The sequence below is a fragment of the Protopterus annectens genome, chromosome 5.part1 (assembly GCF_019279795.1).
Source record: "Protopterus annectens isolate FY-2018-M chromosome 5.part1, PAN1.0, whole genome shotgun sequence".
NCBI lineage: Eukaryota > Metazoa > Chordata > Ceratodontiformes > Protopteridae > Protopterus > Protopterus annectens.
The window spans coordinates 807,319,559-807,391,647 of record NC_056736.1 but is presented as its reverse complement, the minus strand read 5'-3'; positions in this window follow the sequence as shown (position 1 = coordinate 807,391,647).

Below are 72,089 nucleotides of genomic sequence, written 5' to 3'. Positions count from 1 at the left end.
ACAGAGTATATTAGTAATGCCTTCTTACAGCTACTACAAACATTTCCTTACCTGGCAGACTTGTGGAGGAAATTTCTGTTAATAATACCTGACTTTTTTTACACATATTCACATATTCAGGGTTGCATATGTGGCACTGAATGCAATGTCCTCCAGTCATGCTGTGTGCATGTGCTACTGACATACTTTGACAGGATTTTTATCTGTCACCCTAGTCATTGGCAGCAGTGACCACTAGCCGTGACATTGTGACAGTTGAGAGACATATATCTGAAAAAAGCGCTTGCTGTATATACTTATCTGGCTGTCATTTGCCACCTTGGGGTTGGACAGTGGAAGTTTTGTATACACTATATTAGTAAAGCCTTCCTACAGATACTACAAATATTTCATTACCTGGCAGATCTGTGGAGGGGATTTCTGTTAACAGTACCTGACAAGTTCTACACATATTCACATATTCTTGCGTAACAATATGCATTCAGCTTATTACCACTGCTGGGATTCGAACCATGTGTATTTATGTTAAAAAGGGATACCACACTTGCGTTTCATCACAATGAGATATTGAGGAATTGCTGATCCTTGCTTGACTTTTACTCCCCACTACTCTCTGTTTTGCAAAATCTGACCTTGTAGTTCTGATATTCATGCATGTCAGATAGTTCTTGTGCTGTGTATTCATACTTTGACATATTACAATCTGGAAAGCAATAGTTAACACAAAGCACTGCTGCAGGGGATAAAAGATTAGATTTTACAGCTTACTATTTGGGGTTCAGATCTTGGTGCATGGCACATTTTATATAGTTGTTCACTTGTTTTGCAACTCCACAATCTTTGTAAGATGAGCCTCACTTCATTCTTGCTGTCAGAGCCATGGTTGCTGTGCAGAACCTGTACACATTTATATACCTACCATAACATAACAAAGTAAACACAAAAGTCTGGAGTATTTAATTTTATTGAAAATTATGGAGACCTTTATTGTTAAATATCATGTACTTAACTATTAATCTGCTAACGGTCATTTATTAATTACACACAGTACACACTTTGCCTACTGGTAGTTGACATTCTACTCTTTTCTGTTTATTTGCCCTGAATACTCCAAGCTAGATTTCTACTCTCCAGCATCCCAGCGCAGCCTTAGCAGCCTGTTTGCATGTGTGTCCATGTTCATGGCCCTCTCATCTGCAGCTGTACAGGAGATAAAGAAACATTTATGCATACCTATCAATCACATACTCAAGCTGGACTTTGGGGAACAATATGTGATACTGACACTTACACACTTCTGGGACATTCCATGCCCGTGTGTCTTGGGTCCACTAGTCCAAGACCTCTCTCTTCCTATGCTTGAGGTCAGCATAATAGTGCTGGATCTACTCACCAGCTTGAGGGATGCCAGTAGCACTGGTGAGATCATGTGAGAGACTGTCCTAGGCCTCAGTTTTGTATTGGGAGCCCTTGTACTGGTCCTGTAGCAGTTTCCCTTCATGGTCTTTCACAAGGAGTCCAACCATGACCATAGACTCCTGAATGCCCCAATGCTGTGACCGAAAGCGCATACCATCACCAATGTCAGCCATAGTATCTGCAGTGATCAGCTACAACTGGTTATGGCTGTATTCCCACCTGTGAGGTTTAAATAGGGCCGAATTCCCACATTATTCTGGGATTGGACAATTTTGAATATGCTGAGCTAAGCTAACCAATGTGCAAACCCGCTCAGCTAAGGTCAGCATTGCTTAAAGGGATATATGCTAAGCACTGCTTACCAGTGCACAAATCCGCTTAACTGGGCTAACTATTGTTCAGCATTTACATTAAAGAAATGCTTACACAAGCTAAGCATAGCTGAGCACTTAGCATTGTTCAGCTTTCATCTCATGGGCTATCAGGATTGTGGAGTTGATTCCTCATTAATAACATATTATGCTATGCATGTTTACCTTCTATAACATCCCCCTATGTGCTTTCATTATATTATATTCTTGTGTGACTATACTGTATGAGACACTTGAGTTTATATGGGGGTTTCACAACTTTATTAGACTGACACCTCACATTTGGACCTGCTACACTACTCTGGTTGACAAATATATATTATTTACTACCTAATTATACAAAAAAAAATTTTAGTACTGCTTTTACATATAAAAGTGAACGGCCTTCATTAGGGCTCAAACTGATCATGAATGATTGCATGCAAATCAGAAGCTGTAACCACTGTGCTATCTCACTTTGGGTATTTCAGCTATATATTTCTGTTTAGCTCCTTGGTATGTGTAAGCTAGGCTGAGCACAGCTGTGCGACATATACAACCACTCAGCTACACTTAAACTTCATTGGGGATGGAAAAAAAATTGTATTTTATTTTTATTTACTTTAGGGGTATGCAAATTGCTTTCGGCCTCTTAGGGCAGGACATCTGGAAAACTACATCATACATTGGGATACTCTGGCCACAACTGGGATCACTTTTTTTATAATTCTTCTCGGGAACATGCTTACTTATTTAGTATGCCAGCGTGTACACTGGCATAGCAATCTGAACATTCACTGTGCTGGCCTATTGTTTGGAGAGTGTGCCTGTTTGTTTTCTTTGCATTACATCTGCGGACACTGTTATTCTTTCATAACAGTGTCTGCAGACACTTTTTTGCTTTCAAAGTGCTGTACTGCACTTCTGGAGTGCAGGGGATGTGTTTATCATGTGAGCACTGCTTGGACATGCCCCCTGTACTCGATTCTTTTTCATGTCCATGTAGGATACACAGCAGCATGCCTTCATGAATATGCAAGGCACGCTGCTGTCCTACACAGACATGAAACCACTCAGTACAAGAATAATACTATGTTTGCATGGAGTTTACTGAATCCCAGGGACTAACTCTATGCACCTCACCTAACCATTACCCTAACTCTAAAACACTCACCCTCATGCACAAAGTACATCCATTCCTTTACCTAAGCATTAACCTAACCATAAAACATGCAGACTCACATACAAACTCCCGGCCTCAGCACTTACCTTTGTGAACAAACCAGAATTCACACACAACTGCATTTGCACAAACAGACCTTTGCTCAACACATACAGCAGTTCACTAGTGTCGCAAGCATATACGTGTGTGTGTGTGTGTGTGTGTGTGTGTGTGTGTGTGTGTGTGTGTGTGTGTGTGTGTATGTATGCGTGTGTGTGTAAAAGTAATGAAAATACATAATGTAAGACAGGAAAAAAATACACTTGCCTAAACTATCTTTGATATGTACATAAAATGACAAGTATGATTCATGAGTGCTTCTATTGACAAAATATTTGCTATAGGAAAACAAAATAAGACACTAATGAGTAAAGTGAGGAAAGAATTCCTATGCAAATTCAGAAAGAATGTGGTATTAAACATGTCTAGAAAATGTTCTTAAAAATGCAATATGAAAGAAAAAAAAAACATATGGAATGAATAAAGATTCTAGTATTTCACATTTGTGGTAGGACCATTAATGGTATTTGATTGGAGAGGGATAAAAGATGAAATTAAAGAATCATATCAGGTATAGTCTAGACAGAGAGAAATATTCAATCATGATCTACGATAGCTAATTTGTTGTACAATACTAATGAATTAAGAGTATGAGACTTAAAAATGTGAGATTAAAAATATGGTAGTAGAAGAGAAAAAATGTGGTGTAGTAGAAGGGAGAAAGAAACAGGATAAAGGTTATGAATGAAAGTAGAACCAAGCGTGATACAGCTGCAAAAGACGCATGCCATACAGCAAGGAGAAATGAAGATATTTTATCATAGCAAAAGTAGCTGAGATAGCAAGACTGAAAGCCTCAGCAGAGAAGCATCAGTTAACATAACAGTAGAAACACTGATTAATGAGAAAAAGGACAACTAGTAAGGATTACAGAGAAGATACTAGTAGAAAATAAGACCTCAGAAGTTTAGGAGAAGGAAATAAGAAAACATTTCATGAGAATAAAGAATAAAGTCAAATCTAGAAGCTGGCATCACTCTTAACAGATAAAGTGATAAGTTGCCAGTATATTAGTGTTGGGAAAGAGGTGGAGGGAATTATAGATGACAATGAGCTTGTAGTGGTGGTGTTTATAAAGGATATAAATGAACCTTTATTTCTATCGCTCCAATTTGTGTTCATTCAGTGTTTGGTGGACTGCATGAGTGAATCCATGACGTCTGTATCTGCACCCTGAGCAGTATTGGATGAAGACTGGAAAGTGATCAGAGATTTATGGGGCTTATTACAAAACAAACTTAGGGTGGATCAGCATTTTGCTACACAGCAGTCAGAATTCATATTAAAAGCAGAAGTAGGTCGAGAGTTAAGAAGGTAAGGGCACTTATACAGAGGATGCACCATCAGGATTCTGATCCTTGACTTCACTGCTCATCTGGCCATGTGTGATACAGCTGTAGAGAAATGGCCACTGGTCAGGAGGCCTTGACCTGTTAAAGCTTAAGCTTGTTTGCACAAACATGGGTGCCTACTACCCTCATCTCTCTTATGTGTGTATATATATATATATATATATATATATATATATATATATATATATATATATATATATATATATCCTATCACTGAGACTAAGACCAAATGCATTAGTGGGAAAAAGTGTATGCCCTAGCCCCTTGCCCATGTAGTTGGCATAATACAACATGTTAGTGATTATCAACATTTTATCTGTGACCAGACAAAATAAAGAAGGATAAGCCATGATGAGCTCATGGGCCATTTCCACCCCATCAGTGGTTCTGAGGAATAAACCTAATATTGTCATCTGGAAGAATACCTCAAGGGACGTCCAGGATATGGTGAAAAAAATTGTATCTATGAGCCTGCCTGGGAAATCAGTCTTGCTGAATGATTTGACAGCTGTCCTGCCCTGTTCAGCTTTTAAATATTGCAGTTCTCACCAGGACAATCCATTTTGACAATTTATAGATGAATGCTTTGGCTAACCATCTGTTTTATTTCAAATCTAGGGCAGGGAGTACAATGCACAGTAAAACTCTGTTTGTTTATGTTAAGGATGCCATAGTTCAATGTGGAACTCCCTGGATGGCATCTTGCATGCAAATCTTTCAATTAGTCGTGATCACAGTTTTATTACGTCAACTATATGGATGTTTGGGATGTAACTTCAGGACGAGATTGAGCTGCTTATAGACTGGACCCTGGCACAGCTAAGTTTATCATCTTTTGATTGGACAGCCTTTGTCTAGTGATTTTCCAAGTATCTATTTTTTTCTGAAACAATAAGCATAAACAAATATTATAAAATAGATACTCTTTAGTTTATTTCATTTTTTATTTATTTGCCTTGTTACATGGTAAGTGGGCTGATGCCGGCTTCCTCTTCAGCCTTGACTTAATCACAAGACATAAGTTTGTACAGGGAAATGCATATTCACAGTGTGTATGCTAGTGACAAATGTAAGTTTCAGAAATATATTATTTGTTGAGTGAAGAGCGCATACTCTTGTTTTGTTTCTTAGCAAATTCACTCTCATACCTATAAACTACAATATGTTTACATATTTCTGTATGTATATTAATGATCCACAGTATATAGTTAGCACAGCCTAGCATATGAGGAAATATATTACAGATAATTAGCTTGTTTTTGTCCCATACTTAGTACCTGATCTATGTATATGATAACCTCACCAACTTAACTTGGGCTGTCACTTTTGTTGTGTAGTACCTATGATGGCAAAGGTTCTCCATTGCATTTCTTGTCAGCTTTTCCCTACCTTTGTTTTATTCTTGAATCAATGGTCAGTAGCAATATTTTGCATTTTATGCATTTCTTGTTTGATTTTTTTAAGTAATTTACAATGCTAAATGCATAGGAACTTAATTTACATTTCACTGCTTGCATTTTCTGATGCTGCTTTTAATACTTTCATTTATATCTTTATACTACATGACTATTTGCTGCGGATGGAAACTGACCAAGAAACAGCATTAGTGGGCAGTGCCACCTAAATAACTGCATGTCATATCCAAACAAATAAACACAAATAGATGCTCAGAAATAAAAATCATTCCCTGGAATTCAAAAAAAACTCTGTGGGATGTGAAGGCTTTAGCTTGGAAAGCTTCCACGTCATGCTAAACATATCTGATTCAGAGACTACTATATCACTGAGGTTTATCCCCCTTGTAGGGTTCAGCACAGAGACAGGTCTTTCAGATAAAACAGCATATTAACTACAGCATTTCAGTGCAGTGGCTAATGCTGCATACTCGTCTGCTCCTCCCTAGAAATGTCTGTAGCTCCCGATTTGCTCAGCAAAGGGATTCTGGGAATCACTAGGCTGAGTAGAATTTTACTGTTTGAAGAAAAAAAATGTCCTCTGCAAAAACACAGTGCTTGATGGAAAGAATACAGTGCTCAATGGGTACTCCTATAGGAGTATACATGAGATGCAATTAGGTTTATCAAAGACATGGGAGTGGTGGTTGTGTGTCTGTGCGCGTGCGTGTGTGTGTGTGTGTGTGTGTGTATGTGTGTGTGTGTGTGTGTGTGTGTGTGTGTGTGTGTGTGTGTGTGTGTGTGTGTGTGTGTGTGTGTGTGTGTGTGTGTGTGTGTGTGTGTGTGTGTGTGTGTGTGTGTGGTATGCCTGCCTGAGTGGTCTCACTAGGGGAGGGCTAGGTAGTTAATCAAGAAGCTGGCTATGTATTTGTGTGTGCAGCTGATATGAGTTTGTGTGTGCATCTTATGGATTTTGCATGTGAATGCATGTGTCAGCGTTTAATGAGTGTGATCAAGTGTGAGAGGACTTGTTTGTTGATGAGTGGATGTAGGTATTTGCGTGGGAATGTCTTGGAGTGTGTGTACATGTGTGTGTATATGTGCATGGGTGTCTGAATGTGTGTGTGTGTGTGTGTGTGTGTGTGTGTGTGTGTGTGTGTGTGTGTGTGTGTGCCTATGTATGTCTGTTGGATGTGTGTTTGCTAATATGATGCATGAGGCAACTATTGAGAGCAACAGAGTAGACAGATTTGACAGCACTAGTGTTCATTTCAGAGACATTGCTATGAGTCCATAATGAGGTCTTTCTCGTTGTGACCATACCTGATGCTGAATTATGTTTTCTCACTATCACTCTAAATGAACAACACTTGTTGGGAAATTAGCTCTAGTCTTGGGTGTTTCTTTGAATCCTTTTCAAAAAAATACCCACACACACATACACACACACACACACACACACACACACACACACACACACACACACACACACACACACACATATTAAATCACTATTACTCTACTCAGTATTGTACAGATTGCTCAGAGGTTATCTGTGCCTCATCTACAAGGTAATTTTGGACCCTGCCCTACAAGAGATGTGCCATATCCGTAAGTCTTACTCCTTAGCATTACCCACTCGAAAGGCCAAAATCTAATATGCAACATCAACAAAACCTGCTGGAGAGACAGGTTTGTCTCCCAGAGGCTGCCTCATCTCTGAAATAGACTTCCCATACACGCCTTCTTCAAGTGTAACCTTGATGAGTGGATGGGACACCACAAATTTGTCTCAGGGGTTCCACCTATGACTCTCACTGACAGGGGTGACAGGTGCTGACTAAGGTTTCTTTTTTGAGGGATAAACTCTTGGCTAGGCTTGTAAGGGCCTCAGGGCCATTAGCCTACTAATATCCTATGATCTTATCTATCTGTATACATGTGTATATATATATATATATATATATATATATATATATATATATATATATATATATATATATATATATATATATATATATACACAGAATTTATGTGTCCTTTTTGTCATGTAGGCTGGCCTCTATACTGAAAAGAATAATTATCGGCTTACCAAGTTAATCTTTCTTTTGCTGTTGTTTTGCATGACAGTTGTTTCCTTTCCATATCTCATGAGTCACTTCTCAGCAAAGAAAATTCAGAGTTACATCCTTGTTACATGGTTCACTACACCTCTTTCACCAAATTCTGAAAATCTGTTATTAGTAATTTGTTTGACACACACTAGACATTGCCTGCATATGAGCCCAGATGTGTCAGAGTCCTCAGAACTAAGATGTTGTTGACTGGCAGATGTCACCACATTACCAATATGCCTTGCATCGCTTTAATTCTGCTAGAAAAAGGATCATGCATCCTGTTTTACATTATCTGTCCAAAGTTCTGCATGTTAAGAAATGACCTAGTCAGTACAATGTGTCATAAGAGGTAAGTATTCGCCATTCCAAAAACTGGAAACTAATTTTTATGCAATTTAGAATTTCTGTAGTTATAATAAATGATGATTATCAGAGAGAAACAAAGAAAGAGGAGAAGAAATTATCATTATGGAATCCTCAGGGGAGGACAGAAATAGACAAGTACACTAAAATGGGTGGTAGGTATGTTAAACACTAAGTCAGCTATCACATAAAGAAAGCATTTCTTCTATTTCTTCTTCTTCTGCATATTAAACATTCCTGTTTTGTCTACAGTTAAATATTTTTTTTATCCACTGTCACTTTAATTTCATGGCCCGTCAGTAATTCTGCATGCAAGAAAAAATTCACATTAAATGTCACTGTCAACGTAACAGAAAGCATTTGATGACATAGCATAGTACACCTTTGTATGTGGTAAATAAAGCATAGTGGTTATGCCCAATGTCCAGATTTTACTGCTGTTTTAAAACTTAGTACACTGAGTACCCTCAGACGAACGACAATGGCAGCTTACTTCTTCAAATGTCATTGCACAGTAATCTCCTTGGCGGCATTTAAAATGTGCAACTATTTTTCAACATAATGACAGCAATAATGATAATAATAATAATAATAATAATAATAATAATAATAATAATTTCTCTGGTTTCTCCAATACAATTCCCCTTACACTGGCAGGTTATGTCTACTAACTCCATTTGCTCATTTTAAAACATTTGGCTCATGAATAAGCTGTCAGAGTCAGTCATGGGTACATCAGTTTAATGTCTGCCACTTGTGCCACTTTTTTCAGCTTGTAGGCAAATTTCACAATATTTAACAACTTCACTTCACGTTTGGTTTGATCCACTAAACATTTAATGATAATTTGGCTACTTTTGGGCATATTATTCCCTAATTCTTTTTAGAATACACTAAATGGTATCTAGCTATGAATATAAGCTTGTTTTAACTTTAATGGATGATCTCCAATTTTTTTTTTGTCATATTATGTTACGGCCATATTAGAATTAATTCCTGATGTCTGCAAAACAGAAATGTACTCAATAACATGTGTTGTATGATGAGGAACTATTTATACATCATCTTGCTATGCTGCAGTCAGCTGAATAGAAACAAAATATGAAATCAACACCCTCCTATCTCTTAAGTGCTAATATATGTTAACTGAGAATATGTAAAAATGTGTGCCAGGCAAATGAGCCATTAACAACCTGCTTCCTGTATTACATGCTTATTAATAGTTCATGATTAAGTGAACATTTCTCTGGCAGGCATCTCCTCAAAAAAATATTTTCACTTTCAGTGAACAATAGAATACGTTTTTTTTTCAGGGTGTCAGTTCCCCCATCACCTCCATATGGGGTGAGACCCCCACCCGCAACAAATTGGATCATCAAACTCCACAGTCAAACAACATTAGAGGAAGATGAAAAGTCAGTTATCACTGGTAACAGCTTTCAGGGATATCTCCTTCATGATGTTGTCCGTCAGACAATTAATACATTGAAAAGTTTTTTCACAATCCAAGGATTGTGAGCACACTATTTTAGAGAGCAGATACAGGGTGCAGATTTATGCTGTGGATTTCAGGATTGATTTATACAATGTTCATGCAATGTGACTGCTATATCTAGTAAGAATTCCACTTTTCTTAATACTATGTTAAAAAGAAGTCATCCCCTGAGGTGCCTTATTCATATTATATTGAATTTCAATTAATAGTACATACAGTATGCAGTCTTCACCTTATCTACACCTTACCCAGAGTCTGTATTATCAGAGTAAAGCTAGCATTGCTTGGGCTTAATATATAGTAGTATATTCCCAGAAAACAACAAAAATACATTATGTAGTTACAGATGTGTCAATAATCAGCTTTCATTTCGTTACTATAGAATAGTAGTCATAATGAAAGAGAACATCCTAAAACACTGACAATTTCTACATCTCCTATGAAAAGAGCAAACCGCTCAGGCATAAATCACATACACACTTACAAATGGATCTTTGACACATTGTGCATGTTGTTCCACTCCAGTGTTAACATGTGTGATGGAAGACTGTGTCACCTTTTCCTTTTTACTGCTATTTTCATGATTACTGATGGTGGCCATTGAGACGAGATGTCATCTTTACAGCCATTGTTTTAAAGCAGCTGCCAAGTTCTTTTGAATCATGAGTTTTCGTTTGGTTTTCCATTAATAGATTTCTTTTACTTTTTCATGCTCTTATGAAGAGATAATCATTTCTTTTGTTACACTTGCAAGAACTATTTCACTTTATTGATGTGTAGACTGTCTGCTGCTGCAGTGACAATCTCTGTAAACGTTTAGCTCATAAATCATAGGGCTTTTGAAACAAAATGCACTCATGTTAATACTGCCCATTGTATAATTTGGCATTATTCTTATCTCCTCAAAATTCCCATCTCTGGTTTTAAAACATTTTAAATACATTTGTGCAGCATGGTGACTTAATAGTGATATATGCCTCATGGCTGACAAGGTCTGTTGTTCAATCTGTTTGCAATGTGACTGTGGTTTCTTCACAGAACTGTAATGGTTGATTTGGTGCTATAAATGACTTGTTTCTGTGCAGGTCAAAAGTACTAGTATTACTGCAGCACGAAATATTAAATGGAATGACTGTAAAACAACATTTATATTGTTAACGGATTGGATTGCAAATAACTTTAAGCACAGATTAGCACTTTAACAGTTACAGTAATACATGTTTTATCTCAGCTGTAAGACACCTGCTAGGGACCACATACTGTGCAGGATTACATGATGGTATGTTCTGTCCTGTACTTGAACTAACCATGCTGAGGTAAATTGGACTAGGTTTGACAGTCCCTGAGGTCCTCGCGAATGTTTGAAGGTAAACATTTGATTTAAATGAAGAAGATATAGCCTCTCCTATTAAATCCACCTTGTCTTGCAATCAGTACTAAACCTGCATTGTTCTCTTGGAATTACATGTCCTCCTTTTTCTGGGTTGCTGTTCCACAGACCAGCCTGTGTTCGGACATTGCTGAGTAAATGATAACTAACTACTACAACCTGATCTTTACGTACAAAGATGAATGCCCTTTTAGGTCTTTATCTCCTCAACCCCAAGATCCCAGTAAGATAATACAGTAACAGTGACCCAGACCATGAATCAAGGGCCAATTCTTATATTACAAGTGTATGTCCTATAATGAAGAGCACCCTACCTACATTTCACATTTCCTATTGATTAGTTATGAACATATTTATACTCATGCCATGAATACAAAGCACTGCATTTAGGAATGAACATGGACATTTTCAGGAGGTTTCTGCTGCTCAGTTCTCAAATTGCTAGTATAGTATCAGTTGTAAGATAGTTTATGGCAATGGACTTATACTTAGCTGACTGGACTGGAATCTACAAGTCCATTTGGATTATATTAATCACATGGAGCAGAGATATACTTGATGTAAAATACTGACACCACCTACTGTAGCTGGCAGAAGAAATATACAACAGTTTTCATGCTTTATCTCTGGTGTTGGGGACAATTGCAGATACCATTTTGGCATTATGTGTGATTTCTGTATTAAAAGTGATTATTCTGTTTGTAGTTAATGAAACAGACATTACAATAACAAACAGAGACATCCAGAAACATACAGTGGATGCAGTATAGAATTAAATGCAACACTGTTCTTTAGCTTTCCACTGCCCCTTTTGATGTCTGTTGTCTGCAAATGCCTTTCAGTGTGCTTTTATGAGCTCATGAGATAACACTTATGTTGTCTGTGTTGTCTATCTAATGGATGGTCAGGGAGTTTTTCAGATTAATTCAAAATGAGAGAATATGCCTCTCACGAATAGCAATTTTTGTACCACAAAATGTGGATTGACCTATTTGAAAATTGTCTGAGAAGGATGGCAAAGCATAGAATGGAACATTCATGTTCTCTTAGCACATTCCCCTTTAAAAGGATCACTGTGCTGTGCATGATATGTTACTTTCCTTGTCTACTACAGTTTGTTGTGTATAAAGCACTTTGCCTGAGGAAAGCAACAGCTATCCTGAATTGCAGCCTGAGGTGCCTTACATAAGCTAGCAGAGGTTCATAGGTTCATAGGTGTGTACTAGGCTAATAGCCTGGAGCCTATGTAATCCTAGCCCAAGAAGATTCCCTGGCTTCATGCCACCCAAAGTTAGTTCCCAGTGCCAGTGTCATATTCAAATGTATTATGAAATAAAACATCAGTCCAAATCTGAAAGATACAAGATAAAAAAAATAAATGCCCACAAATTAATTCAAATGGTTATTAACATCTGCAAAAAAAGTGATGTCCATACCATTTGCTTTATGGAAGTACTTTGTCACAGTGTGGAGCACATAACAAATCTATTATTAGCTACGGCTGCAGCAACTGAGGTTTTGGCCCTGGCTATGCCCCCGATAATCTGGGCTGGGCTAATGCCTTGCACTGGAGGAGCAGTGGGCAGCTGGTGACCTCAAATTAAAGGGGGCTGCAGGAGATAGCTGAATGGGTGGGGCCAGTGGGAAGGGGTGTGACCAACTGGAAAGGGGTGAAGCTATGCTCAAAACCACAAAAACTGGAACTTTAATTAAATACGCTGCCCTTGGTGCCAAACCATCATTATGAGAATCCAGTCAAGACAAAATGAAGTGCAGAAGAAAAAAATATTTCAATGCATTGGCTAAATGACAGCTTATTTAATATTGAGATGGAAACGCAAAGGTTGTGAGGCATGAAAAAATAAATTACTTTTTAAATACATTACTGGAATGCCAGTCAAAATCAAGTATAAAAAAACAAGCAGCACTCAACTCAAACCACTTCTCCTTGCACTGCAGTTCTAATTATAATCTATATTCAGCTTTATAAAATTACCAAGTAACATGCTGAAAGTAGCAATCTCTGTGATACCCCCACTTGTAAAAATTTTTCTTATCCAAAAAGACCTGCTGCATGACAACAACTATCTACTTGTTTCATGGGGAAAACTTGATCTAAGTAAAAAATGAACAGCAAACAAGGAACAAGCTCAAGATAAATTGCTTAAAGGATTACTGCACAAGTTATGGACCATACATAAAAGATTGGTAGTTTAGTTTATGGGTAAAGCCTGCAAAGATGACTGCAAGTCTTCAACAAATGTAATGAGCTTCTGAAAATACTGTAATCCTGTCCTTTATTACAAATACTGTCATATGCATTTCAATACCTAAGGCTTATACGTTACCTAGTTATGTAAATATTCTCTGCATAGCAACAACAAAAAGGCTTTCAATGTTGGTAATTCTTTAACAGCATGCTTATTAAAGCTTACTTGCATCTTACAATCTCCGACAAGCTTACCTGATGGTCATTAAAGTGTTGCTACTTAAACAGAGAGCAGCAGGGCACTGCAACAACATGCATTTTCTGAATAATAAGAAGCATAAATCAACAGTATAAATATATGACAGAAAACCAGACCATTCTGCAAAATCAAGGACAGATGAAAAGCCACTGTCGTACTTGTGTCTGCCTTGGATGGGGGAATACTCTGCACACTTACACTGCATAACTGCTCTTGCCTTGATTGGACACATCCAGAGTCACTACACTGAGGAGTGGGGTGCAACAAGTATGTCACAATTTAAAATGTCTCTGGCTTAGAGTGATGGCTCTGACACTCATACCTCTCAACCTCAGAGCAAGAAATCTGGACAAAGCCATGCATAGAAGTGGGACACAGACCCCAAAATAAGGACACTTTTTAAATATTGCTCTTATAAACTTAGAAAGATAATAGGATAGTAGTAGGTCTTGCATTAGTATGAATTTACTGAAGAGTATGAAATCTGAAACTCAAAAGTCTGCCATTATTTTCTAACCTCAGTCTTTAATGATTTGCCACTAATTTGCCAGAAAACCACAATTTTATAAAAAATGGACCAAAAATGTGATGCAAAAATATAAAATTGCCACACAATACAGCCGGGAACCTGTCAGAGAAGGGACACCTATTAAATATTAGTACTGTTAACTTGAGCAGCTGACAAAATAAGAGAATCTACACGCATTTCTGAAATAAAAGTAATCTATAACTCTGATCATTACAGTTATTTATAATTGTAAAACTTCCACGTTTTCTTCCAAAATTGTAATTTTGCGAAGGGATTATTAGAGGGAGAGCAACATTTTGAGCCAAAATTGGGGACAGTTGAGAGGTTTGGATATTCCTAATTCTATAAAGTGATTTATTTGCATGTACCTCTCAACCTCTTAATGCAGGAAATCTGGACAAGGCCAAATATATTGGGGGAACATACAAACAGTACTAAAAATTGCTCTTGAGTTGAAAGAATAATAGATCTTACTTTAGCATGCATTTTTCTGAAGGTTATGATGTCTGAAACTCCATGTCTGTCATTATTTAGTGACTTCATTCCTAAATGATTTGTCAGAAAACCACAAATTTTATGAGGAACAAACCAAAAATAAGAAGCAAAAATCCATTCTACAAAAATCTGGACAGTTGAGAAGTATAGCTCAGTGAGGGCTGTCTTTGAGTTTACTGCCCTTCTCCCCTCACAAATTCATGGTCGAATGGAGCCTCCCCACTGCAGCCATTCCAATGTTCCATTCCTTGATTATTTTGCCCCATTTACCATAAACACTGTAATGTGCATACTGCTTTACTTCTGTGATGATTTGGATTTAATTTGAAAGTTTTTTTGCATTTTACAGCACAAATGCTAATAGATATCTGCTAAACAAAGCAATGCAGTCTCACAATGAAAATAGACTTAGCATTAAAACTTCTCTGCCCTTGAAACTCACATTCATTGAAACAGCATTGAAACCCACATTCAAAGAAAATACATTTTGCCAGTCGCAGATAAAGATTAACTTTGGGCTGTTTGCAAATCATAGGCCCCTTGCACATGAAACATACACGTGTTCTTTGACACACCTTCTTGATTGCATTAAATTATATTGCTTGTACAATACAGTACAGTTGTTAGAGGGCATTTTAAATTTATTGTTTTGAACATTTTTTCAATAAACAATTAAACAAAATGCATGCACCAATAATGACAAAACTGCCCAATTCAGAATATTTCCATCATAAAAGTCTACTCAAACGTCCACAGTCCACCAGTATCAGTAAATGTGCATAATCTCTGAAGAAGTAAAAGTCATCTAAATAATTCCACATTAAAAAGATCTGTAACTAATGAAGAGGTTGCTGCTAGCAAACAACTTTATATTTCATTGTTTCATCTACACATAAACTGCCTGTTGCCCTTTGAGGAATAAATTGCTAGTAATACTGCAATAGGGAATTAGTGGCAAACTGATAACAGGTTCATAGTTACTAGGTATCTTCACCAAAAAGGACTGTAGCATCCACCCCATTTACAACACAGTATAGTATCAGCAATGCATCTACTTACTGTGTGAGTAGAACCCACAGCCTTCTGCATCAAAAGCAAGTATACTACTTGTGCTATTAACAATGCAGGCTGGCTCAGCATAAGCAGCACTAATCTTTTGTTCTCCTGCAGCTCTCAGCTCCTTGTAAAATCTATTCGACACTCAGCTGTATCTCTGAATTTTGCAGCACAAGAAATCTGGAAAAAGCCAAAATGTATTGGGGGGTGGACAAAAGCCCCAAAACCAGGGACACATTTAAACATTGTTTGCATAATGTTGGAAAGTTGCTAGAATAAAATGCTGTGTTCTTGCCATACATTTAACTGCCAAGACTTGAACCCAGGACCCTGTGCAAAACAGTCAGAGCAACATACCACTATGACAAATCAGCTGTTTTGTGAAAGAGAGGAAGACTGAAACTTAAATGGCTACCATTTAGTGAATTCAGTTCTCACGATAGCGGTCAACCTCTTAGCACAAAACACCTGAGCAAAGCCAATAATGGGGTAATACAGTCCCCAGACATATTAAGTGAATTCAGTTCTCACCATAGCTCTCAACCTTAGCACAAAAAACCTGGATGAAGCCAATAATTGGGGAATACAGTCCCAAAAATAGGGACAAATTATAAATATCTGTCTTATAAACTTAGAAAATTGCTAGAATAAAAGATGTTGGTTTACCATGTACTTTCTGAAGAATATGAAGTCTGAAATTCAAATGCCTGTCATTTTTATTTATTTAACATGTGTTAACCAGGAAAGCCTGACTTGGGATGAGTCCCAGGGAGAAACACTCCAGACACATGTCTTTGTAAGATGGGAGGACACCAGAGCACCCAGAGGAAACCCACACAAATACAGGGAGGACATACAGACTCCAGACAGAAGGAACCCCAGCCAAGAATCAAACAAGAAAACCTGTAGCTGTCAGGCAACAATGCTACCACTGCACTACTGACTGCGCAAGGAAAAAATACAGAAACCACAGATTTTATTTTTATTTATTTAACATTTGTTAACCAGGAAAGTCTAACTTGGAACAAAAGCCAATTTTCAGCAGTGGCCCAGGGAGAAACACTCCAGACCCATGTTTTTGTAAGATGGAAGAGCACCAGAGCAAACCCACACAAACACAGGGAAGACATGTAGATGGTACCCCAGGCCAAGAATCAAAACAGAACACCTGTAGCTGTCAGGCAATGATGCTACCACTGCATCACTGCACTACTAGTTGCATAAGGAAAAAATACATAAACAACAGATTTTATGAGAAACAGAACAGAACAAATATGAGGCAAAAATCTAAAAATGTTTTACAGATGGTGGTGAGTAGGGAATTCAGGCTCTTACCACCTGCACCCAAGGTACAGGCTTCAAGCCCACCACCATGTATCTTGAGTTCTCTCCAGCCACCAGTATATAGCAACTGGGGCATTTTACACACACACAAAGTTCTTCTGTTCTACACACACAAAGTTATTCTGTTCTACACACACACAGTTCTTCCATTCTACATATGCACACACACACACACACACACACACACACACACACACACGCACACACACACACACACACACACACACACACACACACACACACACACACACATTTCTTCCGTCCTACACACACATACACAGTTCTTCCTTTCTACACACACAGTTCTTCCTTTCTACACACACACACACACACACACACACACACACACACACACACACACACACACACACACACACACACACACACACACACACACACACACAGTTCTTCCATTCTATGTGGACAGTCATCACTGCATAGACTTCTGGGCATCTGCAGGGCAGAGAAGTTCTTCTCTTTTATCTGGTCATTCATCACCACATAGACTTCTGGGCATCTGCAGGGCAGAGATGCCTTTCCCCATATCCGGACTGCTGAAACAGCAGTCAAGAGTTCTGTGAGTTCCATGAATTCCAAGCACGCATCCATGGAGTTCAGGGACTCACAATTGTTTTTGTTTTTTGATTATTATCTTGTTTTTTTTTTTCTTTCTACAGCTGGAGGGGGGGGGGGCTGCAGTCCTATAACATGAGCTACTCCTGTGGAGGAGTTAACCATAGAATGATTAGAGTGAGAGTTTGACACTGGCTCAACCATGGTGTAGGAGGGTTTTTGTGGAATCACACTTCAAAGGCTTCATATCATGAAAGGCCTGGAATTACAGTAGGTGCACCAAAGAACTCTGAGAAGGATAATTCCACCAAGAAGTGCATATCAGTCCCAGACAGAATTACAGGCATGCAGTAGCTTGAATTCATATTTGGTTCAATAAAGGTGTTGTATCATACTTTCTCTCCATAAGAGAGTTGTATGATTACCACAAACCCCCCCCCCAAAAAAAAAAAAAAAAAAATATATATATATATATATATATATATATATATATATAAATATATATATATATATATATATATAGGTTCATAGGTTCATAGGTTCATACTAGGCTATCTGACCAAGGGCATTTATAAGCCTAGCCAGAATGTGTTTGGCTTTCGCCACCCATTTTAAATTTACTTTGCTATGCCCTTTTTCGAGGTTAGTATACTGTGCCTCTGTCTAACAGTGACACAGAAGTGATACCCGGGGTAAACCTATGATCTCCCATCCACTCATCAAGATTCCTCTTGAAGACAGTTAATGAGGGACTCTGCCTAACCTGGACTGGGATTTTATTCCAGAGTGAAGGGAGTCTCTGGGTTATGAATCTGTCCCTCCAGCATGTCCTATTTATTTCAGTGCTGAGGTTCAAGTCTCTCGAGCACGTAGCTCGATGGGATTTGGATTTTCTGAGTTGCAGCATGTCCATTAATTCAGGGTTGGACATGGCTTTATACATCAGGCACAGATCGCCTCTGAACAGGCGGTATGCCACTGAGTAGAGCTGGAGTTTCTTTAACCGGGCAGCATATGGCATCTGTTTGAGCCCTTTGATCCTCTTGGTGAGGTACTTTTGGGGTCTTTCCAGTTGCTGCAGGTGTTTGGTAAGGTACATCCCAAAAGGGGCATTGTACTCAATTATGGGCCTGATGAGGGATGAGTAAAGAGGCACGATGACCTCCCCAGATCTAGATGTGAATCCCTTCATGATTAGGTGGGCTATATAAAATGTTTTTCTAACCACTTTGGCCACGTGGTTGTCAAATGAGAGATTGCTATCAACTTGGGTCCCCAGGTCCCTAATTACTTCTTCTGTACTTAATGGATTACCACCTATTTGGTAATTTGTGGGAACTTTGTTTTTGCCAAGGGGGATGACTATACACTTTTTGGCATTTAGCTTGAGGCCACGGCTCTGGCACCAGTTGTCTGTTTCTATGAGGCCCTTTTGGAGGATGCTTGTGTCGGCTGGAGAGTTGATTATGTTGCCCAGTTTGCAGTCATCTGCGAACTTGGTCAGCCACAGTCCTTCCATGTTGGCCTGTACCTCCGAGAAATATATACCAAACAAGAGAGGTCCCAGGACTGAGCCTTGTGGGACACCACTTGTAACTGGTTTGGAGTCTGACATGGCTCCAGCAATTCTAACCTTGTGGGTTCTGTCCTTGAGCCAGTTTGCAACCCATCTAGTGACATAGGGGTTTATGTTTAAGCTGGTGAGCTTATCTATAATGCCCGAGTGGGGTATTGTATCGAAGGCTTTTGCGAGGTCCAGGTAGGCTGTGTGGACCACCTTCCCCTCGTCAATGGCCTTGGTGACTGTTTCAAAGAAATCAACCAGGTTTAAGAGGCAGGATCTGCCCTTAACAATGCCGAACTGGGTAGGATCCAGTGTCTGTAGGTCCCCAATATCTTTATTTATGAGGTCCATGATGATCCTTTCCATAGCTTTGCAGACCAAGCTAGTCAGGCTTATGGGGCAATAGTTTCCAGGATCCGTTGAGGCACCACTTTTATAGAGAGGGACCACTGTTGCTGTACACCACTCTTTGGGCACATATCCCGTAGTAAGGCTGATTGAACAGTAGTTTTATGTTTGGGTTTAGCTCTTCTTGGAGTTCATGTAGGATGCAGCCCCGGACACCGTCTGGTCCCATTGATGCTGTGTTTTTTGCTTTGGAGAGGGCGGCTCTTACCTGAGCATCTGAGATGTCAGGGGGGCAGCACTCTGCTGGGATAGATATTTTCCCTTTTGGTGGGGGGGGGGGGAGTTTGCGCTGAACCTGTCAGCTAGGATGTTGGCAATGTCTGTGGGTTCTATGTATTTTTTGTCATTTTGGACTAATTCTGAGCATATCTGGGAATTACCACCCAGGTTCCTAACATAACTAAAGAAAGCCTTGTGATTATCCTTAGTGTCCTGTGCAATTTTTCTCTTGAAGCTGGCCTTAGACAATTGTATGAGTGCCCGTAGTTTTTTGCTAATACTGATCAGTGATGCCTTCTCTTTTTGGGATTTTGCTCTATCATTTAGTATCTTCCTCCTTCTATTGTATAGTTTGTTTATGGCTGGGGTCCACCAGACAGGGCATCTGCCTTGCCTTTGGATATATATATATATATATATATATATATATATATATATATATATATATATATATATATATCTTTGTGCCACAATGAAAGCTAAATATAATTTTGGCTCTTGCCTCTTTCTTTCTGTATACTAGGAGGATCGAGGTGATATGGGGGGCTTCATGTTAAGGTTTGGCAGAAAAGTAAATATATTGACTTAATTGGTTACACAAAGAAATGCCTTTTTTATTAATTTCTGTTATACTGACCTCTTGAAACACAGTAAATAAAGCATACATGAAATTAAATTGTGCATTCCTTGTCAAAAAACTCAGTAGCACTTTTTGTTCTTTAAAGAAAGTTTAATCATATGAAGAAGTGTAAATCCCAGTTACAATGCCAACAAAAGACTGCCGACAAAAGAGTCCATAACGTGGAGTATTGATGCTCTGGTTGCCAAACAGATGATCTGTGCTTGAGTAACTATCTGGGAGTTGGAGGAGTGAATTGGAGATGTATAGGGGGCAGTGTCCAAAGGCTGGCGGACCAGTGCAAGTTGGAAGGACTCAATTAAGTCATAGCATAGGACTGCCTTCAGGAGAACCTTTCAGCTCAATGCATTAGTGCATTCAGGGGAATATTTCAGCTCATCCCAGGCTTTTCTTATTGAGATGCAACTTGCTGAGAAGAACCCCTTTCATCCATGTAAATGTAACTCTGGGATAGTTGATAAAAAATGAGGGGGTGTGGGGAGTTGAGAGGTAGATCTCTGCAGAAGGTACTTAGTTTTGAAATCCCTTCATAAATGCTTAGTTTTTCAATTGTTTGCAAGTTCTTATTCTATTAACTGTATTTCATGACTTCAGACTCTGGCATCTTATCAATAGGTCTCTTTGGGAACAGCCCAGTACTGCCACACCCTTCCCTGTAGAGGAAACATGAGCATAGGTTCATAAGTTCATGGATCTATACTAGGCTAATAACCCCCTAGGGCATTTATAAGCCTAGCTCTGCACACTGAAATGTGTCCCGCAAGTTATATAGGGGATGACTGTTGGTTATGACATGATTTACTGACTTCCTCTGTCCATCAGAGATTTGGGCACCAGATCATGAGTGAATTTTAGATTTCTTATCCAATAGCTCAAGTTATACTTAAATAGGGTTAGGGAGAGACTTTGTTTCACATGGATGGGGAGCCTGTTCCACAGAAAGGGAATTCTCTGAGATACATTGCTACAAAATTTAGGTCTTTGGTAGTTCTGATGCAGCTCATTTTGCGGATGTGTGAAAGGTTCATGAGAGCGGAGTCCAGGGATGCCTTGTATGCTTAGGCATATATTACTTCTCAGTAGTCTGTAGGATACTGAGTAGAGAAATTGGGTTTTGATGCAATTGCATAGGACATTGTGCTTGTGTCCTGTATTCTTTTTGTAAAGAGCTGTTGTGGGTGTTCAAATTGCTGCATGTATCTGGTCAGGTACATACAAAAGGTGGTATTATAATTAGCAATGTGTCTGAAGAGGGCCAAATACAGTGGTACAGTGACTTCCCTGGACCTAGATGCCATACACTTAGTTATATGTTGAACAAAATAGAATGATTTCCTTACTACCTTGGACACATGCTGGGCAAAGGCCAGGTTACTCTCTTCAAGCGTTCACAGATCCCTCGCTAGTGGATCAACTCTTAGCAGTATTTTATTGATGACTTATTTTCCTGGAGTGACCATCATCCCAAAGGTACTATAGTGAATTATTTGGCATTACGTTTTAAGCCATGTATTTGGCACCAGCCATTTGTCTGTGTTAGACCCACTTGTAAGATGTTAGTGTCTTTGGGTGATTCAATGACTTCTCCCAGTTTGCAGTCATCTGTAGATTTAGTTATCCAGAGGTCTTTGAAATTTCCAAAGAGGATCAGGCCCACCACAGAGTTTTGAGGGCCTCCACCAGTGACTGACCTCATTCAGGAGGTGGTTTCACCAGTCCTAAGTTCCTGGGACATATCTGTCAGCCAGCTGGCTATCCAGAGTGTTATATAGGTTTTATGCCTAATTCCATAAATTTCTTAATAATGCCTGGGTGGAATATTGTGTCACATTGCTTAGCCCGGTCAAGGTAGGCAGTAAGCACTGTTTTAACCTCATCCATTGCCTTGGTGACCTTCTCAAAGAGGTCCACCAGGTTCAGTATGCATGACCTTCCTTTGGCAAAACCGAACTGAAATGGATCCAGTGTTTGAAGATCTCCTATGTATTTCCTGATCATTTGCATGATAATTCTTTCCATGGTTTTGCATAAAAGGCTAGCCAGACTAGTGGGTCTGTAGTTTCTGGGTTCTGTTGATGGTCCACCATTATAAAGAGGCATAATCATTGCAGTTCTCCATTCTCATGGCACGAAACTTGAGGCTGTGTTCTTGGCCTTAGCAAGTGCAGCCAGGACATGCTCTCTATTTATGACTGGAGGGGATATTTTTTGAGTATTTTTTGGGAGGTGGCTGATGGTGAGTGTGATTCCGAAAAAGAAGAAGTGACGAATGCAATAGTGAAAGTTAGATTGCTAATTTAGTGATTGTGAGTGAAATGGTTGCTGAATTTGAATAAGCAACAGGATTTTACTTTTTGTGATGATATCTCTGCAGCTGTGTTTATCTTGTCAGTAACTGTAATTAGAGTGACAAGAAAAACCAATAGTGTGCATCAGGAAGTGATATGTCACTTAGAGCAGTCTTTATCATATTGCCTCAAAAATGTTTTTCCAGTATTCAGATGACCATCTTGGACCTCTGCATATAATATGTCTTCTCTTGTTATATTTATTCATGTCCACTCAGTGTTTTAAGTCACCACACACTCCTGCTTTTCTTGTTTGTGTCATAAGACTTATTCATATATAAGATTATGATCAGGTCACTGATCATAATCTAATTATTATTTGTTCGAGACATGGATCCCAAGATTCACCTCTTGAGCTTTGTTTCCAAGGTGAATTTCTTGGCATCCATGTTGAGAACAAATAATATATGGTTATAATTTGTTACACAATCATAAATCTTTATAGTGCATGGCTCTTTATCTACTCCATGTACTACTGGTTCTAGGGAAAAATCTCAAAGTGTTTTGTCAGCTTTTAAAGCCGGAAAACATTTAACAGACGCTGTCAGAAAGGCAGTGTAATGTAGTCCATTGCATTTACTCACACCTCCATGCTTCTCGTCAGTCAGTTTTGCAGAATGTCCAGATTATTGCTTAATATTTTTGGTCTGTTCCTCATAAAAATGTGTTTTTCAGACAAACCTTTGAGGTGTGAAGTCACTAAATATTGACATACATCTGAGATTCAGAGTCTGTGTTTTGTTTTTTCCTGCTGTCTGTACCAGTAACATGTCCCCAATGTCCTCAAATAAATTTAGCTGCTAGAATAACAGGATATGTTAGCATCCATTTTCTGAAGGATATGAGCTAGTACATCAAATATGTGCCCACCATCTGAGGATGGCATATGTAAAGAAGCAAGTACTCAGCGGCAGTTGGGCACTGTTACCTACTAAAATACATGTATTACTGTATCAGCAGTTGATTTTTTTCTGTGTCAGGAACAGGGAGGAATGAATGAACTAGCTGGAAATGTGATTTGATTCCAGATGAGATTAGAGGTCCAGAAAAAAAGACTATAAAAGAATGTGAGTGAATAAAAACAGGTTTAAACAATCAAAGCACCATGTTAAAAATTCTGAGGGCTAATCAGTGAGGTGCTGTCATCATTTATAAATAATTATGGGAAATATAGTTTCAAGAATTCCATTACTTATTATGAATACTTACTGATACAATTAGAAATAGGATTATTAATAATAACTACAAAAAATTCTACACACATTCAACAAATGAGAAACAAAATGCACCAAAATGATATAATCAGTCGATTTTAACATAGTGTCATTTGAGCAACCCTTACATATTAACAAAAGCCATGAGAACATCTTTCTCTGAGAATTATGGTTTATTCATTATGAATTAAAATTTCAGACTCATTATTTGTGGGCCTTACATTATAATAATCATTAATTTTTAACAAAAACTGATCTGTGTAAACATTCTAAGTTATCACTCTCCATGCAGTGCACTGTTTAAGATATACTGACAAATAGCAAACTAAGCACACAATATCTATCTATCTATCTATATATATATATATATATATATATATATATATATATATATATATATATATATACTGTTCCTTCATGTATTTGAACTTTAAAAAGTTTGAAATTCATATGGCTGACACCATTTGAAAGGCCAGCAATGAATAGCAGAGATCTCGATACACAGTGGAATCGGGAGATTCCCCTTTCCTGCACTGTAGTGCTGTGGTGCTAGCTCGGAGTATTTAAGTAGCAGGGGGTGTGGAGGGCACAGTCCCTCATATATATATATATATATATATATATATATGGGTCCCCTATACATGGTCGAAATGCCACAAAGTCGAAACCCATATGGCCGAGACCATATGTTCGACTTTTGTAATCCTGACCATGTGTAATGGACATCTCTGTACAGTGCTGAATGGAAATATTTCCATTTCTGCACTGTAGTGCGATCTCAGAGATGGTATATTAAAGTTATGGGGGGGTGTAGCCCCCAGGGGGGTGCAGGGGGGCATAGCCCCCTGCTAACAATAATTTTTAACCATCCTATGAGCTGCCAGTTGTTAGTGAGTCATTACCAAGTATTACCCTGTTACCCCTTGTTCCACATTATAAGTAGCAGCATTCCTGTCTCTTGAAGATGAGGGGATAAACAGTCAGGGAAAAGCTGAAACCTTCCATGCAACCGCCAGTACAGAAGAATACAGTGCCTGCCATGGCATGTATCCATGACAACTAGGAAGCTTACCTACCACAACCCCCCCTCCCATACCATTACTTAATTTCAAAAACTTTTTGCTGAGAAGTGTGCATACTAACAGCCTTGTGAAATATCAGTGACATGTCATACCCTACCATCTCCCACTACTTACTTCCCTGCATTGATATATTGTAAATTGTTAAAAAAACCCATTTCCCCCCACACTTAACTCAAATTGCATTGATTCTAAGCATTGTTCTTATAAACCTAACAAGTTTCTAGATCAATTGAAAATGCATTAGCCTGCCTCTCCTGACTGGTATTAAATCCTAACCAACTGTATGAGCTTATGTAGTGACTTCCCTCCCTACCAGTTTCCCAGCAACCTAAAGATTCTGAGTAACAGACCAAAACAAGGAGACAGCACTATGTACCTTTCCCGAAAGTCTGTACCTGGTGTGGGAAGAAAACTCACTGCCTCCTTATTTTTCAGACTCAAAGACAAATATCATACCTACTGAGGCACAGATACTGTAGTATGGGGAGAAGGGGTTACCAAGCCCCACAATAGGGACAAATTGTAAATATCTCGGTACTTATGCCTTAACACAACCAGGAACAAAGATGAAAACATGACAGGACATCAGCGATTCCCTATTCAAAACACTTAAAACAATATAAAGGCAAACCAATTAAAACTCTATAACAGTAAGGTTGTGGTCTTCCTGCAAAATCTTGTAGTTTCAAAAGTCTAATTCTGCGGCACTGAATGACTGGCAAACTTGAATAGTTCTTATCTTGAAGCATACTATATAGTGTACTGTTAGGCAGCAGAGTTTCAACACTTTTAAGTCATCCAGTCTTTATAAACTATTTTTCTAGTAAATACTAACAGAAAATAACTCCGATGAGTACAAGGGATATGCCTCACAGACCAGTGACCCATATGGTTACCTGTCCTGGCAACCTCTTAAAGGACATCCTGCTTATCCTGACCAGTCTATTAAGTCTACACCAAACTCAACTGTTCCTACATTTCTAAGTACACAAGTCATCTCTGTGACTTAAATCCAATTTGGCTCTTCCATAGTAAGCCCAGCAATTTCAATTAATAAGTAAAGTGCACTCTGTGTACGCATCTCGGTTAACAAAAGTACTGAAACTTTGGACCAACTATGTCAGAGAAAATTTAGTTGACAAAAACCCACCAAAGTTCCATCCACCAATTCCCAGACAGCCTATTAGCCTAGTTTCAATGACCAAGAAGAAAAATCATTACAATATCTAAATAACAACAAAAAATCCTCCTAACCAAGGAGCACTACATCCACAACTACATGACAATCATGTAAACATCGTGTAGATTTTAGCATCAAGACTCTGTATCAAAAAAGGGGGGCATTTCAAACAGTGCAGTTGTTTCCTATGGACAGATTATAACTATAGTCTTTGAAATTAGGTGAGAATGACTTCAACAAATATGATAACAAGCAAAAAGGGCAGTTAGCCTACTATTCTACAAAAGAGCCTACAAAAAGGCCTCTCTGAGACCAGTGACTGGTGTTGGAACCATGGCCAGAAGCTTAACTCCAAAAAATGGAAAAAAATCAGCTCCCATGTATTACAACATTGATGGGAGCCCACTGAACACTGAAGGAGCCATAAGAGATCTGGGCACTCAGGTCGATAGCCACCTCACATTCGACCATCATATTGCCACTGTGGTCAGAAAGTCCTTCTACATGGCACATCTTATAACCAAAGGTTTTGCATTTAGGAAGAAAGAGGCTGTCATCCCTCTTTACTCATCCCTCATTAGACCAATCATGGAATATAATGCCCTGTTTGGCATGTACCTAACCAGACACCTACAACAGCTGGAAAGGCCACCAAAGTACCTCACTAAAAGGATCCTAGGCCTTAAACATGTCTTACATTCTTACATGGACAGACTAATAAACTTCAGCTGTTCTCAGTCTCTTATTGTCTACTTAGAGGTGAGCTCTGCTTGACTTACAAAGCCGTGTCTGACACAGCCCTACTTGAAATGCTACACCTAAAGAAGTCCCAATCCCCCCATGCCACATGCTTCAGAGATCACAACCTCATTGCCACAATTAACAGAACATGCTGGAGGTACAGGTTCATCTCCCAAAGACTGTCCATGCTCTGGAATAAGCTTCCCATTCATGTCAAGCAGAGCACTTTGCTGGCCCTCTTCAAGAGAAATCTTGATGAGTGGGTGGGTAACAGAAATTTCACCCCAGGGATCACTCCATTTGCCCTACTGGATAGGGAAACTGTGAACTAACATTGGGTGGCATGATGCCTGGTCAATATTTTTGGACTAGGGTTGTAAAGGCTCCAGGGCCATTAGCCTATTACACACCAGTGAACCCATGAACCTATTCACCTATAGAAGTCTAAGCTGAGCAGCATTATTGCACCTCTGTACACCACAATGCATTAAAGTAAATATACTCTTTTTCCAGACAAGATTTACATTGCTTAATGGTGCACATTCCTGTAAAATGCAGACCTTCTTAATTTTGTACTGCCAAACATGTTCTGTTCCCAAAATGATCTAAGGAATGGCAAGTGATTACTACCAAAATAACGTGGGGGTAAAGCCCCAAAAACTAGGGACACATTTTAAATATTGTTCTTATAAACTCACAGTGTTCCTAGAATAAGAATTTAGTGTGGCCTCATTTAGTCATGGATTTTCTGAAGGATATGAAGTTCCAAACTCCAATGTTGGTGTATGTGATTGCAGGAAAACCCTGAGCTTTAGGAGGAACTGTCTGCTCTTCCCACCTTCACTCTAGCAGCTAATACTACACCATGCCTGTGCAGAAGTGAACGACACCATCCAGTGCTGTATAGCCCACAAATATACCCTGAAGTGGTATGAGCTTAACTCAGGTGTCAAACAGGCCTGCACTCTCACATAATGTAATCCCGCAAAGACTACATTGTCTGCCTCCTACAAACCTCCCCCCTCCCAAGTCCAAACCAGTCACCCAAGAACTTTGGCAGCATGTAACTGAGTCCTGAGAAACCTGACAGAAACTCACCAGCCAAAAATCTTCCCACCATTTCCTCACACACAACAGATGCTCCGCAGTCCTCAAAGAAGGGAACCCCAGCCTTCCCTGAGAATGTAGACAAGATCCAGCACCACATAGACTTCCCAACCCTCCTAAAACTGCAAGAAATCTGCCTGGGCAAAGGTCATCATGAAAAACATGTAAACATCATGAACAATAAGGTACCTAAGCAACTAAGGCAGACTACTCACAACAAGCTGCACTCCATAAACCAAAACAGAGTCCCAGAAGTCTTTCCACAACCAACAATGGCAAACAGGCAAATAGGAATGTAAGCCACAAGCAACTCCATGATAAGCACTGTGCCAACAAGGAAAGGGTCTATATTATAACATCAAATTCTACAAAGATCGAATGTTATAATATCGATCCCATAATGTCGAACGCTGAAAACAGGGAAGGTGCAGGACACCTAATTCTTTCCCAGGGAAAGAATTTGGTGTGCCGTCGCTGTGGCTTCACTGTTTTCAGCATTCGATATGTTGGAATGTTACGGGTCAGGTTCAGATAAGTGTGCGATTGGGTGTAGGTTAGGGTTAGGGGGCGGGTTAAGTAAGTTAGGGTTAGGGAGCGGGTCAGGTAAGTGTGCGGTTGTGTGTACGTTAGTGTTAGGGCGTGGGTCAGGTAAGTGTGCGATTGTGTGTAGGTTAGGGTTAGGGGGCGGGTTAGGAGAGTTAGTGTTAGGGCGCAGGTCAGGTAAGTGTGTGGTTGTGTGTAGGTTAGGGTTAGGGGAGGGTTAGGTGAGTTAGGATTAGGGCACGGGTCAGGTGAGTGTGCGATAGTGACGGACCTTAGGGTTAGGGTTGGGTTAAGGTAAGTAGATAGCTAGTAGTGTATGTAAAGTTTTGTTTAGGTTTAGGTGTAGGATTTTAAGTGTATGTGTGTGGATTGCTGTTTTTTGTCTGTGTTTGTGTTGTGTGTATGTGTCTTGGAATAGAGAATTTTTTCCCTGGGAAAAAATTCTCTATTCTGACTGTTCAAAGTTTTCGGATTTCGGTTTTTAGGGTTCAATATTATAACATTCAAAACACCAAAAAAGGAAGGTACTGAGCTGTACTAGTAAACCAAAAGAAGTACCAGATACTCAGCGTAAAGTGCAAAGGATTTATTGAGCAGTAGTCCACGAACACAACAGCAATACGAAGTTAAAATAACATCCACGTTTCGTCAGTAACTTCTTCAGATAAATCACATCAAAAACATATAAAAAATCCCAGATTAAATACTCATGACCAAGTTAAAATTAACCAATAAAATTCATAGATCATTATAATATTAAATAAGTCCATGTCAGCACATCACTTCCACAAGACAGAACAACAATTAAAATGCCATTTTATACAGAGTAAATGTAAATCAATACACAATAAATTCATACTTCACAAGAATTAATGAATAAAATTCACGAGGATCTGTAAAATTAAGTTAATTTATGAAATTATGTTATATTTTATTACAATGTTAAGAGTTCTTGTAATTTAAAATAAATGTGCAAACAATGCTTCCCTCTCCTGGTGATAACTGGTAATACAACACGTTTACTTAATAAAAATGAACAGTTTGTATATGTATGTGTATACAACATAATAAATGAGTGATGAAAAAACAATCAAAGTTAAAATAAGATAAGGGAAAACAGTTTTATAACTTTGCTGACCTTAGTTTCAGTACTGGTGCAAGTGAAATCATGTCATTAATGCCTGGATATTTATTTGATTCTAACACTATCTGCCAATTCAGTTCCCTGTATTCCACCAGAGTTTCCCACATTCCACCTCTGGGGTCCATTGAAACAACTTCCAAAACAAAGAATTCAAATTTGGCATCATTACAAATGTGTGTGTGTTTGTAAAGGGAATTAATGACATGATTTCACTTGCACCAGTACTGAAACTAAGGTCAGCAAAGTTATAAAACTGTTTTCCCTTATCTTATTTTAACTTTGATTGTTTTTTCATCACTCATTTATTACGTTGTATACACATACATATACAAACTGTTCATTTTTATTAAGTAAACGTGTTGTATTACCAGTTATCACCAGGAGAGGGAAGCATTGTTTGCACATTTATTTTAAATTACAAGAACTCTTAACATTGTAATAAAATATAACATAATTTCATAAATTAACTTAATTTAACAGATCCTCGTGAATTTTATTCATTAATTCTTGTGAAGTATGAATTTATTGTGTATTGATTTACATTTACTCTGTATAAAATGGCATTTTAATTGTTGTTCTGTCTTGTGGAAGTGATGTGCTGACATGGACTTATTTAATATTGTAATAATCTATGAATTTTATTGGTTAATTTTAACTTGGTCATGAGTATTTAATCTGGGAGTTTTTATATGTTTTTGATGTGATTTATCTGAAGAAGTTACTGACGAAACGTGGATGTTATTTTAACTACGTATTGCTGTTGTGTTTGTGGACTACTGCTCAATAAATCCTTTGCACTTTACGCTGAGTATCTGGTACTTCTTTGGGTTTATTATAACATTCAATCTTTGTAGAATCCGATGTTATAATATAGACCCCAAGGAAAACCCCTCAACCTACATCCTGCTGTGTGAGGACCTGAAATGCCATGGAATCCAAAGACACAGCACACCCTGCCCCCACAAGGAAAAGCCTACTAATTTCATGAGGAAAACAAAAAACTCAGTGGAACACTGGTGCCAAACATTAGAGCAGAGACATCTCCTCTTGACAACAAATAGTTCAACCTCCCCCGTCAGCTATTATGCCAAAGCACTAAAAGGTATGCATACAGTTGTATGAAATTACTTTAAAACTACCACTGCTTACACTCTTATTTACACTCTTATTTTCCATCCGCTGTATTTTTAACACAATAAATAAAGACTTTCTTCAATTCTGTGTGACCATCATGCAGGTCCAGTATTGCCTTGCTGCTGAAGTTGTGCTTCTCATTTGGCATAAAGCCCAGATTGACAACTGCGATCAAAAGCACTAGACCATGGTCCATGGTCACAAAATATTTTTGCCCTTTAAGCTGTGCTAAGAAACTCTCATAGCCTATGAAATAATATTCATTACTTTCTGAATTTCTGAAACCCCCGCAGCTTGCTCTTGCTACAGTCCTGCCTTATATTACTCACCCAGGAAAAAAAAAAACATTGATGCTCACACTAACTAAACCCTTAAATGTGGGAACACACTCCACCATGATGTACCTTTACCCACTCAGCAAACGGACAAACAACCCCAGCCAAGTTAGGATTAAACACCCTGAAACCATACTATCCAGATTGACCTCACGAAGGATCATGAATACTTACTAAATTTGCCGTGCCATTAAAGTTTAAGTCCTACCTACTCCACAGCACCTACAGGTCATCATGGACATAATACTTGCCTTAGCAAGTTCACACCAAAATGTGATACTTTAACCAGTTACACTCACAAAATGTATTATACCCCTCCCTACACTTACCTCACATCCTCCAGTCATCCTACTTTCCTATTTACCCCCCCCCCCCACCAACTAGCTTCCCTTACTCTCCTGAAACTCATTCCTATTTCAGTCTAAACCCCCACCTGAAGATGTCCCTGGACAAATGGGTCTGTTACCAAACCTCATTTCTTTCAGATTCCATCTATATCTAAAGCTACAGATTGGATTCATTTTTTTTTTAAACAGGCCATTACAGATGCTCCACTTAACATAATGTGCCAATGGTATATAATGACTATAAGGCAGATATACCAGCACTGAAAGAAGTCACAAATCAATGTGACTTTTCTGTGTTCAGGTTGTTCTCTGGCATCCTTAACTTTTCATTATGTGATTTTCTTTTAAATATTTCCATACAAAATGCATATTATTTTGGAAACAAAATTGCTTATTCTTAAATGCATCCATGTTAAATATGCTGAATCCATCTTTATAATAAGTGGCAGAGTATTTCTCCCTGTGATATGTGCTGATAGTATTGTTTCTCTGTTATTGCTCAGAATCCCATTCCCACTACTTTATGAAGCAGTTTCATGGGGTAACTGTTGAAAAAAATCTCTCCTACCACCTTCAATATTATTTTTTATACTGAGGTAAAGTACTGTTTCTACTAGCCTAAGAAATATTACCTGCTGACAGTTAAGAATACAGGATTTACTTTACTCTTTGTAAAATGCTAACTGGACAATATTTATTTATTTACTTATACAATTTGTTGATGGTGTAGAGGTGCATTTTAAAATGCCAGTTTGAATTTCCTGATGTAGAACTCATTCACCTTCTCCCGTAAAAATTGTTTGTTGTGATTTCCATTTGTGCATTGGCATGGATCAGTGTGCGTGCATGCATAGATTTTATGTGAAATATCTCATCTCCCTTAGTCAAGATGCAGAATATTGCATCTAAATCATCTAATCCCAATATAATCCTCTTAACAAAAATCACTGTATAGAGCAGCATGAACCACTAGAAAATAAACATTTGTACAGGAGGGCTGCATCACCCTATAGTCCCTAGCCCTAATGTGAGGGCTCCTAATCTATACCCTCGACCCCTAAGTGTACCACCACTGAAATCACATAAACTCTGAAGAAAAAGGAAATGTGAAAAACTACTTAAAACTCATCATTATCTCCTCTCCAAGTCCCAGGAAGTAAAAACAAAGCACAGCATTCCTGGTGGCAAAAAAACGTTGATGTAGTAAGACTACAACAACATCCACATTTGAATTTACATTTATAATATTTTAAAGTAAGACACCAGGCTATGATAATCTTTAGTACTCCATTGTTTAGTCTTTTCTGATTTCTGCATTTTTGTGCAACTATGAAGTCATTTTATTAAAGTGATGGATATGTGATGTGAAGCCCCAAATGGGGCTTGCCCCTTAAAAATAGTGTTTATGATGTTTTGACTACTTGAAAGCATAACCATTTTCCTTCTTTCATTTTTTTGCCTGTTTGAGCATTTGTCAAATTAAAACTTAAATAAATGGATTACAAGCTTCATAATAGCTACTCAAATTCATCAAAATTGCCATAAGTGAGAAAATATACTCCAGGGTGGCATAATTAATCAAATAGGTCAAGTTTAGAGAAGGAACATCTGACCAACCCTTGTTCTTTACCAGGTTTCATGCTAGCATAATAATATGAGGACTGACGGAGATAGTGTGGCTGATGGCATGCTTCAAACCTTTTAATTGTAAGACATGCATAACATTTGCAACATACAAAAACTGAGAACGTATATCAACATTACTAAAAATTTGGATAAAGTTCAATGAATAAAGAAAAGAGCTGATGGGGCTGATCATATATGGGAGGATGACAAGGATTTAATATTTGGGAATTTACCAGGGGCAGCTGCTAGGAAATTAGCAGCAAGAATGGAATGGGATTTAATTGGGGACAGACTGTATTCAAAAAAGTAAATGACAGAATTAAATAAAACATAAGAAAAAAAAGAGGAAATCCTGGGGAGGGATAAGGGAATCTAGATGGATCAGGATCATCAGGATCACCAGGTGTGACATAACAAGTGTGATTTAGGTAGAGATGGCTTCAGATCCTGAAAGATGACTGAGAAGCTAAGAATTAAAGAATCTCAGCTGAAGAGAGTGACTGGTGAACTTAGAGTCTGCTTCAAGGAGCTTCAACTAGATAGATGGTGAGATAAGAGGACATGAGTAGATGAAGTGTGAGAAGACAGCTGGCAAAAAGAGTCTAGGCAGATAAGCAAAATTACACCAGAAAAGATGCACAAAAAAAGGAACAATAAGAAGAAAAAGGAGTGTAAATGCAAAGGAACAACTTAAAACTGTAGGTAGAATGATGGAGGCTATAGGCAGAAAAGATGAGAAGACACTAAGTGTACAGATGTCATTCAGAAAAGAGAGACTTATACATAAATGACAGAAAAAAATAAGAGAGAATGTATCTCATAGATGGCAGGAGGTGCACACATATGCATGTGGGCTTCAGTCCCCCAGATTCAGCAAGCCCTGCATGGTGTGCAGGACTAGTGCAGGAGCTCCAGCAGGCAATATGTCTGCCGTGTGATCCAGGAATAAGCTGTAGGGACGTGCACGAGTGCTCCTGTACTAGTCCTGCACGGATTCAGCCCCTGTATGCAAATTACCCCATTTACAGGTGAAATCCATGCAAATGAGGTGAATTTGTGATCCAGGAAGCTGGAAGCTGGCCGTGCAGGACTAGTGTAATCTGCAGAAATGTACTCAGTCAATAACCGAGTACATTTCTGAAAACTACAAAATGGAGCCATGACAGCTCTAAATAAAGGGTGGATATTATGTAGAAAGCATGCCAGTGTCCAAATATATGGCCACTGGCATGGAAAACAGTTGCAAAAATAAAAAAAATCAACTTTTATTTTTTTTTAGCTGGTCCTGGCTTTTAAAGCATAGGGCAGCGGCGCGCAAATGGTACTAGGCAAAAAAATAAAATAAAAACCTAAAATAAGCATTCTAACCAAAATCACTATTTTGCCATTATACTCAATGTAGGCAGAAGGCAACATGGCAAGTGAGCAGTGGTTGCTAAGAGGGGAGGCTCAGTGTAGGACCTGTAACTATGTATCAGCAGGCAATCCTATGCAAATTAAGGGAATCCTAGATTTCCCCTGCATGCTAGTCAGCACTCAACAGTGTAAGAGCAGGAATAGCTTGGTGCAATCCTATGAGTTAGCTGACATCATAGGGGTGTGTGTCAGGCATACTGTAAGCAGATTGGAACCCTGTGGCTCAGGTTTGCCCTTAGTTAGCACAGCTAAGCAAGGGTGTGTGTCTGAGGCTGCCTAGCACTCTTTACATTGCCTAAGAAGGTGTGTGCACCGCGCACTGGGTTTTACAAGAAAAAATAAATAAACCAGGAAATAGCAGCTCTGTGCACATTTGAGCACTGTGTTTGCGCAGTGCACCCCCGGCCATAAGCAGGAAGGCAATGGGAAGGAAAAACTGCAGTAGGAAGGTAATCTAGGAGAACTAGCATAGCTGGCAGGTGAAATGTATCAGAATCAGCCAATTACACAGGCAGCAGACCAGCCCAGCCCGGAACACTAATATAAACTATGCAAACACCTTTCCCTCTGGTTCTTCCCACATACTCTACACCACCGGTGTATACAAGCGGGGGAATTTTAACAAACAAAAACAACAAAATGATAGGGGCTGCAATAGCTATCATACATCAACATGTGGAAGAGGCTGAGGGTGGTGAGGATGAGAATGCTGTTGACCAACCCACAGTGAGGAGATGGAGAAGAGTGTACAGACCCAGGGTAAACTACTAGGGGCTACAAGAGCATGAGATAGTGGAGTGCTAAAGGGTGGACAGGGACCTCCTACAGCAAATTATTGAGCTGTGCTGGCCACACATTACACACAGAACTAACAGAGAGGATCCCATCTGAGTGGATACCAAGGTATGTATAGGCCTAAGTATACTAGCTACAGGTACCATCCAAAGGCCAACTGGGGATATAATGGGGATTTCAAAGGCATCAGCATAAAGGGTACTCCACCAGTCCCTGGATGTGATGTCAGCACATGCCAGTGAGCATGTATATTTCCAGAATACCCATGAGACGTTGGCTAGCAATATGCATCTCTTCCACCAAATAGCAGAATACCCTGAGGTAGTGGGTGTTATAGACTGCATGTACATATGCATCAAAGCACCACCTGGTGAGTAGGGTAGGGTCTACATCAACCGCAAGGGCTTCCTTTCCATCAACTGCCAGGTTGTGCGTGATCCCCAGGGCATTATAATGAATGTGTGTGCTGGCTGCCCTGGAAGCGATCACAATTCCCACATCTGGCATCTGACGCAGCTGTACCAGAGATTTGCCAGTGGGGACATCCTTACGGTCACCAAGTGGGGGATGCTGGTTACTCACTGGAGCTCAGAAATGCACACACACCCGAACAAGAACTCCATAATGTGGCACATGCACAGACCAGAGTTGCAATAGAGTGTGTGTTTGGGATGCTCAAGTCATAGTTCCAGTGCCTGGACACATCTGGTGGAACCTTGCTGTACTCAACTGCTACATATACTCAAATTGTTATCGTATGTGCCATGCTACAGAAACAGCTGCAGCAAGGACAGCATGGGACAGGGCCACACAGCCCCCCACCATTGCCAAGGCCTGCACAGGCACAGATTGACTCGGAGGAGGAACAACCTGAGCCTGCGCCAGTAGGCAGAAGGGGGCATGCCTAGTATGCCCTGGCCTTGGCAAAGAGGTAACGCATAGCACATACACTGACACAGGAGGATCCCAAGGAATGACACCACTCTCTGACTCACGCATACAGTAAAAGGGATGTCAACCATGGCACTACCTGTGCTCAGACATGTATAGGGAGTGTACTATGTGCTTCTGACATAGGTAGTCCTCCAGCACCATCCTCAATACTGGAGGACTGCCTATGTGAATCTGACATAGGCAGTCCTCCAGCACCATCCTCAATACTGGCACACCCACAAGGTAAGCCATTTTCCTTACCAATTGCCGAATGAAGTAGTATGTGTTTTTACTTTTATCTATGGTATGGATGTGAGCATGCAAGGGAAATGGGTGGCTGAAACAGTAGATGCCTTCACAGTGGTCATGGTGTAGTGGTTAAGTGTTGTGAATATAGTGTACAGGGTCCTGGGTGCAAGGGCTGTTCATTTTGTTGCTGTGTAGAACAAGGGCTGTCGGATACAGAGTGGTTAAGGAAGTTTTGAGCAGCTTTAAGCATGTTTGAGTGGGTTTGCATGAAGCTAATCAGTGCTAAGCTATGGGTAAATGTACAGGTGTCATGTCTGGGACACACAAGTATATGAGGCCTGTATAGCACTGTTATCCATGTGAATGCGTTACATACAGGGGTAATATCCCAGGGTATGTGCTGTCACACTGGCATGTAGTGTATCATGGCAGTACTACTGTTGACAGTGCTTTCCCAGGCAAGACTAGAGTGCTAAATGTAGTACTGACAACAGGCACACCTGCAGGCATAGCTGAACTCTAAGGCCTCCCTGTTATATCCCTGGTGTGTGAGCTGTGTCAAAGTATATATCCCCTACTGGATAATGATCCAGAATGTGGAATGTAACTGTAGACTACTGTCTGTACAGCACATGTTAGTGAGGGCTTCCAACATGTAGTTATGGCATACATATTGTTGTCAAACGTCTATCTGTCAACACATTCATCCTACTGCATAGCTACTTGCGAAACTGATGACTGTCAGTCCCTGCTCAGATGTGCATATAGCAGGTATCCAGCTGGGATATGTACAGGTAACCTATGCTTGATTGACACTGAAATGTCTGCCCCACTGTGTAATAACTGGCACATATAAGAGACATCACCCTGTATGAACCACATGCCATGGGTACCTCCACTACACTACCAGTCAACAGAACATGCTTGGGTACAGGTCTCCATCACAGAGACTAACCATGTGTTGAAATACATGTTACATACATGTCAACTTGATCACCTCAGTGGCCATGTGCAGGAGGAACTCAGAGGATTGGCTGATGCATGTCATTCTCACCTTGAGGGTCACCACAGTGGTGTCTGTCAATAGATTGCCTGCTGCCACATGGCAGGTGGCAGGATACCACTGTACACACATTCCCTACACAACCCATCCTTCCATGGACAATAGCTAGGTACACAGCTATGACCACCTTTAGTAATGAACCCCAGTACTGACATGTGCATTACAGAATATAGCAGTGTCTGTGTGTTAGCGCACCTGCACTTGTGAATTCCATGAGGGCTTTCAGAACCACCGCAACACCCTTTACCATAGTCAGTTGTGGCTGCTGTTGTATGGGATATTACATGTATCCTGTTACCCTCCTCTCCATTCCAACTACATGAGCCTTGCAGTACCAGCACAACAGTGTTGTACAAATGGGTTGATAGGCATGGGATACCCATTGAGTTCTGGCAAGTGTGTGTATGTGTGCATGACCATATATCTGTAGGGTACAGCATTCCAAGACCACATACTCATCTTACAATACCCATTGTCACACAGTAGTACAGATGGTGTTGTTGCTGCCCATAGGTGAGGCATGACAATGCAACAACCTATTATGCCTGTGGCATGTGCATTAAATGCATATCCCTGTAGTACCACTGTTGGGATATACAATGGGTTGTATCTCTGCAGTGGGCACATAGGTGAGGCACAATGCAACAACCTATTATGCCTGTGGCATGTGCATTAAATGCATATCCCTGTAGTACCACTGTTGGGATATACAATGGGTTGTATCTCAGTAGTGGGCAATGTGTGATGGTAGGTATGTCAGAGTGTCATCATGGGTTTCAGGGAGTAAAGATCCACTGAGGGATGTGGGTGCTGTGTACACTGTCATTACACCAAGGTATACCCAGTATATGTCCCATGTACTACTTTATGGTTACCACTGTCACCATCAACCATACAGGTAACTGATACCACAATCCAGCCCAGTTATGCATATACTGTGTGCAGCCTACCTGTAACACATTGGACACATGGTCACGCTAGCAGCAATGCGCCCAGGTCTCTTAGATGTGTGTCTGCCTGTTATGTGTCTTTTAATGTGTATATGAAGGTATGTCACACTATGTATTGTCCATATAAACCCATTGCATCCCCAATTAGCATACTGTACATGTCAGGGGATGTTCTGCATGTAGTATGTAACCTGGAACACACCTCACCCTAAACGCTGTGTGGTGTGTGCAATGAAAGCCACACACTTCAGTAGCACTACATACCTAGGTAGGGGTCTAGTCCTAGTGTTGCCAAGTAAGACTGTGCAAGTATGTGGATGGGTCTACATCAGGTTGCAGATTATAAATGTCCCAGTGGGTCACCTGTCCATGTGGCACAGGCAATAACTGTTATACAAACCTGTGACATGTGTGCAACTGTACCCCAGATATCTCATAGCCATGGTGTCACCACAGTGCCATACCCCGTTGTGGAATATGACTGCAGACCATCCTCCTGCTGACACATGTACACCTACAACTCAAATGGATAACATTATGGAGACCACAATCAATCAGTGTTACTAACAGCTATAATGCATCATTGTTGGATGGCTACACTACCTGACATGCACGCATTAAACTTTACTCTTGACAACATGTTACACTGCAGTACTTTGGTACACTGTAGTACAGTCACCGTGTGCATCAGAACCATATTAAGCTGTCCCTGCTTCAATGTTATGGATGAAAGCGATGTGGCACAGGTATCATCATATGAACAGGGTGTGTTGTTGGTTTGCCAGAGGCTGAGGATAGGCCATACATTTGACGCCATGTGTGTGGGTGAGGGGTGTAATGAGGTGAACTGGGTGCGTGTAGGTATGGGGTTGCCCTAGATGTGTTCGTATAGTGTGTGGGTATGCATGCACACAGTTCTGCCAAGTGGCTGCTATACTCAGGTGTTGAATCACAGCTGCAGACCTTACCTGGTAGGGTGTGCAGTTCACTGCCTCTGGCCATGGACATGTGGACTGTGCCTGCCAGGGGTTCCATGGGCATATCCAGGTACAGGCCTCGATGTGCTACTCTCCCCTGATGATGACAGATGTCTGCTGGAAGCAGGTCCCTCCTGGGACTGGCCAGGACCATGTGCTTGTGGTCTGCTGTGGTGTGATGTGGACAGCACCCCCCCTGCATGTGCCAGGGCTGGTACTGCCACTATGGGAGCCATTTGGTGTCCTAGCATGTCAACATTGACTGTCAGTTGTCGGTGTTGCTGGCCTACATCCACGCTGGCATCGCCACACTCCCACCACATGTTCAAGCACTGATAAACCTCAGTTGAAGAGGGCCGTCATCTCACCAGACAATCTGTCCATGAGCTCAGTATAAGCACGGATGGCACCAGACAGTTCACAGAAGTTGTCGCTTGCAGATGTGAGAGCAGCTCTCTGCAGCCTCACGCCCTGTCTGGTGTAATGTTCCATACGTGCCTGCACTGCCATGACCAGCTGAAACATGCACTATGGTGGTACCAGTTGTGGCGTGTCTGCCAGGGGCATGATGAACAGTGGCCCTACCATGAGCACCCTGGGATATCTGCTTATGTGGTGCCCTGCCGGACATCTGGCTATGCCTACTGTGAACAGACACAGTAGGCATGGTTACCACACTCTCCCGTGCACAGCCACCAAACGCCAGCTGTTCCCCCACTATGGCCACTAGTAATGAGGCATGTATAGGCACTGAAACTGTGTGCAGGGTTGGGGTGACTAAAAGGGGGATGTGAAATGATGGCACTGTTTTGCCCCCTGACAACTTCACTTGTGCCTCAACAGTACTATCATCATCTTCGGTGTCTGTATGGATGCCAACATCAGATTGCATGCAGGAGGGACCCTGATCCACCTTGCCATCTGTGGGGTAAAGCAAGAAATGCAATTTAAGACCTGTACAGCATTGCATAACAGTACACACATACACTCTCACACACACACACACACACACACACACACACACACACACACACACACACACACACACACACGCACACACCACCTTAATACTTACCTGTCCGTGACTTTACAACAGTCCCACATTTATTCCCATGTGTTCTCCATCCTACGTCACACTTGGTAACATGCACTCATTAATACCACTCATTACATATCATTCCTCTAAATGCCTAGACAAGTGATCACAACACAAGTCTTGTTACTCCATTACCTCCCTGACCTGAGTAGAGTTGTTTTACATGGCCTCACTGCTGTCATTCAGTGTTCACCCTGTGTATGTTCTGACATCATGAGCATGACCACTATATGTGAGGGGCTACTATGTTCACTCCATAATATCATGCACTGGAGTTTCATGTGTAAGTATTGCTCAGTACATGCCAGATATGCTGCTCAATCAACCTATCATGTGACAACTATAATATATGGATACACTCCCTGGTATTGTCTAGCAATTCCTCAATGCATCTGTAGTGCTGCATACATGGGTTGTCAATCACCTCTCTGCTTAATGTGATATTAATGGTATACCTGGTGTCTACCTTCCCTCCCAATCCATGCTCCATGCTACAGACCTTGTTATACTATCAGCTGTCCTGTGATTACATACATAAGTATTCCTGGTGTGTCATGTGTCAGTCCATGTCCATGTACTACATGATCCCAAAGGGAAGCACTACTATATGAACAACCTCACAATCACAAATGTGCATACATGGAGACCCACACAAACACACACACACACATGCACACATGCATCCTACATGCATCAACCTCCCTCCACTTTACCAGAGTTACCCTACAGAGAAAATATCCACCCACCGAGGCACACACACACACACACACACACACATACAGGTGAGGTTTTACAATGATAGTACACACAGTCCTCCTATTACCCATCTGTCAACATGCATAACATATGGTACACAACAGCATGCAGTGAAGCTATAGTCGCTCCATGCTAGCAACAGTATACATGTGTGTGATGCATGTACTGCGTTAGTAGGTGATGCCCCTTCCCCTGGATACCACTGCACCCTTGTACACAGTATTGCTGTGCACCTGTTTGGCACCCTGCCATGTACTGTGCACTAAACCTCACAGGTGTACAAACCATTGCTGAATGTGTAGTACTGTGTCAGTTATGTTAGCTCTAATGCTCACAGCCCCTATGTTTTTCAGCAACACATACCTGGGATGATATGTGGACAGATGTCATTTCTGAATGCCTGATGTCTGGTTTACAGATCTCAACATCAGCGGACCATGTATGACCAATCCAATACTATTAAACTGACAACCGCCAGAGCATTCCATGGCTATGTGGAGTGTACACACCCTTATTGATATAATGCACCCTTCCTTGATCTTCCATTGGACCACATCACCGCATATATTAACAGTACTTGAGCCCGATATGTGACATATGTCCTGCAACTTCACATGCAGTGTCTATGGAATGTGTTAGGTGTGCGGATGCTGACCTTGATGCATACACTCCATGTTTGCATATGTGTGCACATCCTTATCATGATGGTTTGTTGCGCCTATTGTTATGTGTACTACAGCAGTCACTACTCCTGGCAGTTGTATACTAGCATGGGCCATCTGCATTTTCAAGTGTATGTTCAGTCTGCCCTACACATGTCCCCCAAATCTGCATTATTGCAAGGTCTACTCATGTGCACATCCCTTGGTGTTCACACACTGCCATCACTATTGCTGTGGGGGTAGGGTTATATCTGCCACAGTTCCTGAACCTGACTGTGTGTAGATACAGCCATTCTTAGCATCCTTTGGATCCCTGCTGCAGTGCACTGGTGCATCATGCTGACACCCCCTCCCTACCTTTAACCTTTCTGCAGATGCTTGACAAGTAAGGCCTACACATTTGTGCCAGTTTGCAGTGTCCCATACACTGAACACCACATGTTACAGCCTAGTCCCAGCTGATAATGTGGACCACAGTAATACGTTAAGCCATAGTGTAACTCTGTAACAGTTGCCATTGTACTACTGGTATATACACTGTTGTTGCACTGTATTCAGGTGATGTTTCACACATGTCCCTACTGTATGGCATGTCTCCTACCGTTATGTTACTCCCTGTGGATATATTCCACAATAACAGGATGGTAGTTATCTTGCAGGTGTCTGACATACCCTTACAATACCCCATCATGGTCACCACTGTGATGCCGTGTATTTAACAGCAACAATACGTGCACATGTACAGCATGCATTCTGGGTAGGTGTGTAAGATGTGTGCATGGACTATACCATAGCCATTACATGCCCGGTGTATTGGCAAGCATCAAAATAAACCATACTCACCAGCTACAGGCTGCTGCCTTGGTGGTATACTGGAGGGACCTACATAATAGGGTGAGAGATGCAAAGTCAGGGACCTCACCTGTGGCATTGCTACAGGTTGGGTGCAGCATTACAATACATCAACAGTATGTGTCCACAATACTACCACATATGAACATCTGTTTATACTACTATGCAGCAAAAAACTATATATATGACATGTCAGATATGCATGATCTACCTGTACAGATATGGATGAATATGCAATGGTGGTCTACTGATGTGCCCTGTGGCCTTACCTGCATGCTCTTCAGCCAGTGTGTGGGTAACACCCTCCTCCACAATTGTGTCCAGCAGTTCTTAATTATGTGGACGGGCAGGTGCCACGAGGCTGGCGAGGAGCTCCTCAACACGTGTCGGGGGGATGGATGGCATGGTCTCCCTGTTGCAATGTGATCCCCCTGGACTGCAGCAGCATGCAGATGGGCATTACGAAGCAGGTCAGAACAATGATGCCGGACCTGCTCATAACTGCGGTTGTGCAGGCCTTCATTGAACCTGTGGACTAGGTCATTCCACAGGGCAGTCCACTCCTGCTGCTCATGGGCAGCCTGGCCAAACAGGACAGGGTAGTGCTGGATTAGGTAGTTTAGCACTATTACATTTTCAGCAAAAAGCAGGGAGCCGTCCATGTGACATCTTGCCCAAAAGACATAAAGATGGAAACAGGTATGACCAGCTCATATATCAAGGTTAGCACAGTTCTTAATACATCTCTGTTACCCCCCCACCATATCATCAACAATAAACTGTACACACAACTCAATAGGTATGGCTACAGCTTACCTACCAGGGGGACAGATATTGTATTGTACCACACATTGTGCTATGTGTTTGTAGCCTTGTTCCTTGTGTGGACACTATCGTTGCTGGCCTGTTACAGACTATTCACCTGCATGCTATTGTCAGGGCTACTATGGTTCCATATATGCCTGTGGTATGCTTGCTATATGATTGCTGCACATCTGACATTCTGTGTTATTGGGGATATCTATGGATGCTGTTGGACATGTTCCGGAATTGTGTAGACTATTACCACCCACATATGTTCTGTAACAGTGACACAATAGCATGTTTAGGGAACACTTGCCAGCAGAATCACCTCTCCAAACTCATCTCCCAATGTTACCAAGCCACATCACATGCGGGACCCACCCTGGGGCCTCCTCATGTACTGGTCCAGCATTACCTTCAGGTGGAACCAACTCAGGGGATGTTGTCCCCCAAGGTCAGGTCCAGGGTCTATTTCATAGCAGACTCCACAGGCACATGTGGGATGTGTTACATCACCTTGAGGCACCCAGTACACATTCACAGGTTCCATATGCTCCTCCTGCTCAGCCTCCAGACCAGGCACCTTCGGGACGTGGGTAGCAGTGGGTGGGTGGCTTGTTCCCATTGTGTCCATATTGGGGGCTATGGGGCTTCTACATAACAGACCATACACACCATGCAGGATGTTTACCCACAACATGTGTCACATACCACCCCTGTAGGCTGTCCTCTCTATCTACCAGTCAGGACCACCTACACAACTATACTTGCCATACTTCCCCATATTCCCATTCCCTACTTCACAGGCAAGGGCAATGAGGTTCCCAACAAGGGGTTCACATGTGGACATACCCATCCATGCTGCACACACTGACAGCTGTATATATCTGTGTGTATTGCAATGTGTGCTGTTCCCTAGCACACAGCATGCAGCACTGTGGTGGTAATTTGGGGGAAATGTATTTACATACATATATGTGTGTGAGTTTGTATATATATATATATATATATATATATATATATATATATATACATGTGCATATAGGTATATATCTATATATGTGTAGTTATATATGATGTATATATGTGTTTATATATATGTCTACATATGGGTATCTGTATATTTGTGGACATATATATATATATATATATATATATATATATATATATATATATATATATATATATACATCTACACACACACACACACACACACACACACACACACACACACACACACACACACACACAAACACACACACACATATACATACCTATATATGGGGTACATTCCAACATCAGGTCCACCATCTCAAAACACCTTTGTGCACAGCTGCACTTTCCTGCCTTGCTACAACACAGACAGATGCCACATATGGACACAGCCTAAGATTAGGGGGGGTATATGTAGGCCCAGATTGCAGGTAACCCTATTACACACCTATGGCATTCCAGCATGCTACAATACATGTTAACCTGAGTATCCTGCAAGTGGTGGGGTGTGGAACCCAAGTGTCCATCATTATGACATTACTTCCAACACCAGCTATTGGCCATAGTAATATACATGCTTCCCATTACATAGCACACACTGTACTGGCTTCCATCTTATCAGTCAGTGCTGCTCTGCACAGTTGACGGGTATGGCCCACTACCCACAGGGACAGACTCTATTGTTCTTAACAGTTGTTCAGTTGAACATCATTACAACAACAACACCTGATGGCACATATAAATCATTCCACATCATCTATCTCATTATTATGGACCAAGTTGTACAGTAAATTGCATGCATATATACTTCACATACCTGTTGTGGGAATGATGTGTCTTCTGGATAGTTTGCTGGATGGATTTTTTTTTTTGCCTTTCACTCTCTCTCTCTCTCTGTCTCTGTCTCTCTATCTTGGTCACTCTCCAGTAAATGGATTGAGCTGCTTTTAATACATTACAGCATGGATTTTGTAGGTGAAGCACATGATTGGGTGATGGCCTCTGCACTAGTGAGTGTCCTCCATTTGCTACCTGCATGCAGCATGCTGTGTAGTACTTCCAAATACCACTGTCATGGCAACCCACTACTATAAAATCCCTACATCATGTGGGCATAGTTCCTTTACCTTTCCTGTATGGTAGACATCCTTCCTGTGTGTGGACAGCAGTGTTACAGACAGTAGGGACAGTAGGAAGCAATATCTCTTACAAGAGAACTTGCACACTCAGGCCAGCTACATATTTGTGTGAGGTTCCAGAACTACAGACTGTGAGTAGTGTTGTTGTATGCATTGTATAGCACCAGTATTACAGGGTCTGAGTGTACATACTAGTTTAGCAAGGAATGCAGTCTGTCTGCATAGTTACAAGCTGTGGGCATATCCACTTGATGGCCAGAGGTCCTGTTATGTTTTGTTTGTCCACCACACAGGTCTTGTGTCAGATATATCACTGACATTGTGTGTGTTGAGTGCTATCAGTACATGGCTACATCCATTTGTGTTTATAACTTCATATTCCTGACTAAGGGTATGTTGTAGTCTATCCTGTAACACCAGTGACTTGCTTAGTGTATGACAACACTATTTGACATATGGGCCTTTGTTCCAGCCTCTGTCCTCCAACTACATACAAGGCTTTGTCCATCTGACATGCTGTCAGGAGTTGTTATGTAGGGTCAATATTACAACCGCAAAAGTCCTAAACAACGAATATGGAATCATCGACACATATTACCCAAATCGTGACTACACCAAACACTGTAAACCGCGAAATTCAAAATCTCGAACCGTCATAGTTGTCCAAACCCACCACACGCTACATACTACCTACCCAAACAAAATAAATAAACCACATACATACACTAACCAAAACCCTACTTCTAACCCTACACTAACCCTTACATAAATTACTGTCTATGCACTTACCTTAACCCACACCCTAACCCTAAGATCCATAACTATTGCACACTTACCTTACGGAGTTATACCTATACAAAATAAATAACCCACACACATACACTTAACAAAACCCTATTTCTCACCCTTCACTAAACCTTACATACATTACTATTTATGCACTTACCTTAACCCGCACCTAACCCTAAGGTCCATAACTATTGCACACTTACCTTACAGAGCTGTACCACAGAAGTGCCAACCATGACAATTCGACATTTTGGATTTCACGCTTCAGGACAATCGGTGTTTTCACATTTCGACATATAAGTGTCAACGTTTCCGTATTCGGGTAAGAGGACCTTCACGATTTTAATAGGGAACCGTTATGTAGTAGGTTGTAAGTATGTCATGCTGCCATTCCTGCCATCGCTCCACTGCTGTTGTGGCCCCCACACATATTGTGAGGTTGGGTCCATATATGTGTGGGCTTCCTCTACACAATACATGTGTGCCCCTATGCACTCCTGTGGCCAGTGTATGTAACAGTGGTATATGGCCATGTATGTCAGTCTATGGGGGGGTGCACCATAACAAACCTAGGCTGTTACAACATGTGGGGGTATCAAGGGTAAGCTGCCTTAAGGTATCTGGATGTACATCACCATACAATTCATCCTGGGTAAATGCAGGCCTACCACTTTCTGCCACACAGACTGTTCTGTTTGTCAGTGTGATTGTGATGGTGTTGGTTATATTCTGTCAACTGAGGTCTTTACCCCTTAGGGATTGTGTACAGAGTGTAAATAGGGGCTGCTGAACTATATATCTGCATTACTTACTGTTGATTAATTGTTATCCAGTGGCCCAGTCTGTCTTTACTGTTGTACTACTTGAAGGCCTTGGCCTGAACAGCAACATATGTAAACCTTTCCAGAATACCGTATTAATTTATCTGTTTGACAGTTGCATTAGTCTGTTTATATGTATGTCAGAGTCTAAACAGCTAAATGACATGGCATATACAACTGTAATAGTACACAACTAAAGCTTTCCCATGTATGCAAATCTGTGTGTGGTGTTATATCCTTTGACCTCTCTGTGGGTATATGTTGCAGGCAACAATTGTCATCTGTATGGGTGACTCATACATTGTCCAGTTGGTAAGGTGGCAACTGTAGGCATAGTAGCTGTTCCGTATTATGTGCACCTTCTACATATGTATCTTCCTATACATATCTGTGTGTGTGTGTATGTGTGTATGTATAGTTACACACACATATATATATATATATATATATATGTATATATATATATATATATAAATAAATATATATGTATATATGTATATATATATATATATATATATATATATATATATATATATATGTATATATATATATATAGATAGATAGATATGTATATATATATATATATATATATATATTTATATATATATATACATATATGTGTCTGTGTATATGTATCTTAGAAATGTTGATTGCTTCCACGTTGTACATTCCCTATGGTAGCCAGACTGTACTGCATGATATGTTACTGATACCAACCTGACATCATACAGGTGGGATGGCATACTGTTATCATCTTGTGCCATGTTATGTCAGGTCCTGGTTATTGGATTTTCAACAGTTGTTATTGTATTGCAGGGCAGATGTGTTTGGCTGTGGGGAGGGATACCTATATGTACAAGACGTATATTGTTTGGGCCCCCTCAACCCCATTAACGGTGCATGTGGGCATATATGTTTTTGTTATGTTCTCTTTTATATCTATATCTATATATATATATATATATATATATATATATATATATATATATATATGTCTGTCAATACATATATAGATATATATTTATGCTTACATATATATATATATATATTGCTGCATATATATATAGACATATATATATATATATATATATATATATATATATATATATACATATATATCTAAAGATATATGCATATATATACATACATATATATATATATATATATATATATATATATATATATATATATATATATATATATATATATATATCTATATATATATATATATATATATATATATATATATATATATATATATATATATATATATATATATATATATATATATATATATATATATATATATATATATATATATATATATATATATATACACACACACACACAGACATACATCTACATGTTTAAATACATTTCTTGTGCTGTTGAATGACTTGCTGGATGATATGCTTGTGAAAACATCAGAGATATGTATATCTAATGTGGCTTTGTGGTAAGTCACTTGTGCTATGGTGTGCAGGGTCCTGGGTTTGCGCCTTGTAGAGGCTGTTTATTTTGTTGCTGGGCAGAACAAGGGCCATTGGATACAGAGTGATTAATGCACTTTTAAGCAGTTGTAAGTGGGTTTGCGCAGAGGTAAGCACTGCTAACTTCTGGTTACAGTTTCTTAAACAGATTTAGCCACTCAGTTGCTTAACCTATGTAGGCATTGTTTACCCCCACACAAACAGGCTTAAACCTGCTTACTGCTGCTTAAAACTACTTACTCCCACTTACCCATGCACTAATTCTTTAAAAGAAAAGAAAAAAAGGGTTGATAGGAAAGTGGTGAAAAAGGGGCACAGAAAGGGAAAGACAGTAGGGAAAATAGCTGGGGATGTACAGGAAGGGTTTAGGGAAGGTCCATAGCTGCACATTTCTTCAACAGCAACAGCTGTGTATACATACTGAAATTTGAAGTAGATTTGGACAGTCAAACCCCTGAGAGAAAGGTAAGGACAACATTAATATGTTGTGATGCCAATTACACCAGATTACATGTGCCCAGTGGACATGTGTGCGAAATGGACAGCTATGCATGGGGTGAGATATTTTTAAGGAACAGATTGCCCTTTTTTTCAGGTAAGACTGGGATGTCAGGGAGGGAGAGTAGGTTTATTTGGAGAGGTAGGTTGGGTAGATTAACAGACAAGGCAAACAAGGTGCATGCAGGGTCAATATATGACACATGTGGGGGGTAAACACCTTGATGGGAAGAGGTGTTGGGAAATCGGAAGCCCATGAGCCCTCTAGTGGAAACAGTGGGATTAAGGTCCCCTCCCATGGGCAGTCACCACTGCACCTTCACAGCCCCAAAGGTGTCTGTGCTGGGGGCTGAGACGGAGAGCCTGGCTGACCCTCTAGTCATAACACATGGCTCTTGAGCTGATGTAGCAGATCTCCAAACTCCCAGTTGAGCTTGTTACGCACCATGACCCGGACCTCGCGATGGGTGAAAAGTTCCTGTCCATGCCCTTTCTCAGGGGGATGAACCCCATCCCCTGAGGTGTTCCACTCGAAGGTGGTGCAGGACCAATGGACAAGGAGGCCATGGGTTGGGCCCCAGATGTGCTGGTGCCCAGTGTCATGGCTAGCTGAGGTGGGGCAGGTGGGTCCGCTGTGACCCGCATTCCCATACGTGCTATGGTGTTTATGTTTTATCAACATATGTGGGTTAGTAATAGTCAACACATTCCAGGATTAGGTATATCAGCATGCATAGATATTCCCATTAACCCAGACACCAGATATGGAACAGTTGCATAGCAAACAGAACACATGCATATATGGGACCACAGTGGTAATTACAAAAAAGAGAGCGGATTTGTAGAACTAAACTCCTTTATCGGTAAGTGCTTTCGTTGGCAAAAGGCAAGCCAACTTCTTTAGACCATCAAAAAACATACAAGATTTTTGGATGGTCTGAATAAGTTGGCTTACCTTTTGCCAGCGAAAGTGCTTACCGATAAAGGAGTTTAGTTCTACAAATCCGCTCTCTTTTTTGTTTTCACTAGTTTTGTTTTTTTGTCAGTACCACAGTGGTAATTACAACAGCATGCAGGTACATTGATGGCGCCATGAAACCAATGCTGGAGTATTTCAAAATAGCACATGCGTTGAAACAGATTTAAATAATTATCAAACAATAGGGTATATGGCCCAACATTACAGTCAAGTCATCATGTACCAATTGAGTTTGGCATTTAGTTTATTGTTGCAGATATGGTGAGGGTGGAGAAAGATGTCAATTAACAACTAGTATAATCCTAAAGTTCGCATTACTTTCCTAGTCAGTGCTGTTATCTGTACCTTACAAATATTAGTACACTGCTCTATTGCCTTAGTTTTTACAATGGTATGGCTGTCGACAACTATATACATGAACTGGTTTTAACTGCAGTATACACCTCTTACCTGGTATACCTGTACAGGAATTGTTTTTTTAGCACTAACTGTTTCTACACATACTCCCAGATACCAGGTTTATATTATGCACGTATCTGTCCATCTCTTTTTGCACAGACTCTGGCCATGTCTTGACCACATGCTGGTGAACCCAGACATATGTAGACTATTGCCCTCTTCAACATTTAGTGACTTACAACACTCTTATACAGGATTTCATAGACAGTTATATTATGTAGCACAGTGTGGGTAACAGTGATGAGTGATACCTTATTATTCAGAGCAACTGCAACAATAACAATGCCACAAAATACCAAAGTAAACAGTACCAGTACTGGGTATCAGTCTTTTTTTTTGTTAGCACTCCCTGAATGTTGCCATACAAAGTACCAGAATCCACACTGGTATTATGCACATACATCTCACTCTTTTACTGTACACACTCTGGTCACAGCTTGACAACATGGGGTTGTAGATGGGACATACTTGGCTTATTACTCTCATAACATTTTGGGGGGTTGCTAGTGTGACAGGTTTGTTCTTATAGATGTGTGACAATCAGTTGTATTTTCTGTTTGCTGCCTAAACATCTGGGATCATCCCACTGATTTCCCAGGGGGACAGGGTGACAGGCAGCAGATATGGGTCAATATACTGGACATTCTGGACATATCTGTACAGTTGTGGGGTATGATTCTGTATGCAGCCTACTTCCACTGCTGGGATTCAGACCATGGCTGTGTCTGCTAACACTAAAACACTGTCCATCACAGTTGTGTGTGCTATATAGATATTGCTGTATATCTCTTATCTGATTTCTGTCTATAATTCTCCTGTGGTTTTACATTCTGACCTTGTATTACAACACTCTGATACAGGATTGGACATATCTGTACAGATGTGGGGTATGATTCTGTATACAGACAACTACCACTCCCAGGATTTGAACCATGGCTGTGTGTGCTAAAAGTACGACAGTTCACGTCTCAGTTGTGTGTGCTATTTGGATTTTGTTGCCTGTCTTTTCACTGTTTTCTGTCTATGTCTCACTCAGTTGTACTAAATGACCTCTGTGGATTACACCAGTCATATACAGACATTCCTACACATTTTATTTATGTTGCATAGTGTGGGTAACAGTGCTTAATACAACAGTACTATTACGTGATTGAAAATCTACATTACTATATGATACCAGAGTAAACACATGCAGTCCAGCAGTTAGACGTTCATTGTCAGGCTATTATGCTTTTATTTAGATACAACCTATATGAGACTATTTCTGCCATATTCTTTAGTGTATGCAGTACTTGCCTTAAACAAAATAGGTTTTATACAGGCAATTAACTTACCAATACTTTTACATTTATTTCCTATGACAGTACATGCAAGAGTATCACTAACCTGCCTCGCGTAGCATCCTCTCCAAGCGACATCCATGGGCCTCCTGGTTCGCAGCCCGCTCACTTGTCACTGTGAAGGACATGAGGAATATTTAGATATACCTACCCATAATATACATGAGCTGGCAATTATTAAACAGGTAGTTGACTGATACTTACACATGGCTGGGACTTTGCCTGTCCTCCTAGCCTCTTGGATCCAATGATCCAAGAGATCCCCCTTTCACAGCTTCACATCAGCATAGTGCTGCCTGACCTGCTCAACAGTTTGAGGTATGCCAGTGGCATTGGTGAGGTCACGGGTGAGATGGTCCCAGGCTTCTACTTTGTATTGGGAACCCTGGTACTCGTCCTGCAGCAGTCTCTACTCATGGTCTTTGACAAGGAGTCCTGCCATGACTATGAACTCCTGGATGCCCACTACACTATTGCTATACTATTTCCTTTGCATATATCTTGCTTTTTATCCTCTTCTGCCATTTAAGCTGCATTAACCGTAGCTAAGCAATGGGCAAACCTGCGCACTTACGGTTAAATTTCATCTGTTTCATAAAAAAAAATATCTTTATATATTTGTTCTTTTAACTATTGCTCTTGTACACGCGGGGGAATGTTGCTGGAGGGTATGCATGCATCTATGTGCGGTCTCACTCATTCTTTTAGGACCTGTTTGCTGTTCCTCATTGCAGGGGCATGTATATTCTGAGAGCTCTGCTCTCAGACATGCCCCCTGCACTCTTACACGCTCCATGTAAGATTAAGAGCTCAGACAGCGCACCTTCATTAATATGCATGGTGCGCTGCCGTCCTGCTCCTAAATGGCCACTTCCATACAGGACTAAGCTAGTCCTGCACAGAAGGATAGTAAATCCGGGGAGTGTCTTGGCAGACAGAACTAGAGAAGAAGCTCATAAAAGGGCAAGGAAAGTGCTCACTTTTTTCAAAAATGTAGATGTGCAGTAGCTTTTCTTCAGTGGATCTGCCACTGTGTAGTGTTAAGACTGTATTTCTACTGTGTATTGTTAACACATGGAAGGATGAAATCCAGGAAAACTTGCATTTGTTTGGATCCCCCTCTAGCTAGCTTGCTATATCCAGCACAGACCTACCCCACATAGGGTCTTTTATGCAAGACTTCGGAAAGGTGTGGAATGTCCTGAACAACAAGTAACAAGTGTTTCATCAAAAAGGAAATAAAATTATTTAATTTCTGCTTAAATATTTAAGTTGCACTTATGACATGTGTAGTGATATTTATTTGTACTTCTCTGCTTGTTTTACATGTTTTAGCCCTAAAAGTTATCTGTTATCACCTTTTTTGTTTATTCTGGGACCTTAACCGTGTAGCTTAATTTGCAGTTGTTGGATGACTGTGCTTGTACCTTATACTGAACTTCTATTTCCACAATTAGAATTGCTCGTAAAAACTAGCCATTTGTATTTTAACACATTTGCCATTTCATTTACAGTTGTGGAACAACTGTGTACTACTGCCAGATTTTAGTCTTATTTAGTTTTTTTATTATCACATTTGTTTTACATAAACAGTGTTACTGGTAAATTTCTGCATAGTCTTGTGCCTTAAACTGTACTAGAATTTCAACAGTAAGAGTGTTGTTTTTCTGCTCCTTGATTTCTGCTTCAGTGCTTTTACAGTGCTGGTATTCCACCTTTGCTTCTACACTTTTATATTCTGCTTATCATTTACTACCTGATTAAAATTGCATTCTAGTGCCTTCTATTCCCCTGTACTTTGTGGCTACCCTATCCCCCACTGAGACATTAAGTTAGAGATTCTGAATTAGCTCCAACATTGGCTTTATTGATTGGCTCGCTCTCTAGCTAACCAGCTTCCTCCATAAATATTTTTCCAACCCTTCTAGCCTTTTATAAGGCCGTGTCTCTGGCCTCCATTCTTTATGGTAATATCCCTCCCTCTCTGCTTGCACTGCTATTGTCTGTTGTATTATACCATTTAAGCATTTTCCCCACCCATTGTTTTCCATAGATCCATGATACTGAGTGTCCCCTAGCAAAGCAGTATTGCTCTTGGGTAAACCTCCATTGCTATATAATGTCTCCTGCTCATTTTACCCAGAAATCAGCAAAACTTTGCATCCTAGCCTGTGTTCTAGAAGTGTTTTGCATGTATTCAGTGCAATTCAGGCAAAGCTAAGTACTTTTGATTGCTAAAACTCATTTGCTTAATTTACTGTGACAATTGCTATTGTTTCCTGCTTTTATTAGCTCATTTCACTATTTTTGTGAAAAACAATGCCCTTCCTCTCACTGTTATCACTGTAAGACTATATCGACATTTTCTTAAGTGGGGGATTTACAGTTAGTTGCTGAAATGGTTTGAAATAGCATTGCACTTGTCGGTCACATCCAGTGTGTTTTTACATTAGGGGGACTGTGTTTTTCTATCTTGTGGCAGAATGTGTTTGCCTGATTTATCTGTGTTAGGAAACACAAAGAATGGCTTATGCCTCAGCAAGCTCAACAGAACTCAGAAAAAGCAACACCTAACACCACACATACCTCATTTTCAATGCATTCTCAATCACTAAGCCCTTAAGACAAGCAAACAGAATTTCCAGGACTCTCATCATAGGGGACTCCATTGTAAAGCATACTGATGCCTCTCTAACTAGACTGAGCAAGAAGATAACAATTAATTGCATACCTCGGGTGAGGATCCACCAAATCATACATACACTTAAGTCATTACACCACAGGTACTAATATGATTCTATCATAGTCCACATAGGTGTAAATGTCCTCAGATGTACTGCCCTTGGCTATATGAAGGTAGACATTATGGAGCTCTCAGACTATGTGTCTCAGGCTGGTGGAAGCCTAGCATTGAGCACTGGATTACCATCACTAAGGATGATGCCACAATATGAGAAAAAAAATTATTGATTTTAACATCTGGGTGTATTTTTGGTTTCATTCTAAGGAGATCCAGTAGTTGCTAGTTTGGAAAGATATCAGCTACTATGACATGTTTTAAAGCAGACATAGACAAAATCCCAAACTATGTCCTAATCAGCTGTAGGTCACCTCCCATGTCCCAAGAAGCTCACAATGCATACTTGGATCTGCTGGAAACTCTTACCATCCAACATGACACCCTACTCATGGGAGACTTTAATTGCTCTTCTATAGATTTGGAATTCTACATGGTCTCAAATCTACAGGCATAGAGATTTTTAGACTTTGCAAATACAAACAACCTTGACCAAGTAGTGAACACACCCACTAAAGTCTCCAACATACTGAATCTCGTACTTACAAAAATAGTAGAACACTGCCCCCCTCCAGTGTCTTGTTTTACCAGTTAAGGTCCAAATATAAACCTGTCTCTTTCAAAATGAAAATCACCTCTGTAATCCCATTAAACCAGTAACAGGAATTATTCCAAGGTAAATTACCTGTTATTAAGTGATGGTTTGTCAAAATTCAATGCCCCTCCAAACCAAAGAATGCAGCAACCTATGATGAATTGCCCTCAGAAACTCTGTACAATCACAACAATGGCTGCATAGATGCTGCTGTACCTACCAGATGCAAGTCCATAATTAATCCCTAAACAAATTGCCCTGGCGGCATCCCAAATTAAAGACGATATACAACAAAAGAAAAAAAAATTGCAAAAATTAGCAAGAGTAATTCCCATAAAGATAAAAAGACTCATCAAACTAAATAGGCAATTAAGAGGGCTAATTTGGTCAAACAAAGCCAACTTTCATGTTCGGATAGCCTCTCAAGTGTAAGATAACCAAAATGCCTTCTTCCTCTGTGTCAGAAACCTCAAAGTCAGCATACAGTGGTGTGCTGAACTGATGATTACTGGTGCCACATTCACTGAGCCTGGCAACATAGTGAACTTGTTAGTGGACAAATTCAGTTCCAACTTTATCCCCTCTTACCCTCCCAACATCTCCCAAAGAAATAACCTCAATCTTAATCCCTGCAACTATAACTAGGGAGCATGTTCTGGCTGCACTTGCTAAAGCCGAAACACAGCCTCAATGGGCTTGAATAACATCCCAGGATGCCTCCCAAATAGTCTAAAATATGATTCATCAGGACTCTTGAGTCACTATTTAACTATAGTCTTAAAACCGGCTTTGTGCCTTGGGAATGGAGGACCACAATGGTCATCCCCTCCTTTATAAGGGTGGACCTTCAACAGATTATGCAAACTTCAGACCCATTAGTCTGACTACTCTTATTTTCAAAGCCATAGAAAGAATTATAATGGAATTGATCAACTTGGACATCAGAGACATCCAGGCAGTGTACACATTCCAGTTTGGCTTTTTAAAGGAAGGTCATGCTTACTGAACCTGGTATTCTTCTTTGATAAGGTCGCTAGGGCAATGGATGAGGGGGAAATGGTGCATACTGCCTACCTAGATCTGACTAAAGTATTTAATACAATGTCCCACTCAGACATTGTCAACAAATGTATGGAACTAGGCAAGAAAACCTTTTCTACATGCTCACACCTATCAACTGTCCAGATTTTCACAGAATGTCCAAATTTTTGTCTCATATTTTTGCTCTGTTCTGCATAAAATTTATGGTTTTCTGGCAAATCATAGAGGACCGAATCAATAAATAATAACAGACATTTGAATTTCAGACTTCATATCCTTCAGAAAATGCATACCACAAAGCCTGTTATTCTAGTAAATTTATATTTAAAGATTGTCCCTATTTTGGGGCCTTTGCAACCCTCCCCCCATTATTTAAGGCTTTGTCCAGATTTCCTGGGCTAAGAGGCTGAGAGGTATGAGCATGCTGGATAGATTTCTGGCTCATGGGTAGAACCTAAGAGGTTACCGTCATCGAGGCCTCCTCCACAAAAAAGCCAGTCACCGGTGGAATCCCTCAGTGCTCTGTTCTGGGCTTCCTCGTCTTCAGCATCTGCTTCTTAGATTCCAAAGTCAATTTCAAAGGCCTCTGGCTAACCAAGTTTGCAGATGATTGCAAACTGAGAGCAGTCATGGAATCCTCCTAAAATGAGAACATGCTTTGGGAAGGTATAACACAGAAGCAAAAAAGTCACGAACATCAATCACAGGTTAAAATGCTGACAATGAGGCACCGACCAGGAATGCAGTAAAACACCATTTAATCCACAGATAACAAAACAGACTGAGCGCTTTCTCCAGGTCTACTGGCTTCTTCAGAGTCAATTTGCTAACATCAACCAGGTTACCTTATATACACCCACTATTCATCAATTAATCAATCAATCAATTAAAATTTGAATTAATTATAACCTATTAAACTCTTCACTGAAGAGAACCTTGTTGTAGCTGATCAGTAAACTTACAAAAATACAAAAAATATATGTATATATATATGTATAAATATCTATATACACAATAATATGTAGGTACAAAATGTATAAGTAAAAAATGTATATGTAATATATGTATAAATATACATTGATTTGTACTCAACATTCACATAGTCTAAGCATTAATACTTGTAAACAATTCATGAAAATTTTCTTTTTGTAATAACAAATATAAATACTTATTCACCCAAGTTGAATTACATTTAGTCTAAGTAAGATAAAACATTGGAATACATTCAAATGCTAAATACTTCTCCCTTTCAAATAAATGAAGCACGATGCTTTAATACAGGTTTTAATGCAATACATTCATTTAACCCAGGATACCTTGTGGCATTCAACCTTATCTGCCACTCTGTTTCTCGTAAAGCTACACAATTCCCAGTGTCACCGTTACTATTTGGTTTTATTCTATCCACAATAAAAAATAAGAATTTTTATATGCAGAACAAACTTTAGAGTGCATGTAAAGGGAGTTATGTTCATCCTTCCTTCTAATAGAGTTGGCATGCTCCCTAATTCTCTCCTTGAGACATCTTGTTGTCATGCCCACATAAAATGCATCGCATGACATACAAGATGCCACATATACACAGTTTTTTGTGGCACAATTACATGACCCTGGACATGCAATAGTGCGTTTGTAACCAGCCACACTTAGATATGTTCCCACAGAAATATATCTACATGCTTTACATCTGCCACACTTTTTCATATTAGATGTTACGAAGTCATGACTATTTTTCTCCAGTATTTCTTTTAGGTTATAACCCCTACCATATGTTATGGCTGGTTTTGTTCCCAATACAGCTTTGACCTCACTACTCAAGAAGTATTCCCACAATTTCCTCAAATTGTCACTTAATTCTGGAGTTCTGTTGTTATATCTCAATATAAGCCTAGATTTTTCATCACACAATTTCCTCTTTACCCATCCATGTTTCGAAGTTAATGTACTTCCAATCTCTTTCTCACTTTTTAGAATAGGCAAATATCTACTCCTTCTCTTCCTATATATTTCTTTTTTAAGTTTCTTCAACATTTCAATTGGGTACCCCCTTTCCAAAAACATACCAATAAGTATGTACATTTCTGACCTAAAGGTGTCCTCATTACTAACAAGTCTCGACAATCGAATCATTTGTCCCTTGACCAGCCCTTTCCTTTGGTGTAGAGGGTGACAACTTAAATAGTGTAGCATGGAATTAGCGTAGCTTGGTTTCCTGAATATGGTACTACCTATTGAAGTCCCATTTTTCAAAATCTTGATGTCCAAATAATTGGCTTCATCCTTATCCCATTTGTACGTAAACCTCAAAAAATCAGATGTTCCATTCAGGTATGCCACAAAATCTATTGCACTCTGTTCATCCCCTTTCCAGATTATAAGAATGTCGTCCAAAAATCTATTGTAGGAGATAATGTTGTTAACAAAATTAGAACCTAGGACATGCTCTTTTTCCCATGCCAATAAAACTAAATTGGCAAAAACAGGGGCACATCGTGCCCCCATTGCCACTCCTGTTAGCTGCTGATATATTTCTCCTTCGAATGAGATATAATTATTTTTTAATATCAGTCCCATTAAATCATAACATAACTCAAGCCTATCTATATTGAAGCTTGAACTAGTCAACAGACTATCATAAAAAAGTTCAAGTCCTTGTTCATGTGGAATTACTGAGAAAAGATTAATGACATCTATTGTCAAGAAACTAACACACTCATCCCCCCGCAATTCCACTTCTTTCAACCTTTCAAGGCAATGCCATGAGTCTTTTAGAATGTGACTTGCATCCACTACTGCTTCCTTACACAATGTGTCCACAAATGCCGCTAAGGGTTCCGTCTTGGAGCCCTTTGCTGAGACTATGGGTCGAAATTGTAGTTGTTCAGTACCTTTATGTGTTTTGGGTATCCCAAAGAACCTAGCCATCTGAGGATATTTGACCATGAGGTAGTCGTATTCCACTTCATTTATGACCCCCTGGAATAATGCATCATGTAAAAACAAATCAATTTTGTAAAATGCCCTGTTCACTTCATTTCTTGTTGCTCTACTGTAAGTTCCTTCATCATTTAAAATTTTCAACATTTGGCAACAATAGTCGACATTACTCATAATTACCATCCCTCCACCCTTATCAGGTCTCATGAACCTGTAATTGTGTGATGAGATTAATTCATTGAGTAAAGTTCTCTCCTCATTAGATAGATTATCTTCTCTATTGTTGTTCTGAGAGCATATTCTCCTAAATTCGTATTCTACTAGATGCTCAAAAGAATTTAATTCCATATTTGGGGGTGGAATGAATGTACTTTTTCTTTTTATTTTCTCTTGCTCATAGTTGACCATATCACTCCCTCCCCTTCCATTGAAATATAATTTCAAATTTAACTTTCTCATATATAGCTTTAATTCAACCAGCAATTGTGTCACATCAATGTTATGATTGGGTACAAATTTGTTTCCCTTACTAAAAAGTTCAAAGTAAACATCATTGATTACTAAGTCGGTATAGTTATATATTATAAACCCTCTTTCTCTTAAAATCTCATGCTTCATACCTACATGTTTCTCAGGTAGATTACTGACCCTACTACCCTCCAGGATGACAGTCTCACAATCCATGAAATCATTTGTAAAATCATTTGTAAAATCAGAATTCACTACTATTTCGACCTCATTATTAGTGGTCACACATTCAGTATCAGTTAAGACATTGGTTTCTCTCATAGAGTCATAACATATATTAACTTCTTGAACCATCATATTTCCCCCCCCATTTTTTAACATGTCAGATAGAATTTGCTCAGTTACTTGCCCTTTGTTACCTTCATTATTGTGTATTGAGTCATCTATTTGTACATAATCAATATTGTCACTGAACAAAGTTTCAATATCATGATACAAGGTAAAATCAACACACATTTCACTTTTCAAAACTCTTCCCGTTGGTTCCTCCCTCTCCTCCTGGGGCTGTGATGGAATACCCTGCCTTCTTGTGGCCCCTTGCTTAATAACCTTTCCGAACGCCGAAGCGTTACTGGTGGATCTAAAAAAACATCCTCAGCATGTAAGTTATCCGTTTCTTCCGGACTAGTATTCACAAAACTAGTCCTATAGCCACCTCTATTAATAGCATAAGATTTAAACCGCCCCGGAGGATAGGCATAACACAGAAACATGCTTGTTGCCAAAGCCATGGTTTAAAACTCATTACCAAGAAATGTATTACAGTACCTTTTGAGAAGTCAGCTAAGGCCCAGAGAGGTCATTGTTCTCTTGTACTTGGCACTCATCAGACCCATCACAGAGTATAATGCCCCCTTCAGTATATACCTTACCAGACACATGCAGCAAATGGAAGGTCCATAAAGGTTACTTACAAAAGAAATACAGGTAGCAAGCACAATACCCTATGCTCATCACCTCAAAACCTTGACTCTTTACTCAGTATCATACAGATGTCTGAAAGGAGATCTTTGCATGGTGTATTAGGCATTTCTGGACCCTGTTTTGAGGAATCTTTTGCACAGCTGCAAAACAAACAGCATCAGAACTATTAGACTAAAAGACCTAAATTTTGATTGTGACATAAATAGGACATGTTGGAGAGACAGATATGTTTCTCAGAGAATTCCCATTTTCTGGAACATGTTTGCCATCCATGTGAAGTAAAGTTCCTCCAAGTGCAACTTGGATCAATGCATAGGTAAGCAGAAATTCACCCCTGGGCTGGAGTCTGTTTTTGAAGGACGGAGGCAGTTAGTAAATCATCCCATATATAAATCAAATTTGTGGGTCACATCTGGATTACATGGCTAGGCTTATGAGGGCCGTATTGGTCATTAGTGTAGTATTCATGTATGAACTCATGGACCTATAAACAAAGCTTAGTGCATTAAGATTACTGAGGCGTGAGGATTTGAAAGAGTGACTACAAGGAGGTACCGCAGAGGAAAACTCTCTATGCCATTTATAAACTTTATTTGCCCAGGTGTGATAGCTTTACTGAAGTCCCAAATACAAAGGTATATTAGGACAATTATGCCATTAAAATAGGAAATAATGGTGTGGGTAACAGCTTGCATCTCGTTATAAAACTTAGACCCAAAACCTAAAGTAGCAGATTTTTCTTTCATTTTCCTCCAGATCCCAATGCATTTGCACAATCATATATTTTAATAACAGCTGAACCCTCTGAGTAGTACATATCATTGCCTACTATTTAAAACAAGTCTGATGCTGGGAATTGGAGTCAGTAGTCTACTTGTCCAAGCAGTATGAACTGATCACTCCTGAGTTATAATTTTGATCTTTTTATGTAGATTCTATAAGTGTATTGTTTCAGTTTTACATATATTCACAGGATCAGACTATATACATCTCCTCATCACTAAGTACTACTAGTTCTACACTTTACTATACTTTATGAATTGATTATTGACTGCCACATAATCATCTTAAATATTATACATAATACTCATACCTACAGTGTAGCATAGTTACTGCATGACATGTGGCAATACTGCTACATAAGTCAGTCTTTTATCATTGCCAAATTCTACCCATTCATATTTACAGTTGGTTGTCTTTCTACTAGTTTTTGTAGTTTGTTTATATTGTGTCCAGCATAAGTTTAAGATATATTCAATTAATTATGAAAGCAACTAAATCCAAAGTGTGTGTATGAATAATATGAATCTTATTTTTGCATGAATGCAGTTATGAAACAATGCAACCAAATGTATGCCTGGTAAAATATGCTGTGAAAAGACTCATACAATTCACCATGAAGTTCTTTGGTAGTATTAGTGGCATTTGGGATGTCTTCTATGTGATTGATTGGTATCACATATATGGGCTGCATTGGCATCTTAGCATTATTGCAGATTTCATTACACACAATTGTTAAATTCATCAAACTTTGATGTAACTTCTTACTGTTACCTATTTGTTCACATAACATGTATTATTGTTACTTATGAAATAAAAGTTATCTTTGCACCACTTTTGAATACAATATTTATCACACAAGTGAAATATAAGGTGAATGGTTAAAGCAAGAACATATATTTGAAGGAATTAATAAAAACCTAGTCAATCCGTATATCAATGGACAGAACTGTTATGTTTAAGAAACAAATGCAGTGCTATTGTAAAACTGCAACTGCTAACAACCCAGCAATGGGGAAAGAGTTGAAAGACTAGGTTACTTAACTAGACTATCTGTATTTAAAGAAATGCCTCTGCAATGTTTCTCCTGTTTGTCTCTACTTTCCTGTAAACAAAAATCTTTCTTTAGGCTCCAGGTGATATCATGCAATGCATGCAGAAATTCAACAAAATACAATCACACATGCATGCATTTTACACACATACACACACACACGCACGCACACACACACACACACACACACACACACACACACACACACACACACACACACACACACACACACACACTTCAGCCTTTCCAAAAAATGTTTTTTCTTTTCCTCACTAAATAAATAACTTAAATTCTGAATGGAGATTTTCAGGATTCCAAATACTAAAGGTTATTTGTTGTCAACAAGTCTTTAATAAAGTTTCAACATTACTTTTTGAAGCTTGAATAACAGTTTTCCACTATATATCAGCATCATTTATCATAGCCTTTGCAAACTATAAACATTTTTGCAGCTTGTCTATTTCTGCCATTTACAGGAATCCCACAAAATCTATAAGAATATTAAGACTGTTTATGATTTCCATCAAATTAAAGAAGGCAATTTGAAGATTTTCCTCAAGTGTTATAAGATAAAGAATTGACAAAAAAATGCAATTTGCATGGAGATATCAATTCTAGAGATCTAATAATTATCCCTCAAGCATTATGATCTGAAATGCTTTAGGGTTGACATAATGGTTAAGGTATTTACTTCATAGACACAAGGTACAGAAATAATACATTTTTAAAGCAAAGAGGAGAGCATAGCAGACATGTGCACACTGTTTTTTTTCAACAATAGTCCATTGTGAGTCAGATTGTTTCTTACGTTGGCAAATTAACCAGAGACTTCTCTTGGTTAAGATGCTTCATGACTGCAGATAATATTAGATGGTCACATGTGCTTGAGTGCAACGCTTTAGTGAAAACATTAACATTTAATTTTGGTATTAATTCACCAATAATTAAATTGGCTGTTTAACCTTCTTGACTTACGCAAATACTTGTTACAGGTAATCTCCTTTGTACTTGACCTGTATGCTTACTTGCCTACTACTGAGTACAGTAAAAGTATGCAATAGCTTGATCTTCTATACCATTTCTATACAGTAAAGTAAATAAATAGTTAAATGCAAATAAAAATTTGTGATTGTTAAAACAACCGATTTATGAAAAACATTATGTAGACCAAGAAACCTTGCCTGTTTGGAATAAGAAGCATCTGAGGAAATGTAAAAATATAAAGAGCAAAATCTAGAGACTTTTGAAGGGTATAAAAAGAAATATGGACATGGGAAAGAAAGAGAGATCTGATATGGTGCGATATTTATGCAAAAGAGAAACCTAAATTAATCAACACAAAAAACGCAGCTGCAAAGATATTTGAAAAGAAATATAGGCAAAGGCATCCAGATATGGAAAAATTCACAATAAAAAATAAGATCACAAAGAGTTAATATAGAATAGAAGGTTAGTAAATTCGAAATAAAAAAGTAGAACTTGAAGTTAAGAATATTTGAGAAGTGAAGGATTTTAGTGCAGAAAGCTAAGAGGTTACATCACAGCATGATGAAACAATGAGTTCCTAAAGTAAGGAGAAACAGGAGGAGCAGGGGACATCTGAAGAAGAAATATGGACATGGGAAAGAAAAAGAGATTTAATATGGTGCAATATTTATGCAAAGGAGAAACCAAAACTAATCAATACAAAAAGAGCAGCACCAAAGATATATGAAGAGAAATACATGCAAAGGCATCTGGACATGGAAACTTGCACAATAAAAATATGAGAAAACAAGGAGGAAAAGTAGAAAAGAAGATTAGCATTGGAGAAGTTAAAGAAATAGAAACTGAGGTTATGGATTATCTGTGAAGTGAAAAATTTAGTGTAGAAAATCTAACTCAGCTATCATCACAGCGAGATAGAGCAATGGATCCCCCAATTAAGGAGAACCTGGTAGAATGGACAACATCTGATCAGTTGCCATATGAAGATACTTTGGAACCTTTCACATGAAATCAGTAAAACATTCAGTTGAAGTTGCAGAGCAAGAGAAGGAACAGGAAACTGGCAAGTCTGATGCAGTCAATGTTTTGGAGTGATCGGTCAGTGAAGTCACATAAGAAAGAGCAATGGATGCCATAAGATGAAACTGAAGAGAATGCGGCAGAGGAAGATTCTCTGGAACTTTCTACAGAATTCCAGCAGGAAATGAAGAGCAAAGAATGTGCCCTCAGTTTAGAAGAAAATGATCTAAGGGAAGAGTTGCTTGATTTTAATAGAAATGGACATACATATTAAAATCAATGAAAGAAATACACTACAGAAAGTGAATAAAACCCCAAAAGTTAGAACTTTGAAAAAACAAATGGACACAGTAGTTAGGACAGTCCATAGAGACTCAGGTGATATAACAGAAGTAAATAAGATATATTATTCTGCAGCTTAATCAATAACAAATAAAGTCTTATCACAAAAACACAGAGTAGTAAGGGAAAGGAAGGGGAGAATTTCAATGCCATCATGGAAGTATTTTATAGAGAAAACTATAAAACAAGACAAGAAGTGTCTGTGTTTGAACAGTATAGAAGAGGTAACAGATCAAAACAAATACTCAGAAAGATAGATGTGACAAAGGCAATGTGCAGTATCAGAACAAATCAGGATCTATCATGCACTATCACAAATAATAAACTAAAAGTATCAGCACAGGCAGAAAAAACCTAGAAGATATGCAGATAAATGTAAAGGAAAGGTTTACTGATGATCCAGAAAAGTTTTATTGAGAACTGGGAAACAAGATAAAATAAATTTAAACACCATCAAAAAAGAACTAGATAAATTTTGAAGAAATATCTATAAAGATCCTGCGGAACATAACAAAGATGTTAAAGAGACAGAAGAAGTAAAAAAAATAATAAAAAGTTAAAATGTACTGAATGAATTGAAATGAAATGTGATGAAGTAATGGCCAGAGAGATTAAAGCAAAGTTTAGAAATTATCCTAATTGAAAACCCCCAGGGTCAAATGCAGTACCTAACTTCTGGCTAAAACTATTAACATCTTTACATGAAGATTTAGCCATAAATAAAATGCGCACCCTGACCAGACACCAGCCTTGTTAACAATAGGAAAAACAATACTCCTACATAAAAGCAAACCTGCAAGCTATTCTAAAAATTATAGACCATTAACTTGCCTTCCAACAAAGTATCAGCTATACACTGGAATTGATGCAGACTGAGTTTACATTCATTTAGAAGAAAATTCAATCACACCAATAGAACAAAAGGGTAATGAAAGAAAGCCATAAAGAACAAAGGATCGTTAGTTGTTATATAAACCCCAGGATTCAGCAAGCCCTCCACAGTGAGCAGGAACAGTGCAGGAGCTCCAGCAGGCAATATGTCCGCCATGTGATCCAGGAATAAGCTGCAGGGACGTGCACGAGTGCTCCTGCACTATTCCTGCATGGACGCAGCTCCAGTATGCAAATTACCCCATTTGCAGGTGAAAAACATGCAAATGAGGTGTATTTGTGAACCAGGAAGCTGGCAGCTGGCCATGCAGGACTAGTGTAATCTGCAGAAATGTACACGGTCAGTAACCAAGTACATTTCTGCAAATTACAAAACAAAGCCATGACAGCTCCAAATAAAGGGTGTATATAACAGATAAAGCATGCCAATTGCCAAATATATGGCCATTGGCATGGGAAACAGTTAAAAAAATAACTTTTATTTTTTTTAGTCGATTTCGGCTGTTTAAGCATAGGGCAGCGGCGTGCAAATGGGATCAGGTGAAAAATAAAAAAAAAAAAAATAACCTGAAATAAGCATTCTAACCTAAATCACTATTTTGCCATTATACTCAATGGTAGGCAGGAGACAACATGATCAGTAAATAGTGGTTGCTAAGGGGGGAGGCTCAGTGTGGGACCTGTAACTAGGCATCAGCAGGCAATCCTATGGAAATGAGGGGAATGATACGGAATCCCAGATTTCCCCTGAATGCTAGTCAGTACCCAACAGTGTAAGTGCAGGAATAGTTTAGTGCAAGCCTAGGAGTTAGCTGACATCATAGGGGGATGTGTCAGGCATACTGTAAGCGGATTGTAGCCCTGTGGTTTGGGGTTGCCCTTAGCTTAGCAGATCTAAGCAATGGATGTGTCTGAGGCTGCCTAGCACTCTTTACATTGCCTAAGTGGGTGTGTGCACCGCGCACCGGGTTTTAAAGGAAAACAAAAAAAGTAAACCAGGAAATAGCAGCTATGTGCACATTTGAGCACTGTGTTTATATGGTGCGCCCCCAGGCTTAAACAGGAAGGCAATGGAAAGGGAAAACTGTAGTAGGAAGGAGAACTAGCATAGCTGGCAGGTGAAATATATCACAATCAGCCAATTACAGAGGCAGCAGACCAGCCCAGCCCAGAACACTACTATAAACTATGCAAATACCTTTTCCTTTGGTTATTCCCACATACTCTACACCACTGGTGTATACAAGTGGGGAAATTTTAACAAACAAAAACAACAAAATGATAGGGGCTGCAATAGCTATCATACATCAACATGTGGAAGAGGCTGAGGGTGGTGAGGATGAGAATGCTGTCGATCAATCCACAGTGAGGAGGTGGAGAAGAGTGTACAGCCCCAGGGTAACCTACCAAAGGCTGCATGAGTTGAAGATAGTGGAGTGCTATAGGGTGGACAGAGACCTCCTACTTCAAATTGTTGAGCTGTGCCGGCCATGCCTGACATACACAAATAACAGAGGGGAACCCATCCCAGTGGATACCAAGGTATGTGTAGGCCTAGGAATACTAGCCACAGGTACCTTCCAAAGGCCAACTGGGGATATCATGAGGATTACTCCACCAATTCCTAGATGCCATATCAGCACATGCCGGTGAGCACGTATATTTCCCCAACACCCCTGAGGTGTTGGCCAGCAACATGCTTCTCTCTTCCACCAAATAGCAGAATACCTTGAAGTAGTGCGTGCTATAGACTGCATGCACATACACATCAAAGCACCACCCAGTGAGCGGGGTGGGGTCTACATCAACCGCAAGGGCTTCCCCTACATCAACTGCCAGGCTATGTGTGATGCCCAGGGTATTATAATGAATGTGTGTGCTGCCTGCCTTGGAAGTTATCACGATTCCCACATCTGGCATCTGACACAGCTGTACCAGGGATTTGCCAATGGGGACATCCCTTATGGTCACCTAGTGGAGGATCCTGGTTATGCACCGGAGCTGTAGCTGATGACACCCATTAAAAATGCATGCACACCCGAACAAGAACTCCATAATGAGGTACACTCACAGACCAGAATTATAATAGAGCGTGTGTTGGGATGCTCAAGTCACAGTTCTGGTGCCTGGACACATCCAATGGAGCCTTGCAGTACTTACCAGTTACATGTACTCAAATTGTCATTGCTTGTGCCATGCTACACAATATGATCCTGTGGAAACAGCTGCAGCAGGAACAGCATGGGGCAGGGCCACACAGCCCCCCCAACATTGCCAAGGCCTGCACAGGCACAGAGTGACTCAGAAGAGGAACAACCTGACCTTGCCCCAGTAGGCAGAAGGGGGCATGCCTAGTATGCCCTAGCCTTGGCAAAGAGGCAACACATAGCACATACACTGACACAGGAGGGACCAAGGGAATGACACCTCTCTCTGACTTGCACATACAGAAAACGGATTCCAAACATGACACTCCCTGTGCTCAGCCATGTATAGGGAGTGTACTATGTGCATCCAACATAGACAGCCCTCGAACACCATCCTCAATACTGGCACACCCACAAGGTAAGTCACTCTTCTTACCAATTGCCGAATGGAGTAGTATGTGTTGATACTTGTATCTATGGTATGGATGTGAGCATGCAAGGGAATAGGGTGGCTGAATGGGATGTCAGCAGATAGTAGACACCTATAGTGGCAGCATGAGATCTGTAACAAATACTGGTGTCACCACAGTAGCCAGTACTACACATGGTGACAAAACCCACTGCAAGAAATGTGCTGGGCAGCATGTGTGTCCATATGACACAGACATGCAAGTCAGGGAGGTTCACATACCCAACAACAGTCTCAGCTAGCAGGGCAGGTGCAGACAAACACAAACAAAGGCTGTGCTAAGGCCTCTGAATGATGGCTATAGGTAACCTCCCCCCCCACACACACACTCAGGCCTACACAGACAGACTACATTAGATCAGGCAGTGGTATGTTAATTCTGAAGGTTAAGAAGTCAGAAACTGATATGTAGGTCAATCAAACCTAAGACCTGTAGTACACCGATATGCCTCTAGTCAGCATGATAGGTTACAATACAGAATGCAATGGAGTACCTGACATACCAGTACAGTCATAGCAAATGTGTCCAAGTGTCAAGTGTCCCCCCCCAATCCTATGTAGAAATGTAGAAACAGTCAGGTTTGCCCCCCCCAATCCTATGTAGAAATGTAGAAACAGTCAGGTGTGCCCCACCCAATCCTTTGAAGAATTGTAGTAACAGTCAGGTGTGCTCCCCCTCCAATCCAATGTAGAAATATAGTAACATGTATGTGTGGGTATAATACCAGTGGAGCATGGATAACCTGTGGTGGCCAAGGTAGCAGGATAGATTGTAGCATTTGTACAATATGCAGGTAGGTGTGTGTTAGGTTGGTGTGTGCTACATATTGTGTGAGAGTGGTCAGTATGTATGTATGGTGAGGTTTGACCTGGTGGCCATTGCCCAGTACTGCCGAAGAAATGGCCAAGTCCTCACACACTGCAGTGCCAAACACAATGCTCCCCAGTATAACACATTCTAGCAGTAAGCCATTGTAAATGTATGGAGGTAATATGTGTCACCATCTGAAAGATGGACATGGCATGACTGTTGGGCCAGATATACAAGCAGTACACAGGGTAAAGTACCCCAGACAGACAATGTATAATGTGTAACCATAAAATGGACACACCCTTGGATTTGTATATACAGGTGTGCAACACAATATCTGGGCTTGTAGTAGGGAATACCTATGCCATCTGGCCAAAAACTCGCAGATCACAAAGGTTATAGGAATGATGTATTGGGAAATAGCTGATGTCCTTGCACAAGCCAGAAGACGTGGAATGCCCCATGCATATCTGTGAGTCAGATGCAAGTAATGTCTATAGCACACATGCACCCAGCTCAAACAACCACCACCCACAGGTACCTCTCCAGTCTTATCCCTGCTGTTGGGAATGGGTACAATATGACCGCCACCTGTGTATAGCAATAGGGAAAGAGTGCAGCATGCAGTGCAGGGGTCCCATGCAGGTGTGTCCCTAGCTGTAATCAGCACTCTGCCAGCATCCACACCACTGGATCAATACTGACAGAAAGTATTGGCATGAACACCTAGCACACTTACCCTGTCACCCCAGGGGAATATACTGTATGGCAGTCTGGAACTGTAGGACTGACAGAATGCAGTGAGCTGCTACAGCTGGCCTACATCACTACGAAATGGCCTACAGTCCTCTGACAAAGGCCCACATCAAACCTGTACTGCCAATGTATGTTATGTCATAGAGTCCCAAATAACAACATAACACAGTCCACAGAACCCATATGCAAGGCCATGTGGACAAACCACAGTAACATGTCCACCATGTCCCATTGCATGAACTGTGGGCCAACACTAATACACTGCTGGGATGAGGTGATAACTATAGGGAAAGTATCAGAGAATGTTTGCATAATGTATGAAAGAGGGTAGAATAATAGAGGGGGGATGGGAGCATGGGCAGCATGGAATGTGCGAATTTCAAAACACAGCCATGTGCACATACTATTCCTGGCTGCAAACACAAAAATGAGTTGCTACAAACCTGCCCGTACACCACAATAGGGGTAATGTCCTGACTTATGACCCCTGCCTCTGGCTAACCTGTGTGAATCTGTACAGCTGTGAGGTATTGCAATGGCAAGATAAGGCCATACTGTCACGTCGATGAATGCACAAGTATGGGATCCTCTGCCATCACTGTACCAAGGTGTAAAATCAGTTACACAGACCCGGCAGCAAGTGTGTGCAGCTCCCCCTCCAGAATGGCATTAGTTTGCAGGAATATGTAGGCATTTCACCACAACACTGGACACAGCTGCATTCACCCTATGTTCCCCAGGACATCACTGTGAGCAAAAATGTCTACCTGCCAGTACTTGAGGACAGAAAACATCACAGTTTATAACATTACACATGTCTGCATATTTCTGCTAACACCAGTACCATGTAGCAGAAGCAGCACAGACACAATTACCTACAGTACCCACTATCCCTTGTCCAGTTTGACCCCATATTGCCAACTGATCTACAGATATCCTGCAGAAACAGTTTGCTAGCTGTAGGTGTAGAACATAAAAGTCTGCACTGGAGTACAATCTACCTGGAATGGATCCACACATGCAATAAAGAAGGGCATACTGGGCATGCTCCCACACTTAGAGAAATTAAGGCAATGTCAGACAACAACATACTGAAAGGTCATACTGGCCATGCTCACACACTTAAACAAATGAAGCCCATGTCTGACAACAACAGTGAACCATACAAATCTGACAGTTGCAGATGTTAGTGCATAAACTCCTCAGTATGCACCAGTCATGCTTTGCACACACATTGGATAGGAATACACACATATATCCAAGGACAACACACTAAAATATGCCAAATGTACACATATATAGATGTGTGGAAGAGTGACAGTGACAAAGAGCCTTCAATCATGATTCCTGTCCCACCCAGCACACAGCCAAATGGCTACAACCAGATGATGTGTAAATGTCACTCACAGTAGAAATTAGCCACGGGTATCCCTCACCATTATAGACTCTGCAGTGCTAGTGCTAACTGTGCAACATGACTGTAGAAGGCAGTAGTCATCTAGCAGTTGTATACACATACCTGCGAAATATAAACCTGCGTGTGCCTGATTGTGGTCTGTCTACTCCTAGATGAGTGGGTTATGGCCCATGCACACACACTGCCCTCCCATAGGCCTTCTATGGCAAGCCTGCTGATGTCAGTCACTGTGAAATACACCTTTGGGGAATGGCTAGCCCAGTAATCTCTATG